The sequence below is a fragment of the Rhineura floridana genome, chromosome 11 (genome assembly GCF_030035675.1).
Source record: "Rhineura floridana isolate rRhiFlo1 chromosome 11, rRhiFlo1.hap2, whole genome shotgun sequence".
Lineage (NCBI taxonomy): Eukaryota > Metazoa > Chordata > Lepidosauria > Squamata > Rhineuridae > Rhineura > Rhineura floridana.
Window position 1 is genome coordinate 38,331,436 of NC_084490.1, and position 71,833 is coordinate 38,403,268.

Genomic DNA, 71,833 nt, shown 5'->3' on the forward strand with positions numbered 1-71,833 from the left:
CCACGTTTGTTCCAATCTCCGGGGTCTCCTCTCTCACAGGGACCCCTTCCAGGGTCACCTCTCTCACAGGGACCCCTATATCTTTAATCTCCTGCTTCATTTTACTCAATTCAATTTTCAGCTCCTTACAACCCTGTCGCAGGTTTTGTTTCGTTATCTCAATCTCATCCATTATTTTCTGAAACATAGTTATTTCCAGATTCTCAGCCACTTTCTTAATTGCCATTTTAAAAGAAAAATATAGGAAAACCACTTCTTATTTCAGCAACAATTGGGTTAATACTCCAAACTTGGTGACATCACAGTATAAACAGAGCAGACAGCCTTATCTCTCCATGCTTAAGTAAACAAAATGCAGTTCCCAGGATCGAAACAATTAATGGCGGTCGTCAGGAAACAGATTCGTCAAAATAAAATAGACCAAAAAGAGAGTAGTCTCAGACAATATAATATTCTTCAAAATAAAAATCTGGAATAGAAATCCCTCTTCTGTGTATATCTTTAGAATGCAAATCCAGGACAGCTTTTTGCAACAAAAACAGAGATAAGCTATTAATTAGTGAGTAGCAGAGAGAAGTTATGGCTCCCCAGTGAGATGTCAAAAACCGATCAATCTGGCAAATCTCTTTTAAACAGCAACAATTTAAGTCAAGTAAAAGAAAAATATAGAAAGAAGGGTGCTTGCCTGTTAGTGCGTTCTCTCTTAGAAGATAAGATGAACGTTCGCTTTATCAGATAGAGCTTGTTGTTGAAAATCCGTCCCACCTTCGTCGGCTGGACCTCGTCCCATAAATTAATGAGATCTGGTCGTCCCAACAAAAATAGGCTTTGAGGTTAATCTCTTCGTTTCTCCCTACCCGGGAGAAGTTTAATCAGTCAAAAAAAAAAAAAATCTGACTGATATATCTGAATAAGCTTCTTTTGAGGCAGGAGCCCGTCTCAAAAGCAGGCACAGGCTAAGTCACCCTTCCCGGAAGTCCGGAATTGTAGGTTGTTAAGGGTGTTGAGAGTTGTTAGGAGACCCCTATTCCTCTCACAGATGTACAATTCCCAGAGTTCCCCGGGAAGAGACATCGCCTGTTAACCACTCTGAGAGCATTCTTAACAAGCTACAGTTCCCAGAATGCTTTTGGGGTGTGTGTGCAGCCACGACTGTTTAAAGTGGAATGACAGTGCTTTAAATGTAGTGCTGTGGGACTGATGTTGCAACAAATGTTATTTCACACTTTCCACTCCAGTGCATCTTCCCATCACTTTCTTTAAGGCAAAAACAGAAAAAACAAAAATAAATTTGGGGGCAGGCGGCCAGACTTGTTGCAGAAGGGCTCCAATCAACGTTAACTGAGCAACCTGAATTTGCCAGAGTATAACTGAATGCTGCTCGAAAATAGCAACAACCTGGAAGTTCCCTGGCTATCATGGAAGGGCAGCAAATTGTTATTTATTATTTTTGCATTTATTTTTTTACTGCTAGGGAAGGGGAGAGGTCCTTGTGGGATGCTCTGCTTCAGATGTCAGAATAACGTGGCTGGCACTGGGTAGTATGCATCTTGAGGGGGTGGGGATATTTGTTCAAAAGAACTAGGGCCAGCTGCATTTGGAATAATCCAGGATACGAGGACACTGAGGCTTTCATATACAAGGTACAACACGGTCCCCACAATATGCTCTCAGAGTTTGTTGACATATGTGGTATTTAAAAGTGGAACAAATCATATTTATTATTTGTTTATGGCATTTCTTCTTACCACCTTTCTACAAAGGAAGTCAACATGGGTACAATTTAAAGAACCAAAAAGAAAAAAACAGACAAAATAAAATAGCAGGACTCTCTCAGGCAATTAGTAGTCTCTTCATGAACAGCTTAACTTATCCTTCTCCTACCCCCACCCCCACTCCCACCCCCAGGAAAATAATGTCTATAAGTAGCCCCTGGAAAAATAAAGAGACTATTAAGTAGCCCCTCGGTAAATGAATTGAATTTAAATTCAATTCACTCACACAGTTGGCAACTCTTTCAGGGCGTAAACTCTCCGGCCTGATATATATGTTAATGCATTCAATTTTTGTATGATATCAGCAACATAACATTCATATTTATTTATTACATCCATTACACTTCCTCCAAGGAACATAGAGCAGTGTTCATACTTCTGTTTCCTTTCCCCACCATTTTATCTTGACAACAACCCTGTGAAGTAGGTTTGGCTGAGAGATGGTCACTGAACCAAGCTCATCTGGTGAACTGCCTGACTGAATGGGGATTTTGAACATAGTTCTAGGTCTGACTACACAATATATTGTGTAGTCTATATTCTAACTACACAATCCTGTTGCTCATGTAGCTAAAGGAGCACCAGAAGGAAGTATCAGCAGGCTTATGTTTGTAGAAGTACAAAAAGTACACCCATAACTGTCCACAGAGGACAGACTACTGTATACTAAGTGACCAAGGCATGCTGACTGACTTCTGGAGTGTCCTGGAGGTTGGCACTAAACAAGAACACTCAACACCACAACATTTTATTGCAGGTGACACAGTATTGTTATTGGTTTTGTTACAGCTGAACTCACTAGGCAACGTACAAAATTTTAAATTTTAAATCTAAAGTTAGAAACAAGACCCATTAGGGAGAGAAAGAATTCCATTACCACAGCTTATAATCTAAAAATAATGTCAGGAGAGATTAGGGAGGGAAGAAAGTTAGTCATGGAAAATCATGGTGAGGCTTAAGGAGATGCTTGGATTAAAAAAAAAAAAGAGGAAGAGAGTCTGACAGAAGGCAGAAGGGCATTCCCACAGTAAGAAGCTGCAAAGAGAAAGGGATGTAGGCAGAAAACCTTATGCTGAACTAGAAGCTTGACACCTGTAGAGTCAAACTCCAGGGAAGCGCATGTGATGGAATTTAGTATTAGCAAATCCAGAATATCTCTTGCCTGCCAGTTCCATCCTTTCACTGGATCCATTCATGTAAAGCATTTGCAGCATGGAAGCTGCTTTCTCCTTGAAGGTATTACATGTTGCTGAAAGAAGCATCTGAGAGTACTGAAACCATGCATACGTGCCAATAATGGGAGGGGTAAAGTGTTTTAGAATCTCCAATTCATGTATTAAGGGTGATGATACATAAAGTCTACCCATAACTTAGCCCGTTTTGCAAGTACAACGTGCTGGGATGAGGGGGAGAGAAAGACAGCAAATTATCTACTAAATTCAATTGAGTTCAATGTAACTTACTCCCAAATGAGTGTGTATAGGACTGTACGAACACTGTCAAGCACCATTTCTCAGCTATTTCACCCACCCAGATATCAGAATACAGCAGCTTTGTTTCAGCTATATATGATTATGTGGTGAAATTATTTTGGGAAGAATCAGACCAGCTGCCATTTGTTTTTAACGGAATGCCCCTTCCTGAGGTGCCTTTTGAATTTTGAGAAACTCATAATGGCTGTCACCATTACAAATGGCAACTTCCTTTGCCACTCACTGGGGGCCACCACTGCAGTGGGCAGCAGATGAACATGTATAGAAAATCACACACCTTTACTAAGGGGGCAGATCATTCCTCTAGCAGTTCATTTTATTGGAGAGGTGTGTGATGCGTCCTTCCCTGGCTCTCCCTGTCAGGTTCCTACCTGCTCGTGGTTACTGCCTGTCTCTAGGCACCACCAGGGACTCCACCAGTCCGGACCGCTCTCTCTTATGATTTCTCTCCCCGCTCTAGCACAGATCTCAACAGATCCCCCTGCTAGGCAACCACCAGTAACGTCCCAATACTAGTATTCCCAGAGTCTCTGAATACTGGTATTGTTATTCTCTTCACCGCTGCCACCATTCGTTACAGTTCCCCTTCAGCCTTGGTCATTACCTTACCCTCCCTTCTGGTCTGTGAAACCCCAGCCAAGGATCAGGCCTTTGGTAAACCAAATTAAGTATTTATTACAGATAACAAAGCTAACAAGATTAACAAGATTTCTTCTTAAGGCACAAAAGCATAAGGTTTTACTCGATACTAATCCGAACTCCACCTCCCTCCTTCTCCACTCTCTCCTGGCAAACAACTCTCTCAAACCCCACCAAGCAATCCACTCTTTCTCTTCTCCCCCCAGATTCCACAATTCACCACCTCACATTCACCCAGATTTACCTGTCATCCTTTCATTTATACTGTCAGCCATTTTAAACATTCAGCCAATCATCAAGCATTCTATTGCCTATTCACTCCCCCTCCTCTTTCACTACTTACCATGTATACTCTAAACAACCAGCACTTACCATATATACACTAATATATAGGAACATCACATTTCCCCCCCCTTAAACAACAGCAGAGTATTGTTCCTGTTCCAGGATTTATACGTCGCGTTAACAAATAAAAGTCTCTATGGGGAAAATGTCTTTCTTTGTTCCTCTGTCTGGTCACGTCACTGCAGTCCCAGCCACTTGCCTGGAAAGTCCATCGGCCAGTACATTGTCCTTGCCTTTGATGAACTGGAAGTCCACTTGATAGTCCTGTAGGGCCCAGGACCACCTCTGCAGCATAGTGTTATGGTTTTTCATAGTCTGCAACCATAACAAGGCCCGATGATCCGTAGTCACTGTGAATCTTCGTCCCCACACGTATGGGCGCAACTTGTTCAGTCCCCACACGACCGCTAGGCACTCCTTCTGGACCGACGAATAGTTTTTCTCCCTCGGCGTCAGCTTGCGACTCAGGTACGCCACTGGATGTCTGGTGCCTTCTCTCTCCTGTAGCAAGACGACTCCCAGCGCGAGGTCTGATGCATCTGTAGCCACGATGAATGGTTGCTCATAGTCTGGTGCTATTAATATGGGTCCTTGGCACAAGGCTTGCTTCAGCAGATCAAAAGCCTTCTGACATTCATCCGTCCATACCACATGCTCAGAACACTTCTTCTTGGTCAATTCATGCAAGGGGGTTGCTATTTCCCCAAAATTTCTCACAAACTTCCTATAAAATCCAGCCACACCCAGAAATGCCCTTACTTGTTTTTTGGTTAAGGGGATCGGCCACGCTTGTATTGCCTCCACCTTGCTCCATAAGGGGGTGATTTTCCCACTCCCCACCTTATGTCCTAAATAGATTACTTCCTTTAGTCCAAACTGGCATTTCTTAGCTTTTATTGTGAGGCCTGCTTTTCTTAAGGCCTCCAATACTGTTGTCAGGTGTTGGACATGCTCAGGCACCGACTTGCTAAAAATGGCCACGTCATCGATATAGGCCACTGCAAAATCTGACAGCCTCGCAACACAGTATTGATTAGCCTCTGAAATGAACTTGGTGAGTTCCTTAGTCCCATGGGTAAGGTCACAAACTCATATAACCCATCTGGTGTACTGAAGGCAGTTTTGGCTCTGGATTGCTCGTCTAGTTCCATTTGCCAAAATCCTTTACAGAGATCTAGTGTAGAGATAATGGTTGCTGCCCCCAATAACTCTAACATAGCGTCTACCCTAGGCATAGGATACGCATCTGGGACAGTAATTTTATTGATTAGCCGATAATCAATGCAAAACCTTGTCGTTCCATCTTTTTTCGGAACCAGGACAATACTTGAGGCCCAGGGACTGATGGATTCCCTGATCACTCCTAATTCCAGCATATCTTCCACCTCCTTTTTGATCTCATTCAAAACTTTCCCATTCGCACGGTACGGAACAGATCTGATTGGGGCATGATCTCCAGTATCAATGGAATGTATAACTATACTGGTTCGGCCAGGTTTGTTGCTAAAGAGATTCCTATAGGTTTTCAAAACTCTCAGAATCTCTTCTTTTACTTCCTCCTCTACCTCCTCTGACCATTCCACTTGATCTACCCCTCCTTTGTCTTTGCTTTCCTGTACCAAATCTGGAAGTTCAGGCCCACTTCCCTCAGGGAATAAGGTAACTTGCAACACCTTTGCATCCCTGGTATGGTAAGGCTTCAACATATTTACATGAACCACTTTGCTTTTGTTTAATTGGTCTGTGGTGATTACATATGTCACTGTGTCAAGCCTTTCTCTGATGGTATATGGTCCTTCCCAGTTAGCCTGTAATTTGTCATGTTTCCTGGGTATGAACGCCATAACCCTATCTCCCACATCATACACACGTTCTCTGGCTGTTCTGTCATACCAGTAACTTTGCTTCTCCTGTGCATGACTCAAATTCTCTTTCACAATTTCCATCATTGATGTTAATTTATTGCGGAATTCCAATACAAAATCTACTACAGAAGTTTTGTACTCTCCCAGAGTTCCTTCCCATGAATTTTTTAGCAGTTCCAAAGGTCCCCTCACTTTTCTAGTAAACATTAGTTCAAAGGGTGAGAAGCCTGTTGACTCCTGAGGGACTTCTCTGTATGCAAATAAGAAGCATCCCAACCGTTCATCCCAGTCTTGTGGGTGATCTTGAACATAGCTTCTGATCATGCCCTTCAAAACTCCATTGAATCTCTCAGTTAGCCCATTAGTGGCGGGATGGTAAGTAGTGGTCTTTAGATGTTTTAGACCACAACATTTCCACATACATTGCATCACTTCTCCCATGAATACACTGCCTTGATCTGTCAGCACTTCATGAGGGAAACCCAGCCTCATAAAGATTTTTAATAAAGCCTCTGCCACTACAGGGGCTTCTACAGATCTCAGTGCTTCTGCGTCTGGGTACCTGGTGGCAAAATCCACCACCACCACTAGATATTTCTTGCCATGCCTTGTGGGTTTGGAAAAAGGGCCCACCAAATCTATTCCCACTCTATAAAAGGGTTGTCCAATTATAGGAAGGGGCTTTAAGGGTGTCTTGGTCTTTACTCCACTCTTTCCTACCTTTTGGCATATTCCACAAGATAGACAATGTTGTTTTACATCCTTGGAGATATTTGGCCAATAATAATGTGCAGCCAATCTCCTCTTGGTCTTTTTTATTCCCAGATGTCCTGCAAATGGGACATCGTGGGCTACCTCTAGCAATCTGGTTCTGTATTTGCTAGGTACTATCAATTGCTTCACTGGTTCACATTCATCCTTTCTCTCAGCAGGCATCCACAGTCTATATAAAATCCCATTCTCACACACAACTTGATTCCTCAGTTTGTCAGTGAAAGGAATCTGTTGGGCCAGAGCTTGCTCTTTTATTTGATCCAAACTGGTATCCTTATTCAGTTCTTCTCTGAAGGGCTCTGTCTCTTCTCCAGAGACCAGGTGATACAATTTGTCTCCTTCAGCAGGCCTGCTAGTGGTTGCTATGGTGACCTGAGGCTGGTTAACAGATTCCACCCTGTTTGTTTCAGCCCCCCTTAATATGGCTTCTTTTTCTCTGCCAATTTGCTGTCTGGTCACTACATAGATCTTTCCTTGGGCGCCCATTACATCCCTTCCCAGTATTACTGGTTCTTGTTGCTGGGCATTAATGCCTACTTTATATCGGCCCTCTCGGCCTCTCCAAGTCATTTCCACCAGGGCCACAGGCAAACTTTCTGGTTGACCCCTCACTCCTTGGATAGTCACAGTTTCCTGAGGTAATATTACCTCAGATTTTATTAAATCTGGCCTCAGTAATGTCTGAGCGGCACCAGTATCAAGCAATGCCCAATAATTTGCCCCTTGTACACTCACTTCCTCTCTCAGACTTGAATCAAGGTCTGTTACTTCTGTCCAGTTTATCTGGCAGAACTGAACCTTTTTCGCTGTTTCTAAAGCCTTGGGCTCTGTTTTCACTGCCCTTGTCTGAGCAGGATTACTACTGGGGTTGGCAACCTCACATTGAAAACGTAGGTGCCCTGGTCTACCACATTTGTAGCATAATTTCTCCTCACTTTTAGGGTACACAGATCCACTCTGGGGTGTCCTGTGCCCTTCAGATTTTAATGGAGGACTCACTCGCTGTGGTACCACATCCCTTCTGCCAGCACTATATGGTCTGGGTTTAAACTGTCTTGATGTTTTCCCCACCCAGCCAGTTCTATTGGAGGCGAAGTGATCCGCCATCTCTGCGGCCTCCTGCACAGATGTAGGGGAACGGTCTTTGACTAGGAGCCTTATTTCTGGTGGTAACTGATGGTATAATTGATCCAGTATCATGAGGCTTTTCACCTCTTCCACTGACTGAGCTTTGGCACTACTCATCCACTTTCCAAATATATCCATCAACTTTGCTCCCAGTTCCACAAAAGACCTCCCTGTCTGTATCTGGCAATTTCTGAAAAGCTTTCTAAAATAATCAGGCCCCAGTCTGAATCTTTTAAACACTGCTTCTTTGAATTCAGCATAGGTGACGGGCTTGTCTGAGGGGAAATATTGGTATACCTCAGCCAATTCCCCTTTAATCAGGTTTGATAAATACTGCATGTATTTATCTTCAGGTAGCCCCCACAACTGAGCTGCTTTTTCAAAGGTGCTGAGGTAAATTTGAGGATCATGACCTGGCTCATAGACAGCAAAGTCCTTTGGAGTAATTTTTATTTTTGCTCCATCTCTCTCTTTCCTTGTCTCCTCAGAGTGAAATTTCTCTCTATCAAATTTTAACTTTTCTACTTGTAATTCAGCATCCAATGCTCGTTGCTTCTCCCTCCTCAAACCCCAATCTCATTCTCTCAATTTCCAACTCCCTCTGTTTTTCCTTCTCTGAACCTTCCATCCTCAATCTCTCAGCTTCCAACTCTCTCTGCTTGTCTTTTTCCTCAGCCTCCATCCTCCATCTCTCAGCTTCCAACTCTCTCTGTTTTTCCTTCTCTGCACCTTCCATCCTCAACTTCTCTCTCAAGTACTCTATATAAGCGGGATTACTTAAATATCCTTCTGGGGTCTCTTCTCTGACAGGTTGTTTTTGCTGGGCAGTTGCAAATCCTATAAGTGCTACCCTCAATTCATCTACCCCTTTACCCTCATGAGGTAAATTGAATGTTATGCACTTCTCCACCAGCTCCTCTCTTTTCATTTTTATGTATTCAGCCATGGTGTTTGAGTTTACTCACTCTTTGCCACACACTCTTTGCCAGTCACTCTCACAAGAAATCTTGTTTTGTTATTTCTGTTTGCCACACAACTATTAGGGATTGTCTAGTATTCGTATCTCACTGCTACAGCCAACACCTGTGACGTAGTCTCCTTTGTCACCACGTGTCTTTGGGACTCTCTTTGGTTCGTATCTGGATTCTCTGTTGTTCGTATCCCACCGCTACTGACACCACATGTGACGCTCCTTCCCTGGCTCTCCCTGTCAGGTTCCTACCTGCTCGTGGTTACTGCCTGTCTCTAGGCACCACCAGGGACTCCACCAGTCCGGACCGCTCTCTCTTATGATTTCTCTCCCCGCTCTAGCACAGATCTCAACAGATCCCCCTGCTAGGCAACCACCAGTAACGTCCCAATACTAGTATTCCCAGAGACTCTGAATACTGGTATTGTTATTCTCTTCACCGCTGCCACCATTCGTTACAGTTCCCCTTCAGCCTTGGTCATTACCTTACCCTCCCTTCTGGTCTGTGAAACCCCAGCCAAGGATCAGGCCTTTGGTAAACCAAATTAAGTATTTATTACAGATAACAAAGCTAACAAGATTAACAAGATTTCTTCTTAAGGCACATAAGCATATGGTTTTACTCAATCCTAATCTGAACTCCACCTCCCTCCTTCTTCACGCTCTCCTGGCAAACAACTCTCTCAAACCCCACCAAGCAATCCACTCTTTCTCTTCTCCCCCCAGATTCCACAATTCACCACCTCACATTCACCCAGATTTACCTGTCATCCTTTCATTTATACTGTCAGCCATTTTAAACATTCAGCCAATCATCAAGCATTCTATTGCCTATTCACTCCCCCTCCTCTTTCACTACTTACTATGTATACTCTAAACAACCAGCACTTATCATATATACACTAATATATAGGAACATCACAAGGTGCAGTGTCAAATATCCCTTCGAAGAGCAGACAGTGATTGAAGCAGACTTGTTAAAATATAAAGTCACAGTGCTGTTCTATTTAATCCTATTTTTAAACCTGAACTACTACAAAAAATAGTTTACACATCTGGATTTCATTTTTTCATGTTCTTTTTCGAAAAATGTATTGCAAACTCTGCAATACATTTTATTTGAAAGCAGACTCAAAGATTTAAAAGGCATCCCATGCCATTCTTTGGAGTGGTGGACTTAACAATGCAACCCTATTCGTGTCTAATCAGAAGCTAAGGAGGCTCACTGAATTCAATAGGACTTACTCCCAAGTAAACATGCTGAGGAAACACTGTGGGGGGGTGGTATGGGAGACATTTTACAAAGCCATTTCTCCTCAAATTAATGGGTCAAATTAAGTTTTGGTTGAATCATGATTTATTGTCAGTCCTGGTATAGGACTACAGCCTACGTTATCTTGGGCTGAATACCCACCATACCTCCATTCAAAGCACATCCCACAAAGAATCCTGGGAACTGTAGTTTGTCAAGAGTGCTGTCAATGGTAGCTCTGTGAGGGGTAAAGTACAGTTCCCAGGATTCTTGGAGGGGAGGGGAAGCACTATGTGCTTTAAACGTATGGTGCACCTGCAGCCTATAAAATGGTCCTCTATGAGTCACTAGGGCAGATTTTTAGGGGGATCTCTGTGTCCCAGACCTGAAAAAAGGGAAACATCTTCTCAGAGAAAGGATAGTTGAAGGTAAAGATACGCTCCATGGAGTCAGCATCATAAAAGGAGAGGATTTCAAAATCGTACTCCAGGTTTATCTTGATCCGTCGTGGTGATTTCCACAGTGGAAGGACGGTGGCAGGGGTGGTAGAGGCCTCATATTCTCCCTCAACCAGCTGCAGTACCCAAAACCCCTTTGTAACTGTGATGTATTGGTACCATTTTCTCTCAACTGATTCCCGGACAGCACCGATGGCCCATGCTTTGGCCTTGCCCACCTCCACTACCCATTCCAGAGTCCCAGAGGTGATGCCTTCTGCTCCTAGGACACAGGGTGAAAAATTGAAGCGCTCGGGGTTGTCAGGAAGATGCTGGGCTTGGTTGCCCAGGTAGACACTTTTCCGATCATCAGAAAGGATGAGAGTAGGGAAGGCTGTCTTGGGATCCAGTGTGACTTCCACTAAAGACAGAGACAGAAGAAAGTTCTACAGCTTGAATGGAAGCAGTTTCCAAAGCAAGGTTATTTCAAGGTGAAGAACAACATATTAGGAGTGGTTGATGTAATTTAATGGTACCTTCGCTAACCTGAAAACACATGTATAGTTTTCAGAGGGTAAGCTCTGAAACTTTGTAGATTTTTAGCATGGTTTTAGGGTGAATCCAGGTTGAACTTCTCTGATATAGTATAGTTGTTTTTTATGATGATAATTACAAAGTCATTATCATAACAATATTATTGATGTTATAAAAAAAGAGAAGCCTTTCATAATTATAATACGGAAAAGAAAACTCAGGATTGCACCTTATCTTCAAAATTATTATTCCAAAAGGTTATGAGAAAAGCTTATCTCTCAATAACACTATCAACTTGGTTTTTAAAATAACTTCTCAAAAAGTAAGTTAGCTTTGTTAATCAGGTGATCTTTCAGATTTTTAAAGCCACTCTGAAAAGGCTATAGTTTCTGAGGTCTTCTAGTAAACGACTCTACCAATGTATCCAGCTGCCAGTAAATTTAAATTTAATTCTATTGTTTTATGTCTTTTTTTAAATAACACAAAAATGTTTGAGGATCTGGGGAAAGAGCACATTCTGTTATTTTCTACATCTTATTCAAAACTTCCCTTTGTGGATATAACCAAAAAAGCAAAAAGTGTGTAAGGTGGCATTAATAGATTATAGATTAAATAATATGGTGTTAGATATCATAGCACACATCACAAGGGTCATAATAAATGAGTGCTGAGTCCCACCCACATCAGCTATATCACTCCTACTGGTATGGATAGCAGGATGTATACATAGAAAAAGCACAATACTATGGATGGTGCAGAAAGTCAATTGCAATTCCACTTGTAGCTTGCAATGGAAGAGCAATCATTGTGTAGCCCTAAATGTAAATGTACTGCCTTCAAGTTAATTCTGACTTATGGCGACCCTATGACTGGCCCAAGGTCACCCAGTGAGCTTCATGGCTGTGTGGGGATTTGAACCCTGGTCTCCCAGGTCGTAGGCCAGCACCTTAACCACTACGCCACAGTGTAGCCCTAGGCAGAGCTTGGAAAAGTTACTTTTTTGAACTACAACTCCCATCAGCCCCAGCCAGCATGGCCACTGGATTGGGCTGATGGGAGTTGTAGTTCAAAAAAGTAACTTTTCCAAGCTCTGGCCCTAGGAGCCACTTATCTGGAAGCAGCTCTGGTCATTTGAAAAGGAGAAAAGAGTTTCCTGTGTTTGTTTACGGAGGCTCTGTGAACCTCTGCTGCAACGGGGGAAAAGTGCAAGTGTCCAGCAATTCATAAGATGTCTTTTCCCCAGCAGTATCCACCAACAGGATAGTAAACTTAGGCTACAATCCTATACACATTTACCCAGGAGTAAGTCCCAGTGTCCTCAGCAGGACTTCACTTCTGAGCAGACATGCAAAAGCTTGCAGTTTTTTTCATTACGTAGGGATGTCTAATTCTAGATGGCTAGCAGTAGTATATCTGCAATAAATTACCACCTGCAGCATTAGTGTGGTGGCCACCAGACTTCATTCGGGAAGCAGCTCAGTTCAACTGCTGGCAACTAACCTTTCTTTTGCGTCCCCAAAAACTTGTCAACAAGATTTGACTTTATCCTTTCTTCCCGTTTTCTTTTTTCTTCCTTGGTCGAGGCCATTACTTTTGTAGGCTGCACAAAATCTGTAAGAAACAAAAATCCATTCTTGTTTTTTTAAAAAAGAAAGAGAAAGGTATTTTCTTCCCCTTTTTTTGCTTCTCTTGAATTGCATGACCAAGAAAAGTGCCCCTCAAAGTAGTCGCATCAATAAATTTATGCAATTAGGATCGGAATCTGTAGAGTGTAACAGGTAGGGCTCCTCCAGATGACCTGTTTATTTCATCCTGATTGGATTGCACAAAGCTCACATGAAGGTTAGACTATGTCCAGTCTTTACTGAACATTTGTTCTGAAGATTTGTTTGTGGGGCAGATAAACAACAATTAGCATTCCTCTTGATTTGAATGTGATGTGTCTTCCCATTGATCATTCATCCATCCCATTGTTTTCAGTCCATTTCCACATCATTTTCCTAGCTGCAGAAAATTGGATTTTTTTTAAAAAAAATGCATGATTTCAAAACCTGGTGATACCTAAATCAAAATTAGTAGGATTAGAATGGCAATAGATAATTTTAAAATTCACATGGAAAGAAACCTCAAATGTCAAGAAAAGTAGGAAAAGGTGGCTTAGGTATACCAGATATGTTTCACTACTTTGATGCAGTGGGCTTCATATGGTTGATGCAGTGGAATAAAATGAGGGAGAGCCACAGTAGACTAATGGAAGAATATTCAGTGAAAACTAAGACTAGAAATCTATTGTGGATAAGGAAAATAAATTTATTTATAGTGGCAGGACATATATAATAGATATCTGTCTGGAAATACGGGATCGCTATAAGCAGTCATTCTCACCTAAAACTTCTACTCTGCCCTCATTAATTGACCATGAAAGATTTAATTTGAAAGGTCAGTTAGGAATCGTTAAGATCTGGAAGGATGTGAATTTGGAAACCTTTCAAAACTGGAAATTGTGGGAGGGGAAGTGGTGAGTTCACTGGGGGTGGGGGAGTAGAGCCCCACTGCAAGTCTGGGGTCCTTCAAAACCTGTAGCCAGCCCTATATTGCTGCATAGGAGGGATGAGTTCTTAGCTTCTTCCATGTGCCGCCCCCCCCCCGGTAACACAGCAGAGAGAGCAGAGAGAGACTTTTTGTCACTTCTGCCTGAATCTTGGGGGACTGTCATTAGAAAATTGTTGTGCTTTTCTCAAGCATGTTTGATACATGTATCAAGATCAGAACTCATAGCAAATTGGACTCGAGGTTTACAAAGGAACAAAGCCCAATAAATATCTGAGTTGCACCTGTGCAATAGAGCTTCTTTTTACTTACATGCTGGCATCTCTCTTCTGACTTTTGCTGACAAATCCTTCTTATTTATTCTATCAAAGATGTTTACTGCCATCTGCAAAGCCTTTGCCTCCTCGTATGCCCTCACCATTAGCCGTGCTATTTCAATGGGGTCAGCCTTCTCTGTCTTGCAGTGCCGAATAGGCTTGTAGCCTTCCTCCAGTGGGTAGTCTTCGAGGTGCATCTTAAATCTCTTGAATTCCTCCTCTGTCAACTCATCAAAATAGTCAACCAGTTTGCAGGAGACACTGTTGGACATCTCGGCCCCCAATTGGAAGTTTCTGGAAAGGGGGAAAAAGTAGCTATGAGGACTCCAGGAGAAGGAAGGGGAGTCGATTCTGGTCTGACTGGATTAAGGGAGTAAAGAAAGGGCTGTTAAGTTTCTCTGAAGTGTCACTCGCTGTGAGTTGAAGAATATACAAAGTTTATACCTGGCCACACCTCCTATCAAGATCTGCTCCAAACAAATACCCAGGTCTCATCTACAAGGTGGTTTACTGTGTGTCTGGTGCTACTCACATCTCCTTTTAATTAATTAATTAATTTTGATATTTGATTTATATCCCACCTTTCCTCCCTGCAGGAGTCCAGGGCAGCAAACAAAAGCACTAAAAACACTTTAAAACATCATAAAAATAGACTTTATAATAAATTAAAACAAAGCTTCTTTAAAAACATTTTTTTAAAAAGCTTTGAAGACATCTTAAAAAAGAAAAGGTTAAAAACATATTGTTTTTTTAAAAAAGGTGTAAAAACATATTAAAAAGTAATTCCAACACAGACGCAGAGTGGGATAAGGTCTCAACTTAAAAGGCTTGTTGAAAGAGGAAGGTCTTCAACAGGCGCCGAAAAGATAACAGAGATGACGCCTGTCTAATATTTAAGGGTAGGGAATTCCACAGGGTAGGTGCCGCCACACTAAAGGTCCATTTCCTATGTTGTGCAGAATGGACCTCCTGATAAGATGGTATCTGCAGGAGGCCCTCACCAATTTGCATAGTTCACATGACAATACTGGCAAACAGACGCTATCATGCAGTTTTCCCTCTGTAAATCCATACTAACCCAATCCACTGATAATCAAAAAGGGAAGTAAAAAACATCTGCACTCCATATCTTTGGTGCTTGCAGATGCTTTGCTCTTATGCTTTTAGTGGGTGTGTCAGTCCCTCCCCTCTCCATGCCCACTATCTCCTTCTTTCTTTCATTTCATTTCCTGTAGGCTGACAAACAACTTCCCATTGCTCTCTTCTGTTCTGCTGGTCTTTTTTATGATGCTGCAAACAGTGCTGTCACTTTTCTTTTCCCCCTAACTTGTGCACAAAACCGTAACACTGCTGAAACAAAGATTTGTATTTCAGCTGTATCATACCAGTGAAAATACAAATAATTGCACTTCTTGATTTTTTTTAATGGAACCTACTGCAGCTGGTAGAACAAACTGAGCATGCTTGGTTGCCAAGCAACCAGAGGGAATGAAAACGTTAAATTAGAGGGTGTGGTCATTAAGAAACTACGTGGTTGATCCTTCCCTTCAGTATGAATAGAAAACACCATGTTTGCAGTTGGCATTTAGCCCTTATTGTGGACAGCGCAAATATAAAATGGAGGGAAAACAGCGTCTTTAGTACGAAGCAATGCTCCCGTATGGATAAGCCCCCCGTCTTACACTGACCATCAGTGGAATTCGCACACAATTGCTGCATATAATCTACAGAGGGCATCCTCCCACCAGCACATGGAGAAGGCCCACCTCCAGCATCACAGTGCCCCTTAGGACAACCACATCCTAGCATAGTCATGTCATATAGCACCATATAGAACACATTTCTTTTTATTTTAATTAACTGTTAACATCCATAAGCCACTATTGTACAAATCCACTCAAGAAGACAAATACTAGCAGGGCACAAGAAAAAAAAAGGTTTTCCCCATTTTGTTGTTAGAAACTTAATTTGCTTCATTATTCATTCATTAAAATATTTGTTTTATTATTCAATCATTAACATTACATTCATTTTCATTACTCCCATGTCTTCTTCTTTTTTACAGTTTCAGTGGAGCTGATTTCGGCAGTGCCATTTTATTTTCCCAGAATGCCCTAGTTGTTACACCACTCCAGAGTATTCTAGGGGGGGAAATGGCAGCTACCACAAAAGTGATCCCCCCCCCAGTATCTACCATTTTTACCCTAGAATGCCCTGGAAAAACATAATGTCAAGGGCATCTGATGAATATAAAATAGTGGTTGCAAATATCAGCTACTACCACTAGAGGAAAGGAAGCCCAACCTCACTCAAAATGAATGAAAGATATGTGTGAATCTTATAATGAAAATAAGTGGGCACCATTCTGTTCAATTTTCCTTTTATTACTAAATGAACGCACGCTGTTAACAAGTACAGAACATCTCCATATCGCCATAAAGCCCCACAGAAGAGATCTCATGCATTTTCATGGTGCTCTTTGACTATTAAATACACCACAGAGTATTCCATTAGCAGTATATATTGCATACATTCATGTGAAAGATCATGTTTCAAAGTCTGTTTGAAGAGAAAAAAAGCTTATTAAACCCTTTTCAGCAAAAAGCAACCAAAAAGCTTGATGTGCAAGCCTAACCGTGTCTATTCAGAAATAAGTCCTATTGAATGTAATGGGGCTTACTCCCAGGTAAACAGGGTAAACAGGATTGCAGCCTAACAGATTTAATGTCTGAGGCAGAAGTTTGCATGAACCAGAGCCTGCTTAATCAGATTTGTTACTTTTAAATGTGAAGATGCTTTGTTGTTTTTGCTACAAAATGTATTTGACCTAATTAATGCACTCATTCTTCCTACCCTGCCTTGGTGACAATGCCCTGAAAACACTACCTATTGGCTGCATACAATTAAAATGAAAAATTGAGATGAAATCGCATTCCATCTACAGCACCTTTAAATATCCATAAATATTAAAAGCAACAGGGTGAGAGAGTTGGCATAGGTGTTCTCCGTTTAAATTAACAGGAAGTACACAAGTGGGATCCGCAACACAATGTTGCAGCGTGGAGTACTCCTGTTCAGCGTTCTAGCCACTGCATGCCATTCCTCTCCAATCTGATTTTCCATTCCCACCCCACAACCCTCCCTTGCATAGCCAATAAGCATGCCTACTTCCCATTGGGCTGTTTCTGCCCCTCCCTTAGGTTTGTTTTGTTCTAAACAAATATTTTTGGAACAGACTTCTCACATATGCATGGGTAGTGGTGTTTTGGCTGCATAAACATAACAGCCTGAGTATCAGAAAAAGAGGGGGAAGAAAGGGCAAGTTCTCAAGGAGAGAAAGAACAAGAGAATTGTGATAGAGGGAAGGGAGAAGACAACTGGGAGGAAAGTATACCGAGGATGAAAGAGAATTTAGAAGATGAAGGCTGGGGCCAGATTATTCATTTCTGCACTTTTGGAGAGGTGGAAACAATCTTAAAGAATTTTTACGTGTGTTGTGGATCCTCATCTCACTTTCACTTCTGTTTAAACAAAGCTTATCTTGTAATCCTGCCAAGTCTGTTTGATCAGCGATGACATACAAACCAGGAGTCAAGGCCTCTTTCAAACCACATTTTCAGTCCCCCTAAACACTAGATCCTTTGTCAAACAGTCCAGGCTCAAGGCAAATTCTGAGACTCTGGGGGAAAACTCACCACTCTTCCCGTGTTGCTGTTTGGTCCGGCACAGCAAATGAAAGTGAAAATTCAATCGACGTTAAGAGGGAAGACAAGTTCCCGTGCACTCTCTCTCTCCCCTTCCACCCGCTCGCAGTGTTTGACTGAAGACAGACAGGATGTCCCCGCCCCCCAGAAAGTTGAAAGGGTTGTGACAGATTGCTTGTGATGTACAGCCCCGTGCCGCAAATGACAGTGCACAGGTTTTGCACACTGTAGTTTCCTCCCAAGCTAGCAGCCAAGATAAAAACTCTTTCCAGGAAATGAGTTGCTTTTGACATATATGAAAATAAGCATACTCAAGGCTGCCAACTGCTTAGAGCAGCCTTTCCCAACCAGTGTGCCTCCAGATGTTGTTGGACCACAACTCCCATCAGCCTCAGCCAGCATTGCCAATGGTCAGGAAAGATGGGAATTGTGGTCCAACAACATCTGGAGGCACACTGGTTGGGAAAGGCTGGCTTAGAGGTAATAATTTGGCCTACTCTTGCACCTTTAACAGGAGCTCAATCTGCAGAGATCAAGAGGTGAAGCTTTTCGCAGGCTAGAATTAACCTACACAGCATATAACAGCTCTGCTCAGAGATGTGCGCTGGTTGCTCATCTGTTATTAGGTCAAGTTCAAGGTGGTACTACTAGTATATAAAACCGTTAAAGCTTGGGAGCAGTTTACTTGCAGTACCAGCTTATCCCAAATGTGCCCACATAACCACTTCGATCTGCAGAACTGGCACTGTTACAGATGCCACATAATACTTGTTCCTCACTTATAAGAAATTGTTCTTTCAGTGCACCACCTCTTTGGAACTCCCTGCCCATTTGGAACTACACTTTGGAACTCCCTGCCTATTGACACCAGGTAGGCATCTTTGCTGTTCTTTCAGCATCTGCTGAAAACATTTCTGTTTAGGCAAGCCTATTCAGACACATAAACGCTGATGTGTTTTAATCTCTTTTTAGTCTACTGCTGTTTTAATAGTTGAAAAATGTTTTTATTTGTTTTTAACTGTTTTTATTGATAATATTTCTTGCAAACTGCTTAGAGGTTTCTTTACAATCAAGCAGTATATAAATTTTGTTAAATAGAATAAATAAATATTCATGCAAGCAGATTAAACTGCTATTAGAGGTAACAGGAGCAAGGGGCAGTAAACAAATTGGCAGGGTTAACACAGAGTTCTGGAAAGCCCTGGACCCATCTGTTAGCCTTTTTATATTTGGGGGGGACTCCACCCCCACATTCACATTCATTGTTGTTTGTTATTTTGCTTTGCTGCTGTTTAGTGTGATAAGACTGTGATCTGCTCTGTTGCCAAAGGAATGAGACAAGAGGGTATCTGAGAAGGGGAGGGGGAAGTTATGTTCTTAGCATCTTTGTAAATTGTGGTGTTGTTATATGCTTTCAAGTCGATTACGACTTATGGTGATGCTCCACCAGGGCTGGATTATCCATTAGGCTTAGTAGGCTGAAGCCTAGGGGCCCGGAACTCTTGGGGGCCCGTGCATAAGCTAAAAAAAATTATAATACAGATTTTTCATAATGTACAAAAAGAAAATGTTTGCACTTTGCAATCGCATTCATAACATTCTAAAAGGATGGCTTAAAAGACATAATGCACACCAGCCAAATAAAAACGGTCCATTAGACATTTTATTTTCTATAATTTTACTGCGCCTGCACCGATATTTGGTATTAATCGCTGTTTTTAATCTTCGCGGTTTGTGGAGTGCATACTGTATGTATAGGCAGGGCCAGTTCTAAAGGGCAGCCAAGTGGGGCACTGGCCCGAGGGCCCCTGGAACTATATATACCATCAGTCCATTACCATTGTAAGGGGTTTGAGAAAAATATTGCCTAAGAGGAGAAGGGGGCCCCAAACACCAATCAGCCTAGGGGCCCTCCTCAGCTTAATCCGGCCCTGCGCTCCACTCTGTTCAGATCTTGTAAGTTCAGGTCTGTGGCTTCCTTTATGGAATCAATCCATCTCTTGTTTGGTCTTCCTCTTTTTCTACTCCCTTCTGTTTTTCCCAGCATGACTTTGTAATTAACTTATCAATAGAGAAGGGATCTTGGGGAAAAATTGAAGGACCATTTCCTGCTTCTTCTGCCTGTTTCCCTTTATCCTGGAATTTTCCATTTCTGCTCTACTTTTCAGTCATCTTTTTCTTCTTTTTTGGCCACTCTTCTCAATAACTTGGGACTTGGAGGATAAGGCCATCAATTGGTACCTAGCCATGATGGCTATGTTCTACCTCCACTGTCAGTGGTAGTATGCCTCTGAACACCAGAAGTGGGGACAGCGCTGTTGCACTCAAGCCCTGCTTGTGGCATCTGGTTGACTACTGTGAGCACAGGATGCTGGACTACATGGGCCTTGGGCCCGATCTAGCAGGGATGCTCTTACATACTTGTTCAAGAAAACTGGTTTTCCTTATTAAAGAAATCCTATCTCCATCACTCCAGTTGCAAGCTCCCCTTTCCTGTACTATGCTGCCCTCCTGTGGTCCCATCCTTTTTCACTGTCAACTTTTGTGTTGGCATTTTGTAATTGCACCCCCACTCCCAGGGTCACTCAGCAGGACTCATGTACTCTTAACAGCTGCCAGACCTGCAAAATAGTAGTTGATGACACATTTCCAATTATTTTTAAAGATGCGTTTGTTCTGAAGGCGTGTGCACTGACTTTCAATCGAATAATCCCCAAAGTGATTTAGGACACTTTGTATATGTAACAGCCACTTGGACACAATCCAGCAGCCTTAGATCAGTTATCGGGAACCTTTGGCTCTCCAGATGTTAATGAACTACAACTCCATCGGCCCCAGAAAGCATGGGCAATGGGCAGCAATGATGGGAGTTGTAGTCCAGTAAGATCTGGAGGGCCAAATGTTCCACACAGCTTCCTTAGATTATCTGAACCAGTGGCATCACTAGGGTTGGTGTCACCCGGTGCGGTAACTCATGGCGTCACCCCCATGACCTCCTCCCATACCAGACCTAGGGTGCTTAGGGGTGGGGCGGCTCTGGGTTAGGGTTGCCATATTCCAGTTCCACAAATCCGGCAGGCCATTTTGCATATTATGCAAATTATTTGCATATTATTTGCATATTATGCAAATATTTGCATATTAATATTTAGATTGTCCAGTTGTTTTGTTTTTGAGCCTAGGAATTAGCACCAAAAACTGGGGAAAGATGTGAGAAATCTTTTTTTTATACACTTAACATTTTCAGCCTTAAATGCCTAGACTCTAGTTTCCAACACTATGAAATGTTGATTGATTGATTAAGAGGATTTATATCCTGCCCTTCTGCTGTTAAAAACAGAGCTCAGCATAGCTTACAAATATAATAAAAACAATAAAAATGCACAATCAATAAAAAAATATAATAAAAACACAAAATAGCAACAAACATAAAGTAAGTCAGGGCAGCAGTGCGGTTAACCATTACATATACAATATATTTCAGAGATGTGGTGGGTGGAGAAAAACAAGCCAAAATGTTAAGAAAAGGAGTCTTTCATGCCACATGCTCAGTTCTAAATACTGTTGCAGCAAGTTTTACAAGTTCCTCCAGTATTCCACTGGTGCAGGCACTCGGACATTCAAAGTATCGTATGTTTCTTAGGTTTTATAAAAGCAGAGCTTTGCTTAACTCAAAATTTCTTCTCCCTTTGATCAACCACATCTACATAGGTTCCACCTCCATACTCAAAATGAAACTGGGCCTGGAAGTGTGCAACAACCCCACACATACCTTGCTAATTAGATTACCAATGCCAGGATGTTTGTCTTATCGACTACTCTCCTGCTCCCCCCCCCCCCCGGGCATCATGAAAGACCCAGTCCTGGGCTCAGAAAGAAAATAAATATCTGGTCCTCTTCAAACTATTAATAAGCCTCTTGTTTTAATTAAAATAATAATTATAAATTCTTGTCTTATCACTAATGGGAGTTAATTATCTTGCATATGCTGCTGTTGCTTCTATGGCTGTAACGGAGTGAGGTTAAAGATAAGTGAAATGCAAATAGGAAAAAAAAACACAGAAGGCAGTAACACTTTCCTAAATGTAATACCATACCAACCACAACAACATTCCTATGAGTAAGGCAAAAAACTAAGCATCTCACAACCAGTCAGGATTCCTAACCAAAAACCAAAAATATGATAAATGAAGAAATATTTATATAAGCATGACTATCAAATATATTTATTATTTACACAAACTGTAAAGATATTTATAGTGCAATCCTAAGTTTATTTATTCAGAAGCAAGTCCCAGCGTATTCAGTGGGGCTTACTCAAACAGGAACAGAAATGCAACCTCAAGTGATAAGCAACTTCATTCACACAACCCAAAATTCTGAATCATGCCACTTTACGCTGTTTTGCAACTGTTTGTACTTGTTTTTATGGTTATTGGATTTTAAATGGCTTTATTTCTTATTGTGAGCTGCCTTGGTTTCCAACCCTACCTCACAGGGTTGTTGGAAAGACTACACACACACACACACACACACACACACTGCAGATGTATAAATACATACAGCCCATATAATAGTTTATTGTGAAACCAGTTGGTCATTGCAGAAAAATCAGTATTAGTTTTTAAAAAAATCAGTATTAGTTTCCTACAGAATAAAAACCGTAATACCCAAGTAAGCCCTGCCTACTTGCTTTAAAATAGGACTGAAGGGGGGGGGGACAGAAAGAGAACACAAACACAATTCTTTTTTACATTTACTCCAAAGTCCCATTGATTTTCAGCACATTCATAACCATGTCTACTCAAAAGTAAATCCTATTGAATTCAATGGGATTTACTCTGGAGATATGGGATTAGCAATGCTTTTACCCCCACAAAAGCAAGTATTGGGAAACACTGCCCACGATCTGACTCCTACACACAAGAGGGGGAAAAACTGAAATGTATATACTTACCCAATTTATGAGATTTTCAGATAAACAGGGGGGGAAACCACCATTTTCTGGCCTTGCAATGAGGTTTACTAGACACTGCCACAGGTCAACCAAATGCTTCACTGATTGGCTGCAATCCTGAACGGGCGGGGTTAAAGCTACGAAGTGCTATACAGTAGTTTAAAAAAAGATTTAACGGGGGGCTGACGTTTTTATGTATATCTCGAGAACCAGACCACCTAGAAACGTAGTTTTTTTTAAAATGAAAGCTGAGAATCTGGGCCAGCTAAGGGGCTAAACAGGCGCCGGGTGGCCTGCAAAGAATCTGGGTAAAACCCGGCTAACCGGGCAATATGGCAACCCTACTCTGGGTGACACCCCCCTCTCATGGTGTCACCCTGGTGCGGTCCGCACTCCCCACACCCGGCTAGTGACACCCCTGATAAAGACTTCATTCATTCATACATATTTGTGAAGCAGAAGATACAACTTTTGATGAAATATAACAAACATGTTTCCCTGATGTTCCTAAGCTAAAGGAACCCAGTTATTATCTCATCTGTAATTATCACCCTAGTCCCAACTGAATCTCCTTTGGATAAGTTCCTCACAGATTTCTAGAGAACACCAGCAGAAGTCTAAATGTGGGTATAAAAAATGTCCCTGCCATTCCAAGCAAGGGCCGTGGAAGAGTGAGAGGCAGGGCTTAGACTTATTTTCTCTTGGACAATTGTAAGACAGGTAGTCTTAACCTGTGTATTAGAAGGGTAGAGTGTTATTCATGGCAGGGCAGGATATTCTAGTGAGGGTAGTACTGAAGTTAATGGTCATGTTCTAGATGGAAATAGGGGTGTATGTCTAAAAAGAACATTTGCCCTCAATATGCTGTTTATTGTGTACATTCTCTTCTTTCTGCCACATATGGTGTGCAAACATACCACTGGTTGCACCATCAATGATCTCCTCAGGATTCCACACGAATACTACCAGCCTGGTGACCTTATCATTGGTGGACTTGCTTCTCACGTCTTCGGTTCTTTTGACAAAGAAGACTTCAAAGAATTCCTTCTCAACCATGAGCCCCTTAATCTCTTGTAAGGACTTCATACACCAAGTAAACAGAAGATACTGACTCATTCCCTGATTTGAACTATGCTTTTTCAGAAGTAGGGGAGGGGGGCCTTTTACACAACTGAGGAAGGAGCTTGGAAGGAGGGAGATGGAGATCTGCAAGTGAGAGAAGAGAGCCTCTTCTTGCTGATATGTTCTCCCTCCCTCTCTCTCCCCTTCCCCAGTTTCCAAGCAGAGCTGAATTGGGAGGAGCCAGGGTTTAGTCTTAAGTAAGAACCTGAGCATCTGATGTAGGAGTTTTTGTTGTAGTAAGGGGCATCTGGATGTAGTGAAGAACCAAAGTAGTCAGAGGCACAGCTGCACACACTGGAATCGCTTCCAGACACCATGTTAATTGAGCATTCATCCTGATTTGTTCATGCAGAGGCTAGACAATATTGGCTATTTATTGAGCATTCATCCTGATTTGTTTTGCACAGAGGTTAGATGATGTTGGATCAAACAAGTATTATCCTACACTTCCCCGTGAACGGTCACTTTCCTTATTGCAAAAAGTCCACTTTTTCAGGGAAATAAGTTTGTCATGCAAGAGCTCCAAATCAGCTATAATTGAACAATATGAAGTTGTTAGTGACTGAGTCTCACTCAAAAACAGTGATAGTCTTGAAGCATCCTAGGAAAAGTAACTATCTTCCAGCCAATCACCAGGCAAGAAGGGTGATGGGGGGGGGACAACAGGATGCCCCCAAAAGACCAAATGAAAAAGCATCCCTTAAGCTTGACCTTGAACTCCCAGGAGACACTGCTCTGAAAGCACTGATCTGATCTGCAGTGTGTTAAGAGCGACAGGGAAGGATGAGAAAAGAGAAAATCCACCTCTTGTCTTCAGCACCCCACCACCAGGCCATCCTGATTTTAAACTGAGTAAAGGGAAAGGTACATATTGGGAATATGTACCCTCCTCTGGTCTTAATGTGAAACCAAGCCTGAGAAGAGTTTGGTGTGAGAGGTCTTTTTTCCCTTCCATTTTTTAAATTTGCAATTCCAACAACAAAACAACTGATTAAAACAACAAAAATCCATTGCCAGCTCATTGATACAAGAATATTCCATCAATCCTGTTTTAAATGTATACATTAATATAAGCAGTCCAAATAAGTGTCTAAATGAAATTGACCATTATAAGCCAAACATGTTCAAACATAGAAAGAGCAGTGAGATCTTCAAACCACTATGTAATATAGGGTGGACCTTCGTCCTTTTAGCCTTACAGTATATATCTCTTAGACAGCCAGTGTGGTGTAGTGGTTAGAGTGTTGGACTACGACCTGGGAGACCAGGGTTCAAATCCCCACACAGCCATGAAGCTCACTGGGTTATCTTAGGGCAGTCACTGCCTCTCAGCCTCAGAGGAAGGCAATGTTAAACCATCTCTGAATACCGCTTACCATGAAAACCCTATTCATAGGGTCGCCATATGTCGAGATCGACTTGAAGGCAGTCCATTTCCATTTTTTTCATATTTCTCTTAGCCACCATAAGGACCCACAGAACCCATTTCTGTTGTCTGTTAGTCCCCACACCACAGGAATATAGTTTAACAATGCATGAACATCTGCAAATATCAAGGAATTCTCAAAGTTGATACAACCAATAATTTCTGATTAAAAACTCCCACACCACAGGACATGTCCACACCATATGTCCTGCTGAATACTGAACCAAAAAGAATTTGGGGTGAGGGGGTTTAAAAGCTCACTTTCAGCCAGGATTTGAGCCAAACTCAAATGACATCCCAACTTAAAAATGTGTCATAGATCTAGAAATGTTTATTACTAGCCTACCTTTCTCTCTTCATTTCATACTGATGTGAACCAGCAAAAGAGTCTTGTATTAAGAAGTTTACATAGCTATGATGAGGTAAAGGGCAGCATCAGCAGATTTTTCTGGAGGAGCAGCAGCAGTATAGTGTGGGAATGGCAATGCTGGCATAGCATATCTGCCAGTGATATGACGTAAAATTCTCCCTTGCAGTATTGTGCCAAAGAACTACCAGCATCTTCTGGCCTTGGTGTTTGCTATCAAGGAGATCAATGAGAACCCCAAGATCTTGCCTAATGTCACCTTGGGATTCCACATCTATGACAGTTATTTCAATCAAAGGATGACCTACCGGGCTACTCTGGACCTTCCCTCTAGACATTATAGATTTGTACCAAACTATAGGTGTGACATTCAGAAAAATCTGATGGCAGTCATTGGGGGACTTGATTTTGAAACCTCTATCTACATGGCAACTATCTTTGGGCATCTACAAGATTCCACAGGGAAGATACTGACTTGGGGACTTCACAATTCATTTGCCATTATCTTTTCTATCCAGACAGATTTTGTACAGTAGAGAAAGACATCTGACTGACAAAGAATGATAGTCCTGATATAGAATTGTATTTATTGAAAACATTTAAGATCATAAGAAGTACCTGCTGAATCAGCTAATGGTCCATCTAGTCCAGCATCCTGTTTTCACAATGGCCAACCAGATGTCTGTGGGAAGCATCAAAGCAGGACCTGAGTGGAACAGCACTCTCCCCTCTTACTCTTTCTAGCAACTGGTATTCAAAAGCATACTGCCTCCAACAGTTGAGGTAGAAATGCAGAAATTATCAGGCTAGGAAATGTCAGGGGAAATGGAATAAACTGCTGTCTGAATGAAGCCACAGTCATTGTGGTTAGTTGCCATTGACAGCCTTATCCTCCAATGAATTTGTGGTTGCCCTTTTCTGGACCTTTTCCAACTCTACAATATTCTTTTTGAGGTGAGGCAACCAGAACTGTACACAGTATTCCAAATGTGGCCGCATCATAGATTTATATTACAAATATTTGCAGTTGTATTTTCAGTCCCTTTCCTAATCATCGCTAGCATGGAATTTGCCTTTTTCACAGCTGCCGCACACTCGGTCAACGTCTTCATCATTCTATCCACTATGACCACAAGAGTCAAAAGAGCAGGAATTAAATAGTCATCAAAAGTGGTCCCAGGGTACTTTATGCAAATAAAACGTCAGAGCAATAAAAACCCATAGAAAAACAACTGGCAGATAGTACAGAAACATCATCAACATTGAAAAATGCTCGATATAGCTGGACAGTCTACACACACACACACACACACACACACACACACACACGGACGATAAACCATTCTGTGGGAAGCATTCCAGGAGGGAAAAGGAGACAGGCAAAGCTCCTGCTGGGAGGAAGGGCGGGATATAAAACAAATAATAAAGAAAGAAAGAAAATAAAGAATATTTTAAGGCCTGCTCCAGCTGGACTTTCCCCGCACTCTCCACAGAGTGATGTGTCATCAAAAGACATGTGGGAAAGATTCCAGGAGAGAGGGGTGGGTGGGATGTGAACTTTTCTGTGGGAAGGATCCTGTTGACTTTTAAATATTTTTAAATTGTTGTGTTTTTAAAAATATATGATTTAAAATTATAAGCCACCTTGAAAGGATTTATATCCTGAAAGGTTTAGGATATAAACAGCGGAGACTGGTGGCTCTGATGCCAGTGGATCAGGGAATCAACTCTGGGCTTTATTTTGAACTTTCAAGGAGCTGTCCGAGGTGCTTTCAGCTGACATCGGAGCCACCATTCTCCACTGAATATAATTAATAAAATATTTGCTTAGAAGCCTAATGTCAGTGTCTCATGCCAGGGAGCCTAGGAAATATAGTTTCCCCATACTCCCCAGCACATAGGACACTGCTATGGTAGCACTCCAAATACCCAGGAGATAGAAGGGGAGAGTGAGATAAAAACACCTTCTTCCCTGCCACTCTTGTCTCTAGGGAAGAGAGCAATCTCCATAACTTCCTGCCATCACAGTTCCCTTTGCCACCTAGAGAGGGGGTATCTGTCAATTATCAGTTTCTCATTTTTCCAGTCTTGAGTTCAGATGCGCACATTTCCACATCAGTTTGCCTTTAAAAAGTTATGAAAAGTTGTCAGTATTTTGGTGTTTATTTCTCCCAATTTTGCATGGATTTTGCCTAAAATACATACTTTTGCAAGCTGTTTCCCTCAATATAATGCACTTTGTGTACTATTTTCACTAATATATGAATTTAGATACATTTCCCCCTACCATGTACATTTTTGGTTATGTTATTTGGTTGAAGAATGCATTGCAAAATTCAGAGAGGTGTAAATGTTGAAGGATGGCTGTGTTTATGTTTGCATTTCGTTAGATGGATTTGTTTTTAAATGTGAGCTGAATCCATTCTCTTCCCCATCCTGATTGCAAACACAGCCGCTACAGACACACATACCAGTTCCTTCTACTCCATTTATGGAACATGCCTCTTAATTTCCTTCTAGCTCAGTTATGGCTCCTTTGCTCCAGAGGATGCTGATCAAACCCAATCCACTCCCTTCTACCGGATGGTGCCAAATGAAGGCCATCAGTACATGGGGATTGTTGAGCTACTTCTGCACTTTGGTTGGACGTGGGTTGGATTGCTTGCTGCAGGTAATGAGAGTGGGGAGCAATTTATGCAGACCCTGCAACCTCTGCTTTCCTGGAAAGGCATTTGCTTGGCCTTTTTAGAGAGAACTCCAAAAGCCAGATATTTTGAAGAGTATTATGACATGACTATTCTGTATCTCCAAGTATATCAAGTGATTGCTGAGAGCAAAGCCAATGCTGTTGTTGTCTATGGAGATACCAAGTCCATGCTTATCTTGCAACTACTGATAGCACTAGGTGAAATGGAAAATGTGACCAAGGCACCTCTGGGAAAGGTGTGGATTCTGACTGCTCAGCTGGATTTCATAGCAAACACATATCAAAGGAACTGGGATATGCAAGTCTTCCATGGTTCAATTTCCTTTACAGTTCATTCACATGAGGTACAGAGATTCAGAGAATTCCTTCAGCTCCAAAATCCCTATGAGGCAAATGAAGATGGGTTCCTGAAGCAGTTCTGGGCACAGGCATTTCTCTGTTTGTTTCCAAACTCTAATACAGAAGAGAAGGTCACTGAAGCCTGCACTGGAAATGAGAAGCTGGAGGATCTCCCTTCATCTCATTTTGAGATGAGCATGACTGGCCACAGCTACAGTCTCTATAATGCTGTTTATGCCATGGCACATGCTTTACATGCCACATTCCTGCTCAAGTCCAAACACAGGACAATGGTGGATAAAGGGGTGCAGGAGGTGCAGGAGCTACAGCCTTGGCAGGTAATGCCTATCATGAGATACAATTCATTTGGTATGGGCAGGACAATGACTCTTTGGGGTGGGGTGGGGTGCGGTAAAATGGTGCTGTGAAAACAACTGCAGATTACCATTCAGCTCATCTGTCACACATCTTCTGAACTTCTTTCTCATTCCCTTCACTGTTCAGTGTGGTAAATATTCAGCATAGTTCCTGTGCATATTCTCCATAGAATATTTGATAAAATTAGGCAACATGTACACATCATTCCAAAATAGCCATTTAATCTGAAATTATCATCCTTGGTTTACTCAGTTTCCCTGTATCAGTGTTTCCCAACTAGTGGGCCACCAGATGTTGTTGGACCACAATTCCCATCTTTCCTGACCATTGGCAATGCTGGCTGAGGCTGATGGGAGTTGTGGTCCAACAACATCTAGTGGCCCACTAGTTGGGAAAGGCTGCCCTAGATAATCTACATGTTGATGCCACCCTGTTGCATTCCTCTGTGTGTGTGTGGGGTGTGTGTGTGTGTGTGTGCGCGCGCGCATGTGTGTGTGGGGGTGTTCTCCCCATCTTTTATTCAGAACCTGTTTTTTTCTCCCACTCAAAATGAATTTACAGTGCAAGACTGTTCAGTGTGGAATGGCAAGCTGTTATTGAGATTTTGGGGAGCTATTGTGTCTAATTACTTTGACTTTGTGGCTACTGCCCTTGAAATATTTTCCTGTTCCACAGGGAACCATTTATTGTTATCTTATTTAAAATATGTATGTACCACCCTTCAAAATACTCAAAGGTGGTTTACAAAAAACAAGATAAATGCATGTATTAAAAATAATAAATGAATAATATTACAGAATTGCCATTTAATTATTCAGTGTATAGATGAAATTTGCAATAAAACAGTATAAACAATTCACAATGAATTGATATCTAAAGCAGAATATATGCATGATGCATCCAGTTCTCCACTTGGTACCTTGCTAGGTAGAAGACATGCTGCAAGACCAACAGGTCTGGGGCCTTGGGGACCTGTAGTTGGAAGTGTGACCAGAAATGAATTGGAAGCCAGGGAAGCTCTTTAAGCGCTCGTGAATGTGTTCAGCATGCCAGAACTACATCCTGCCTTGGATGAAAGCAAACATGAGCGTTCTAAAATAAGGAAAGGGGCAGAGAGACTGTACACTGAGGTTTGAGAAAAGAAGGAACCAGGTGGTCAGCTGAAGGAAATCTGACTAGAGTGACTATGTCTCCTACTTGACAGAAGACAGTATTTGAAGGGCTGTCAGCCATCTATTTGAAGGCACCCTCTATTTCAGAGATGGGGAACCTGTGGCCTTCCAGATGTTGCTGGATTACAACTCTCATCATCCCTCACATGATGACTGGGGCTGATGGGAACTGAAGTTGAACATCTCAAGGGCAACCTGTCCCTGAGCTCTGCTCTATTTGAAAGACTGTCCAATCCAAGTATCTCAAGTTCCAATAAGAAGAGATATTTATATTTTAATGGATTGTTTCTATTTCTCTTTCAGTGTAGGTTCACTCCTTCCTTAGGAGGGCCTCATTTAACAACTCTGCTGGAGAAACAATATCCTTTGATGAGAATGGGGAATTAGAAGCCAGATTTGATATTACCAACCTGGTCACTTTTCCAAATAACTCCTACAGAGAGTCAAGGTTGGAAGGATGGATCCAGAGGCTTCCCCAGGCAAGGAATTTTCCATTGAAGAGGAGCAAGTGGTGTGGCACAGAAGTTTTCGCCAGGTGGGGCATGATTCCAATATCCATGATATATATATAATAATAATAATAATAATAAAAATTAATTTATGTGTCGCCTATCTGGCCATTGGCCACTCTAGGCGACGTACATGTAACAATTAAAACAGAATACAATAAAATACAATAATACAATGTAAAAACAATACAGCAGCGAGAACAATATTAATACAGGGTTAGAGGTTATTGCACTATACGTCATAAGTCCAGTGTGTTCCAAACAAAGTGTGGGACAACTTTGAAGCATGGGTAGAACATGGAATATTTGCTTCAGTCAGATGGTAATGGCAGCTTTGTATATTTTCTAGGTTTTCAAACTAAAGCCCTTTTCAGGTGTTCAGAAATGAGGTTATGAGGGCTCAAACTGAGAAGGGGCATCCATGCTCAGTTTACCATCTCCTCCCAGAGTCCTTCTTGTGTTTGACAGGAAGATGTGAAGGGGGCTTCTAAGAGCATTCAGCTGAAGTTATTTAGAATCCTCTTTGTAATTGAGAAACCTGATAATAAAAAGGTTTCAAATCACAGGGAGGCTTCTAAGAGTGTTCAGACAAATGTGCTTAGAATCCCCCTTCGAAACCTTCCCACTCAACACATCATGATCGGGGTGGAACAGGTACTCCTGGCATGTACATTGGGGCTAGGAATGGTGAATGTGCACCCCTGCCCCAATTTGAGCCCCCATGCATTCTTTTTGAACACCTGAAGGATGCTCAAAAGAGGACCAGTTTAAGTACACTTTTTAAGAGGTTCAAATAGCGGAATGGGTAGTTTGGCCTTGAGGTGGTTTCCAAGGAACTAATTTGCACCTCTTAGTCAGCCCTAAAATCCCAGTACACATAAAATACTGTGAATGTTCAGTATTTCTTGTCTTCCTACTTCTAGCTTTACAAACAGAAGCCCAAAGTCTCATTAATTTCTGTGTGCTAAACTGTACATGTGTTTATTCAAACAAACAGGTCCCACCCCTTTCTGTGTGTAACCCAAATTGCCTTCCTGGTTCCAGCAAGGAAAAAAAGGAGGGGGAGAAATTCTGCTGCTACGATTGTGCTCCATGTCCCCAAGGCAAGATTTCAGCCCAGAAGGGTAAGAGATGCAAGAGACACCGTTTTCAAACATATGACATGGTAGAAGTTATGGAAGAAGTCAGGACCACCTACTATTGATTTATGATTATTGTTTAAAGCATTCTTATGGTTTCCTGCAGCCTAAAAGGATATCAGAGGATTTTACAGATTGATTTAAAAAGCCAGGTATATGATCTAAAACAGTGGTTCCCAAACTTTATGAGTACGGTACCCCCTTTATAAGCTCAAATTTTTTTGTGACCCCCTCCCCCAAGGGAGGCAGGCTGGCTGCCAGGAAGGAGGGAAAGCAGCCTTTCCTTGCAGCCTTGCTTTTTTTTTGCTTCACAAGAAGCCCTCTCCTCTTGTTCTGAGTAAGGGCAGCAGCAGCAGCAGTAGTACAAGGAGACGGGAGTCAGTTACAGTAATCCCCTCTTCCGGTATCTCCATCCTCAGCCTCCTTTGGCATCTGCCATGTATTTTATAGGCAGATGCTTGTCCTCGGTGCACCTGAAAGATGCTCTGGTGCTTTAGCAAAAGTCCTCCCCTCTCCTTTGGAGCAAGGGGGAGGTGTGATCTGCAGCAGCAGTGAGGAGCAGACAGTGTGCAGACACTGAAGACTTTTTAAAAAATAATAAATATTTCATTTTTTTACTGTGCACGGCCCTCTCTGGCTTACTTCATGGCTCCCAGGTTGGGAACCACTGATCTAAAAGACATGCCACAAAAGGAAAATGATGGTTGAGATGGGGGAAAGAAGGTGGTTGCCAACTAGATCCAGGTACTCTTGAAGGAGACAGATTTTCTAGATTCATTTCAGTCAGGATTCAGGCCTGGTTTTGATATGGAAACTGCCTTGGTTGTATGATGACCTGTGTTGGGACAGAAACAGGGTATGTGTGGTTCCGTTGATGCTTCTGGATTTCTCAGCAGCTTTTGATACCATGAATCATGGTATCCTTCTGGGACAACTATCTGTGTTAAGTATTGGGGGACCACATTGCAGTGTTTCTGCTTCTACTTGGTTGGCTGGCTCCACAAGGTGGTTCTTGGGTAGCAATGCTTGGCTCTGTGGGTTCTCCTTTATGGGGTCCTGCAGGGGTCAATTTTATCCCCCATGTTGTTTAACATCTACATGAAACCACTGAGTGGAGTCACACACATTGTCATCAGCATGCTGATGATACACAGCTCTATTTCTCCTTTTCATCTTCTGCAGGTGAGGTAGCAGATGTGCAGAATCAGTGTTTGGTTGCATTAATAGACTAGAAGAGGGCCAATAAACTGAAGCTTAATCCAGAGAAGACTGAGATGCTGTTAGTGGGTGGTTCCTCTGCCTAGCTATGGGGTGTGAAGTCTGCTGTAGATGATGTCACACTCCCTCTGAAGGTGGGTTCATAGTTTGAGGCTGCTGTCACTTGAGGCACAGATGACCTTGGTGGCACAGAGTGCTTTCCATCATCCTATGCTGGTGGCCCAACTCTTTGTATAAGGGGGTGCTGCTTACTGCTTTAAAAGAGGCAGTAGTGTGGCCACTACTGAAAAAACATGGTTGAAAACAACACAGGAGTGAAAACCATAATATGAAGGCACTATGGAATATTTGAGGGCTCCACATCCTTTACCTCTCTCACATGAGGCAACTGAGGAGTCCTCTGCAATCAGCCAAACCCTCACTCTTACCAGCAATGAGAAACCACACAAACCAAACAAAAAAGCAGGCAGGCAGGCAATCACACTGATGTAGTAAACAACAGGCACCTTGCTGACTGAGACAGCAGACCAGGAAGGGAGCCGGACAGTACCAACTAGCCCCTCTCTACTAGCCCCTCTGTTGGTCTGCCTTCTGGAGGGAAGTGACCAAGTCTGTTCTTATCACCAAGGCAAGGTAAAGTTCTGGTCTATACCAAATTGGATGAATAACTGTGCCAGGTGCCCAGGAGACTTCTATACACTGCATTTTAAAGGCAGTAAGCTTCTTTGAATCCAGGCCGCACTTGCAAAGACACTTCAAATGGGCTTCTTATAACCACTATCCAGCTGACTAATGCTGATACCATGCCTTTAAAACATTTTGCTATAACTGCCAATCAGCCAATAGGTATTTACAGTAAATCTTTGACTGGTGAATAGGTTGAGTGAGCACTAAGCCTGCATCTGATTTTTTTCTTTCGTACTTCAGATATGGATGACTGTGTTGGGTGCCCAGAAGATCAGTATCCAAACAAGGACCAAACACAATGCATTCCAAAGGCAATAAGCTTCTTGTCCTTTAAAGAGCCTCTTTGGGATGAGCTTAGCAATTTTGGCTCTTGTTTGCTTTTTGCTCACAGTGTCAGTCCTAGCCATCTTTATAAAGCATCAGGACACACCAATTGTCAAAGCCAACAATCGGGATCTCACCTACACTGTCCTCAACTGTCTCCTGCTCTGTTTTCTCTGTCCCTTGCTCTTCCTCAGCCCACCAGAGAAAGTGATCTGCCTTACCCGACAAATGGCTTTTGGTGTCATTTTCACAGTGACTGTTTCTTGCGTGTTGGCCAAAACCATCACTGTGGTTCTGGCTTTCATTGCCACCAAACCAGGATCCAGAATAAGGAAGTATGTGGGGAAAAGACTAGCAATCACCATCATGGTTTCTTGTTGGCTTATCCAAGCTGGCATTTGCACTGTGTGGTTGAGAACCTCTCCCCCATTTCCTGATTCTGACATGCACTCCATGATGGGAGAAATCATGCTGGAATGTAATGAAGGGTCAGTTGCCATGTTTTACTGTGTCCTGGGCTACATGGGCTTCCTGGCCATTGTCAGCTTTGTTGTGGCATTTTTTGCCAGGAAACTGCCTGACAGTTTTAATGAGGCCAAATTCATCACCTTCAGCATGTTGTTGTTCTGTAGTGTTTGGATATCCTTTGTTCCAGTTTACCTGAGTACTAAAGGAAAATACATGGTGGCTGTGGAGATCTTCTCCATCTTGGCCTCCAGTGCCGGCTTACTGGGTTCCATCTTCGCCCCTAAATGCTACATTATTATGCTGAGGCCTGACCAGAATATCAGAGCGCGCTTAATTAGAAACTGAATGTGGGGGAGGTGTGGTCATGAAGCACACATGATGAACATACATCGAGAGAGCTCTGCAGCATGTCAGCAGCAAATTCCCCCACTGAGCTTAATCATTGAGCCAAACCTCCCTTAAGCAGCCCATATCTGAGGAATGCACCCCAGAAATAGGAAAGTGAAAAGCAGCCATATGAAGGCATTTTTCTGGCCATTGGAGTGCAGCATGAAGGTGGCCCAGCAAGAAATCACAACAATAGAAAACAAAATGGCACCTCACCAGCCACAACCAACACCAGCAAATTCTGTTCCATCAGGCAAAGGCTTTCATCTCAAAGAGATGTTTGCTGAGCAGTTAACATCTTTAAAATCAATGCTAACAGAGACTTGGAAGGAGATAATGCAACATAAGGAAAAGAAACACAAACATATCACTACCTGATTGGATAATAATGCTGAAGTGGCTTCTGCTACTTTCGATTTGGGTGCACAATAAGACCATTAAGCATCTCAAGAAAAACAATTTTTAAAGAATCATCATGAGGAGATTGAAAATCATGCCTGCAGAAAAATCTGCACTTACATTGGATCGGGAGGGAGAGGAGAAAATGGGGGAAGAGAAGGATGACATGAAAGAATTCCTTGTGGCCTGGCTTAAATCCCTTCCCTCTGACCTGATCCTTCACTCAGGATTAGGGATTCTTGAATTATAGCTTCCAATTGATTTTTCACATTTATTAATAGTTCATGAGTTTGTGACACTGGGTTAACTTTATGCTTGGTTAACCTTTCCAGTTCTTTTTAAAAATTATATTCTTGTTCAAATATTTTTATTTTATGTCCTTTTATGTTTTGTAATTTCTTTCATAAATATGCCTCTAATATAGGCTTTACTGGTATCCCAAATAGTGGGCCATTCTATATCTGGAGTGATATTATACAGTAAATACTCTTCTAAACTCTCTTATTACTTTAAATAGTCCCTGATTCTTTAAAGAGAAGGTATTTAGCCTTCATTGTTTGTCTATTTGAATTTTTATCTATCCATGTGAAGATTATAGGTGAATGATCTGCAAAGGTCATAGGTCTAATTTGTATTGAACTAAATTGTCTTAGAAGGAATGGTACAAGAAGGGACTTTATCTTTAGACATGTTTCAGAAAATAATGAATGGGATTAAGTCAATAAAACAAGAACTGAGAAATAATAGTCAAGCGTGGAGAATTGAATTTGACGAAATGAGACAGGAGCTGAAAGAAATTCAGGATTCTATGAGAAAGGAGAATAAAGAGGGATCTGGAAAACCAAAAAAGGATGAAAGAGAAATTAAAGGCAAGGTTCAAACTATGGAGATTGGATTAAATATGGATATGGAAAAAGATTTGGATTTCCTGGCTGTGATGGATTCTGGAGACAAATATTACGGTTTGGAACTCAGCGCTGTCACTGAAGGAATTGAAGAGATTGGAGATAAAGATATTATCGGTTCAAAAAAATTCCTGGACTGGAAAGATTTGATGGAACTTGAAATGGAGAAAGCTAACAGAATTAATCCCTGTTTTGTGTCAATGGAAAAATCTTCAAGAGATGTGCTAGTGTATCATATAAAAAAGAGGAACAGAGATGCGGCTTTGCAACAATACTTCAGTTATACGTTCGGAACTGATGGCAAGAAAATATCTGTGAAAAAGGAAATTCCTATCAGACTCTTATTATATGACTATGACAGCAAGATTATTGGGCGCGTAAAGATGGAAGATGGAACCAATACGGATAATGGAAGAAGAGCGATTTGAAATTACTGGACTTAGTAGACTTGATGAGTTGGATTAATTGACATGTTTATCTAGGGAAAAAATTGATGGACATATATCTCAAGGATTGGAAACTCCTCTTTGACTTTTTGTGGAAGAATAAAATGATATGATGTTAATGAGATTTGTACCCAATTAATATAACCGCTGGAGGAAGGTGATTTTATAATCTATAAGATACAGGCTTGTTATATATTATAGACTTATAGCTGAACTACGACAAATCGGAAGTCAATTTTTTAATATTTTTTTCTTTTTGTTGTATTAGTTATGGATTTGTGTTTTTTCTTTTTGTATTGTTTTGGTTTTGAAAATTTGAATAAAAATTAATTGAAAAAAAAAAGAAGGAATGGTGAGATTAGAAAAAAAAATCTATCCAAGAGTAAGAGTTAGAGACAGAAGAATTGAATGTATAGTTATTTCCTTTAGGATTTTGAAATCTCCAGGGATCTGTTAATTGGAAATTATTAATGAATTCAAAAAAACTTGTGGGAAGATTTCTTGAGTTGCTGTTACCTTTTGTTCTATCTTGTTTATAATCTGGGTGGTAGCCATCTTTCTCCCACCCTCTGCCTTGGGAAAAGTCTTTAAACCAATCCATTTCATCCCCTGCCCCAAACCTCAAATCAATGTCCAGCCATAAGTCTTTATTTGGGGGCATTTTCTTCAGAACTAGCTGGCCTAGTCCACCCAGGTTGGCAGAAAGAAATCTTCCATTCTGTTCACCCTCACCATCTCCAGGGTGAATCATGGGCCCAAATAGAGGCAGGTAACCTTTCCAGTATCTCTTGTCTTCCAAACTCATGGGACCCCAGATGACCTTTGCTGCTGGAGCTTGCTCAGGCACTGCACCCATCATAGGAGCTGGATCCCACCCTGTAAAGCCATTATGGGGTACCCAAGGGACAAAGTCACTTGAGGATTTTATCTCATCCATCTCTCCAAGTGCTGGGAGCTTCTCTTGGACTTGCACTCCCACCTCAGACTTCTCCTGCATTTTTCCTTACACAGCCATTTCTCCAGGTACTGACAGCTCCTCTTGGACTTGCACTCATGCTTCCACCTGCACTTTTTCTTGCATTGCCATTTCTCCAGGTGCTGGCAGCTCCTCTCACACACATTATTCCTCCTGCACTTTCTCTTCCACAGATGGCACACACGAGGTGAAGAAATCTATCAATGATAGCTCTTCTTCAGCTCCTATTCCACCTTTCTCCAAGACCCTTTCCTCCTCCGGCACTACTTCTTCAACAGCAGGAACACATGGAATGGAAAAATCTATGAGCAGCATCTCTTCTCCAGCCTGTACTCCACTTTCTTCCCAGACATCTTCTTCATTTTCCAGCCTGTCCTCTTCCAACTCTTGGGGCTTTACTTCCAGCTTTCTGGCATCTTTCCTGCTGACAGGCTGCTGGACAACCAAGGCCTCTTCTTCCCCCACCACTGACTGCAACTCAACACTGTGCTTTTGCACAGTTAAGACTAGTGCGCCAACTGTGCCCGTTCCTAGAGATGCCGGAACTGGCCATGGTGACACATGCCTTAGTTACATCCCGTTTAGATTACTGTAACATGCTCTACGTGGGGCTACCTCTGAAGACTGTCTGGAAACTCCAACTGGTGCAGCGAGCTGCAGCCAGAATGCTGACTGGGGCTGGGTACAGAGATCATACAACTCCCCTGTTACAACAGCTCCACTGGCTGACAGTCTGTTTCCGGTCACAATTCAAAGTGTTGGTTATGACCTATAAAGCCCTATACTGCTTGGGTCCAGGCTATTTGTTAGACCGTATCTCCCTATATGAGCCTGCCCGGGCCCTAAGATCCTCAGGAGAGACCCTTCTGTCTATTCCAACACCCTCACAAGCACGATTGGTGGGGACGAGAGACAGGGCATATTCGGTGGCTGCCCCTAGGCTCTGGAACTCCCTTCCCAGGGAGGTAAGAATGGTTTCCTCCTTGCAGTCCTTCCGTCAGCAGGTGAAGACCTTCTTATTCCGACAGGCTTTTACAACTGATGGCCCTTAACGGACGAGGCTTGCAGAGGGTGCTGTGTTGTTTTTACTGTCTGATTCATTTTAACTGTATGTTTACATGGTTTTAATATTGCAAATAGTCTGATTTTTAAGGTAGTTTTGTATGTTTGTAACTATATGTAACTATCGTATCTGGAAGCCGCCTTGAGTTCCAGTTTTGGAAAAGGGGTGGAATAACAGCAACAACAACAACAACACTGTCCAAGCCCTTCAGCTGCACATCCACCTCCTGGGTCTCTTTCGCTACCCCCATCTAGGTGCTCTACAGGCTGATCAGGCAGGGCTCTTACCTCCTTACATGGGCCCTCCCTTTTCTCTCCAGAGAGGCTTTCCTTTCTCTCTGTAAATCGTTGCTGGTCCTCCTGCCACTCTCGTTGCCTTTGGTCTTCCTGGTGCCACAATTTCATCCACTCCAGGAGCGCTGCTAGTTCTCCCTCCAGTTTGACTCAGGTACACCTTGCTCCCCATACTTCCTCCAGAAAACTCAGCCCCACTTCTCAAACCAATGTTGTGCGCCACCCCAATCTCCGAGCAGTGTGAGACTTCCAGGGGTTCCTGCACTTACCCAGGGTTTGATTTCCTTGGAAAGAAGATCAGCAGAGACTATGGTGTCTTATAGGATATATGGCTTTTATTTACACACATTCCAACCTGAGCTTAAGAGGGAGGGTTTCACAGCATTAACAGTCCATCAGATCTTGATCCCCATTGCCCATAGCTTTGGAGGTACAGAGAGCAATCAAACCCCTCTGTCTGTTTCCAGTTCTCACCTTCTCCAGACTAGACAAAAAAACACAAGCCTCTCTTCAGCTCCCAGATGGGGCAGGGAGAGGGCCTTTCCCGTGAAAAGAGGTCCAATAGCCACAGAAAAGAGTTCCAGTAGCCAATGGAACAGGTTTCCTCCTTTGCAGATCCCAAATCAGAGGCTGGAAAGAGGATTCATAGAAATCATCTATCTCAACCCCCAATCCCATAACAGTATAAATCTGTGTTCTGTTGGTGTCAGTGCTCTATTGCTATTTTCAACCCTGTAAATGCTGTCATTGGCACCCTCCCCCATCTTGTACCACAACTCTAGGCCCAAGATCCGGGAAATCATGTTTTCTTTTGGTGACATGTGTATACCCTAATGTAAAGGTTCATGTGGGTTCAAGTATGCATCTTAGCAATGTATATGTTAGCATTCAGACTAATTTTGTACTTTTTAGGGAAACCCTTAAAATGCACAAGCAGAACAGTGATTTATCTAGTTCAGCATTAATGATGGGGAAATTCCTCCTAACCTCAATCCAAACTAGCTCAAAATGAGGCAAGCTATTTCTCCCCTCCCAAAACAACACAAGCAAATAGCTTTGCTGATTCCAAGTCAATTGTAATCAATTTCAACCGCATCATAAACCCCACCACTCACCATCCAAAGCCTTCTTCCTCCCTCACCCCATCTAAGTTTCCCCCCCTTCAAACCACCTGTAAGAGACCCAACCACTTCCCCCTCTCCATAGTTTGGCCTGGTGTAATTGTCAATAAGCTAATGGGGGGAAATTCAGGTAGGAAAATTTAGGAGGTCAGATGAACCATTTCCACTTTGAAGACAAACAGACCCACTTGCTTCATAACTCTGTCCTGAGGCTCAGCTGTTCTCCTTTCTTTCTCACTGTAGTTAACTCTATATACACATTTGTTCTCCATGAAAAGAGAGAGACCACTTTTGATGAAAGATGACAAACATGTTTTTCTCCATTCTCTTGATGTTGCTGACATAAGGGAACCTAGTTGTTATCTCATACTTGTCTTGACCAAATCTCCTTTAGATAAGTTCCCCATAGATTTCGAGAGAGCACTGGCCAAAGTCTAAATGTAGGTATAAGAACTCTTCTGCCATTCCAATCAAAGGACAGGCAGAAGAAGAAGCAGGTTTCAGTCTGATTTCAGTTTTTCTCTTTGAGAGTTGTGAAACAGGATTTTAATCTGTTTATTGATAGAATTGCCATTCATGTCAGGGCAGTATATTTTACTGAGGCTGCTTCTGAAGCCAATGGTCATGTTCTAGATGGAAATAGTCTGTCTAGAAAGAACATTTGCCCTCAAAATGCTGTTGTTTCTTGTGTTTATTCTCTTCTTTCTGCCACATATGATGTACAAACATACTCCTAGTTGCACCATCAATGATCAGCTCAGGATTCCTCATGAATACTACCAGCCTGGTGACCTTGTCATTGATGCACTTGCTTCTAATCTCTAAGGCTATTTTGGCAAAGAAGACTTCAGTGAAATTCTCACTACCCATCAACTTCTTAATCTTTTGTAAGAACTTTATATACCAAGTAACCAGATAATCTGACTGGTTCTCCAACTTTAACCATGCTTATTGAGAAGCAAGTTCCAATGATTTCAATGGGATTTACTTCCAGGTAGAAGTTGGGAACAACACTTGCAAAACTGAAGAGTGAAGGAAATTACTTTTGTGCTCCCTTTAAGAGAGAGATTTGCCTGATTTCAGTTAATCTGACAAGGCTGACAATCCTTCAATCTGTCATTGTCCAGGTTCTGGACCTGGGGATGGAAGTGCTGACATAAATACCAATAGAACCAACAGCAGAAGGTAGCAAGCATCCAAAAGAAAAAAGGGGGGATCCCAAAATGCTTGAAAAAATGTTTATTTTAACAAAAGCCCAACATGTTTCAGCCACTCAGTAGTTTGGCCATTAGAGGTGAACTGGTCTAAAATATTCTTTTCTAGCAAATCTGCTCAAAATGATAAATGACCACACCTCATAAATACCAATAGACCCGAAGTAAAATAAATAAGAAAAGGTTTATTAATATTGTCGTCCCTAGTACAGAAAACAAGTCTAGTAGTTCAAGCAACAAAACACACTTTCAAGGAAAGAGCTGGCTATGTTTTCCAGAGAATGGGGAACAGGACTCCTCCAAAGAGAGAGACAAAATTCCTAGGCTCAGGTACCCAATTCTTAGAGGTCCAGGACCACCTTCAGGTCCAACCCTAAAGTTTGTTACATATGCCACCATGAGGTTTTAAGAATCATGACTGGACCTACAAAGCTGAGCTGCTTTGAAGACCTGCACGTTGCCATCTACAGCGCCTGCAGACCTTTGCTGAGCCGTAGCAACATTCAAGGCAGAGTCTACAACTTCTGCTGAGCCGCAGTAACATCCAAGGCAGAGTTTACAAATTCTTGTAATTGTGGGTGTGGGGGTGTGTATGGTGTGAGCGTGTGTTGTGGGGGTGTGTATCATGTGCCTGGGAGAGACGAGCCAAAGTCGACTGGGAAGGTTTGAGGGGGCCCCAATAAATGTAGTGACGGGTAGAGGGAGATATGACGTTGTGTGGAGGACTTGCCAGGTGAGGGGAACTCGGCCCAGGCAGTTAACGGCTGTGCTGTGTTCTGGGCCCCCACACACCCACAGGTCTGTTGGTTGCCCTATCAGCCAGCTCTCCGATCTCCGGATGCTGCTCTTAAATGCCAGATCGGTAAATAATAAGATCTCTCTCATCCACGATTTAATTGTGGATGAGGCAGCCGATCTGGCATGTATAACTGAGACCTGGGTGGGTGAGCAGGGAGGAGTTAGTCTCTCCCAGCTGTGCCCACCGGGGTACTTGGTTCAGCATCAGGGTAGATCTGAGGGCCGGGGAGGGGGGGTTGCTGTGGTCTATAGGAGTTCCATCTCTCTCTCCAAGCACCATGTCCATACAACCACTGGTCTGGAGTGTTTGCACCTTGTGTTGGATCAGGGGGACAGATTGGGGATTCTGTTAGTGTACCGCCCACCCCGCTGCCCAACAGACTCCCTAACTGAGCTGACGGAGGTGGTGTCAGATGTATTGTTGAGATCACCCAGACTGTTGGTGCTGGGGGATGTCAACATCCACGCTGAGGCCGCCTTATCTGGGGCGGCTCAGGACTTCATGGCTTCCATGACAACCATGGGGCTGTCCCAATATGTTACTGGCCCAACACATGTGGCAGGACATACTCTAGACCTGATTTTCATAACTGGACATGGAGATGGTGATCTGAATGTAGGGAGTCTTAGATCAGCCCCTTTGTCATGGACAGATCACCACTTGTTGAAGTTTAGACTTACAGCGGCTTTTTCCCTCTGCAAGGGTGGGGGACCCATTAAGATGGTCCGCCCCCAGAGACTAATGAATCCGGATGGTTTTGAAAAGGCTCTGGGGAGTTTTCCGGCTGATAGGGCTGGCGCTCCTGTCGAAACCCTGGTCGATCTGTGGAATGCTGAAATGACCCGGGCAGTTGACATGATCGCTCCTGTGCGCCCTCTGCTATGTAGAGCTCATACAGCTCCATGGTATACTCCAGAGCTGAGAGCGATGAAACAGAATAGGAGACGGCTTGAGTGCAGATGGCGACGAACTCCTGATGGATGCAATTTTGCACTGGTAAGTGCCTATACCAGGTTGTATTTAGAGGCAGTACGGGCAGCAAAAGAACAATATTTTGTTGCCACTATTAAATCTTCTATCTGCCGTCCGACGGAGCTTTTTAAAGTTGTTAGAGGGCTATTACATTCTGGCCCTAAGGACACGGTAGAACCATCCGAAGCACGTTGTAATGCATTTGCTAGGCGCTTCCAGGATAAAATCTCTTGCATCCGTCAGGACTTGGACTCCAGTGTTATAGCAGTTGAATCAAATGAGGTATCCGGAGCACAGCCTGGTCATGGTTTTTTGGATGAGTTTCAATTGGTGCAGCTTGAGGACGTTGACAAGGTGCTTGGACAGGTGCGTGCAACCTCTTCTGTTCTGGATCCTTGCCCCTCTTGGCTAATAAAAGCTAGCAGGGATGGAACAGCCGGCTGGGCCAGGGAAGTGATTAATGCCTCATTGCGTGAGGGAGTGGTCCCTGGCTGCCTGAAGGCGGCGGTAGTGAGACCACTTTTGAAGAAATCTTCCCTGGACCCAGAAAATCTCAATAACTATAGGCCGGTAGCAAATGTCCCATTCCTGGGCAAGGTTCTAGAAAGAGTGGTTGCGGACCAGCTCCAGACACTCTTGGATGAGACCGATTATCTGGATCCATTTCAATCGGGTTTCAGGCCCGGTTTTGGCACGGAGAGGGCCTTGGTCGCCCTGTATGATGACCTTTGTTGGGAGAGGGACAGGGGGAGTGCAACTCTGTTGATTCTCCTTGATCTCTCAGTGGCTTTTGATACCATTGACCATGGTATTCTTCTGGGGAGACTTGCGGATTTAGGAGTTGGAGGTACTGCTTGGCAGTGGTTCTGCTCCTACTTGGCCGGTCGTCTCCAGAAGGTAGTGCTTGGGGAGCATTGCTCGGCACCCTGGGCTCTCCAATATGGAGTTCCACAGGGGTCAGTTCTGTCCCCCATGCTTTTTAACATCTATATGAAGCCGCTGGGTGCTGTCATCAGGAGTTTTGGAGTGCGTTGTCACCAGTATGCTGATGACACACAGCTCTACTTCTCCTTTTCATCTTCTTCAGGTGAGGCTGTCAAGGTGCTAAACCGATGCCTGGCTGCGATAATGGACTGGATGAGAGCGAATAAATTGAAGCTCAATCCAGACAAGACTGAGATGCTGTTAGTAGGTGGTTCCCTTGACCGGATGATGGATGTTCAACCTGTCCTGGATGGGGTTGCACTCCCCCTGCAGGAGCAGGTTCGTAGTCTGGGAGTTCTTTTAGAACCATCCCTGTCATTGGAGGCTCAGGTAGCCTCGGTGGCACGGAGTGCTTTCTACCAGCTTCGGCTGGTGGCCCAGCTACGCCACTATCTGGACAGGGAAAACCTTGCTTCAGTTGTCCATGCTCTGGTAACCTCTAAATTAGATTACTGCAATGCACTCTATGTGGGGCTGCCCTTGAAGACGGTTCGGAAATTGCAGCTCGTGCAAAATGCGGCGGCCAGATTGACAACTGGGACCAGGCGGTCTGAACATATAACACCGATTCTGGCCCGCTTGCACTGGTTGCCTATATGTTTCCGGGCCCGATTCAAGGCACTGGTTTTAACCTATAAAGCCTTGCACAGCATGGGGCCACAATACCTGATGGAACGCCTCTCCCAATATGAACCTACCCATACACTGCGTTCAACATCGAAGGCCCTCCTCCGGGTGCCTACTCAGAGAAAAGCCTAGAAGGTGACAACAAGAAAAAGGGCCTTCTCAGTGGTGGCCCCCGAATTATGGAATAGTCTTCCTGACGAGGTACGCCTGGCGCCAACATTACTATCTTTTCAGCGCCAGGTAAAAACCTTCCTCTTCTCCCAGGCATTTCCAGCATTTTAATATTTAATATTTAATATGCATTTTACTTGCTGTTTAATTATTTTTTAAATTTTGATATCATTATTTATTTTTAAACTGCTTAATATGAGGTTTTAATTGTATGTAAAATGTGTTTTTATCTGTTGTACACCACCCAGAGAGCTTCGGCTATGGGGCGGTATATAAATTTAATTAATAAATAAATAATAAATAATAATAATACTAAATTTGGGGTCCCTTTACTTTCCATTCCCTTCTAACTCAAGTCCTTGTTCTCGTGTGGGTGTCTTGCTCACCAGATCCTATTTCCTTGTCCTTTGGTCAGTATAATCCTTTCTGTGTCTCCTAAATATCCTGACTCCAAAACCCACAGATCATAGGCACAGATTAGATTAGATTAGATTATCTTGTGCCTATGAAGTTTCCCTTGTATGAGCTATCTCTTTTTTTTTTTTTCAATAATTTTTATTCAGATTTTCATAAAACATACAAGACAAAATCATAAAACATTCAGACAAAAAACAAAATCAAAAATAGTTAAACAAAAAGAAAAAAAGAAAAGAAGAAAAAAAAAAAAAAACAAAAATAAAAAATAAAGAGTAAAATATTGACTTCCCATTTGTCAAAGATCAAATCAGTTATAAGTCTATAATATATAGCAATCCTGTCTCTTAAGTCATATTATAAAATCACTTTCCTCCAGTAGTTATCTTACTTAATCATCAAATCTCATAAACATTACTTTATTCTTTCCACAAAAAGTCAAAGAGGGGTTTCAATTCTTTAAGAAATATATCTATCAATTTTTTTTTTCCAGATAAGCATATCGATTAATCCATCTCATTACTAATTATGATAATCTTATTGTCATAACCATAGTCAAAATAAACATTTCAATTAATCCATCACATCAGAATCTGTTAGGTTCAGTAATTTCAGTAGCCATTGTTCTATTATCTCTATTAGTTCCATTTTCCATCTTCCATCTTCAGTAGTCTTGTTAAGTCCAGTAATTTCAATATCCAATCTTCCATTATCAGTATTCCATAATAATCTTGCTGTCAAAGCCATAGTCATATAATAAGAGTCTGATGGGAATTACCTCTATCCCAAATATTTTCTTGCCATCCATTCTGAATAAGTTGCTGAAATACTGCTGTAAAATCATATCTCTGTTCTTTTTTTCAAAAAACACTGGGTCATCTCTTAAAAGTTTTTCCATTGTCACATGGCTGCAGTTAATTCCATAGATTTTCTCTATATTGGGCTCCATCACATCATTCCAGTCCAGAAGATAATCCATGCCATTGATAACTTTATCTCTAGAGTCTTCATTAATTTCTTCAGAGATAACATTGAGTTCCAAACAATAGATTTTATTTCTAAAGTCCATAGACTCCAAATCTTGTTCCTGTTCCACGTTTGTTCCAATCTCCGGGATCTCCTCTCTCACAGGGACCCCTATTCCAGTCTCCAGGGTCTCCTCTCTCACAGGGACCCCTATTCCAATCTCCAGGGTCTCCTCTCTCACAGGGACCCCTTCCAGGGTCACCTCTCTCACAGGGACCCTTATATCTTTAATCTCCTGCTTCATTTTACTCAATTCAATTTTCGTTATCTCAATCTCATTCATTATTCTCTGAAACATAGTTATTTCCAGATTCTCAGCCACTTTCTTAATTGCCATTTTAAAAGAAAAATATAGGAAAACCACTTCTTATTTCAGCAACAATTGGGTTAATACTCCAAACTTGGTGACATCACAGTATAAACAGAGCAGACAGCCTTATCTCTCCAATAGTTAAGTAAACAAAATGCAGTTCCCAGGATCGAAGCAATTAATGGCAATCGTCAAGAAACAGATTCGTCAAAATAAAATAGACCAAAAAGAGAGTAGTCTCAAAACAGTATAATATTTTTCAAAATAAAAATCTGGAATAGAAATCCCTCTTCTGTGTGTATCTTTAGAATGCAAATCCAGGACAGCTTTTTGCAACAAAAACAGAGATAAGCTATTAATTAGTGCGTAGCAGAGAGAAGTTACGGCTCCCCAGTGAGATGTCAAAAACCGATCAATCTGGCAAATCTCTTTTAAACAGCAACAATTTAAGTCAAGTAAAAGAAAAATATAGAAAGAAGGGTGCTTGCCTGTTAGTGCGTTCTCTCTTAGAAGATAAGATGAACGTTCGCTTTAACAGATAGAGCTTGCTGTTGAAAATCCGTCCCACCTTCGTCGGCTGGACCTCGTCCCATAAATTAATGAGATCTGGTCGTCCCAACAAAAATAGGCTTTGAGGTTAATCTCTTCGTTTCTCCCTACCCGGGAGAAGTTTAATCAGTCAAAAAAAAAAGAAAAAACTGACTGATATATCTGAATAAGCTTCTTTTGAGGCAGGAGCCCGTCTCAAAAGCAGGCACAGGCTAAGTCACCCTTCCCGGAAGTCCCTTGTATGAGCTATCTCAAAACTAAATGGTACTTCTTTCCTCAGGTCCTAGCAAATCAACTCATCTTCATCTAACCATTATTTTTTATTGTATGTTTATTGAGTATCAAAAAGTAAACATATCAATAAAATATCCAATTCAAACTTCATTAGTCATCCCTCCCACATGGGATTGACCAATATAAAAGCTAATGCAGCTTTCAACATAACATTACATTACATTTGTCATGCCAGCTTGCCAGCCTTACCCTGGCCTGCAGTTAAAATGGCTAACTCCCAAAGCCTTATGGGGAATTCTTCCCCTTGACATCTTCCTTTTTTGCTTGCTAGCAAGCAGTTAAATCTTTGATGTTCTTTCATCACTGTGACTTGGTAATTTTTATAACACAGCTGTACCAGCTTACAGTAATTTTGCACCTTCTTATCAGTGGAAGGGGCCTGGTTCCGTCAAGGCCGTAAAACTCCTTGCTTTGTTATGGGAAGCCAAGAGGAGGCGCCAGGTGCTGTGGGAACATTGTTTTTTCATCCCTTTGATGAAAATGTTAATTGGTTAATTGTCTCCAGCTGGGAGGGAATTTTCCTCCATAAGAGGAGGCTCAGAACTCTGGGTTTGTGTCCCACTTCGGAGCACCACCTTGCCTATGGTGATGTTCTGTTGTGGCTCCATTTACATCTTGACTTGCAACTCCCTGAGGGGAAGAAGACTATTCATTGAGAGATCCTATGCTCTTGTAAGTATAGCTAGGCAAACAGCTTTGTTATTTTGATTTGTGCCAAGAAACTTTCCTTTATCTTTTCTACTAAATACTTTACCCATTTGGGTGTATGGTTTTAGGATTCAATTTGCTGCTACAAATTATTTGTGTGTACCTTTTTGCTTTTTGTAACCTTTTTATGCTTTTCTTATTTTCTTTTTAATAAACTTTAGTTACTTTAAACCAACATGTGTTTATTCCAGAGAAAGGGGTCAGTTCCTAAATTCAGTCCTTGCCATTTGACCACAACTACCGTGTAACAGAGAAATGTTTTTACCTAAGACTTCAGAAGGGGCCAGGAGTGTATCTAGACTCTGGTCCTGAGAGGCTCAGGTGTTTAAGTGGGCTCTGGGGTTTCCTTTGCCCCAGAGTAGCTAACCAGTTGAAGGGTGGTGGCAGTACTACCTTGCAGGGTTGATGTTGACATGCACAACCTTGGCAAACCAGGATTTGCTGGGATCAATTGCCCAAGGCTGGGGATTGACTCCTAGGACAGTGAGAGCAGATGAGGAAGAGCTCCCCGCTTTCACTACAACATTCACTATACCTTTCATTACAATTATGCATGTATATTTGTATAGGTAGCTTAGCCTATGCTCTTTCACTCACTATACCAGAATGTTGCCAGATGTCTAGTTTATTTAGGTTTCCTTGTCCTTTCTCACTTCTCCTTTTAAGCCTAAAAGCTGCACTTCAGTAAAATCCAGCTTTTTCTCTTGCAAACACTTAGCCATTTTTATCCAGAATCCCATAATCAGCTCAAACAGACACAAGTCTAATCAGAAATAATGGGGTTCAACTCTCCTTTAGGACTCAGAATGGAATGAGGATGACATAGATCTGAAAGTGCCAGTGAGACAAGAGAGCTTGTCGTTGCTGATATGTTCCCCCCCCCCATCACCACCAAATTTATTCCAAGAAGTGTTCAATTAAGAGGAGCCAGGGCTTAGTCTTACCCAGAAATTAGAATTTCTAATGTGGAAGCTCTTCTTGCAGTGAGAGGCTTCTGGATGCAGTAAGGGGCTAAAGAAGTCGGAGATGGGTGATTCCCAGGCAGAGCTGCACATACTAGTGACACTTTCAAATGAAATGACTATTGAGCATTCCTTCTGATTTGTTTGGAAGGAGGTTAGAGGTTATGGTGGCTGTGGAGATCTTCTCCATGGTGGTCTCCAGTGCTGGCTTACTGAATGCTGCCAAATGTTACATCATTATGCTGAGACTGGACCAGAAAGTCAGAGAGTGATTAATTAGAAACTGAAAGAGAGAAAACAATATTTTGGGAGAGTTTTGTTTGTTTTATCTCATTGATATCACTCGCTCAGACCTTGCGTTGTAGCTCCTAATTGCTTTTGCTGCATCACTTCTCACTATTAAAGCAACCCCGTTTCTTCTTGATTTCTCATTTCCTGCATAAAATATTTTGTAGTTGCCGGATTGAAAATGTCCCATTCCCATCCATTTTAGTTCGCTTACACCAAGTATTGTTATGTTGATGCGTTCCATTTCTTGCTTAACAATTTCTAACTTTCCCTGGTTCATGCTTCTCACATTCCATGTTCCTATTGTGTGCATCGTACAACTCCAGACTCTCCTTTCGCATCTGTGCGCATCACCCTCTGGGCTTCCTTTCAGCTTTGACCCAGCTTTGTCATTAGTCACAGTGCTACATGTACTTGTCCTTTCCCAGTAGCTGGGTGAGTGCCTTCTGACCTGGGGGTCTCATCTTCCAGCACTATCTCATGTTGCATTTTGGATACTGTGCTCATAGGGTTTTCGTGGTAAGAGGTATTCAGAGGTGGCTTACCATTGCCTTCCTCTGAGTTTGGATGCATCTTAGTCTGGTGTCTCGGCTTTGACCATTCCACTTTGGGTGCCCCAGCTAGGAGTCTAGCCTCTTGGTCTAGACTCCTGATGGCATTGCTCTCAGCTTCTTCAACACTCTCAACCCCCCTCACCATGCTTAGGTGTGCATCCTAAAGGGGGACAATCATGCTTAGGATCGGTGAAACTGACCTGAGGGAGGGGCAGGGAGGGGAGGAGGAGGGCAGGAACGGGAGGAGCAGGGGAAGAGATTGGGTGGGTGAGCACTGGGCAGAGGGGAAGTCCCTTTCCTTTCCAAAACTGCAGAAGATGAAGGCTGCCAGTTTGTTTCCGGTCACAATTCAAAGTGCTGGTTTTGACCTATAAAGCCCTACATGGCCCAGGTCCAGGCTATCTGTCAGACCGTATCTCCCTATATGAGCCTGCCTGGGCCCTGAGATCTTCAGGAGAGGCCCTTCTCTCAGTCCCAACACCCTAGCAAGTGCGATTGGTGGGGATGCAAGATAGGGCCTTCTCGGTGGCTGCTCCTAGGTTCTGGAACTCCCTTCCTAGGGAGGCACGAATGGCCCCCTCCTTGCCGTCCTTCCGTCGGCAAGTAAAGACTTTTTTTATTCCGACAGGCTTTTGGGATAGAAGGTGTTTAGGATTGGGCTTTACAAGGCTTGTTTTATTGTTTTATATTATTATCTGTATTATTTTAAATTGTTTTTAGATTTTTAAGTGCCTTTTACGGTTTTAAGCTTGTGCATAGTTTAATTGTATTTTAATTGTATGTTTTTCTATGTTTTTAACTACATGTAGTTTTATTTGTAAGCCGCCCTGAGTTCCAGTTTGGAAAAAGGGCAGGGTAAAAATAAAGTTTCAATTTCAATTCAAGGTTAGCGTATTGGGTAAGGTCAGTAATAGGATACAGTTACTCTGTGAACATAGCTGATTTTTAATTAATTTCAACAAATTATGAGAACTCTGATAGAAAAAAGTCCAAAATGGGTCTTTTCTCTCTCTCTCTCTCTCTCTTTTTACACTTTGAACTCTTGATTCTTTCTGACTGTTTTGTGTGTCACCATGAAAATTTGGAGTGTTCTTAAGCAAGCTTTTCAGGACTATAAGTTTTCTAAGGTTTTGTTTTGAAATGAGTTTATGGGAAGCATCAGAATGGCATGGAGGTATTTTCAATTTAACATTGCGGAATGCAAAAAATTCATGCTGGCTATAGTATATAGCAACTCTTGTGGCTGTATAATTTTTAAAAAAACAGATGTATTTTCAAAGTGAGCAAGTTTACTTGTGTTCATAAGCATATGATTTCAAACCAGGTCTTTTATTCCTTCATTTAAGTTACTGTTTGTTATATAACTTGTAACACACTGCCTGATCTACCCACCTAAAATATCCTTACACTACTTCCACCCTTTCACCATCTAAATCCAAAAGAATAAACCAACGTTCACCCTACATTCTAGGCCACTAAACCATATTAAGCAATACCAAGCAATCCAACTGCCAAAACAGTCACACACTCAAATATAAACCTCTCTCTCTCAGTCACTCAGCCAATCACCATTCAGTAGACTCCAACATTCTACGCACTAATTCCCCCTCCCAACACCCAACACTTACCATAAACATTCTAATATTAACCACTTACCATATATAATATAATACACAAGCATAAAAGTATGGAATCTCACAGGGCACAACTAATATGATGAAAGAGAATAAAAACAGAAAACCAGAGTGTAGACAAAAATGTATTTGAGTACTTTTGAGTATTTCCTAATATTATAAGTTCTCTATGCATTTTAGCATTGCCTTTGACGGGGGAGTTCTCCCACACAATTTTTACACAAGACACATATTCTGCACTCTATGTTCTGTCATGTCAGTGTTCTATCTCCTCCTCATTGTAGTTAACACTGCATACACTTTTGTTGTCCCATGAAGGCACAGATGCCAATTTTGATGAACAAACATGTATTTCTACATTCTGTTGATGTTTCTGACATAAATAAACCTAGCTATTATCTCATCTGTAATTATTAGATTGGTCATGACTGAATCTCCTTTGGATAAAGCCCCCATGGATTTCCAGATAATACCAACCAAATGTGGGTATAAAAACCCTCACTGCCATACCAAGCAAAGGAGAGGGCAAAGAAAGAGGCAGGACGCAGTCTGATATCAGGGTATCTTTTGGGCAGTTATAAATCAGGATTTTAATCTGTGTACTGCTAGAGAAATGCTGTTCTTGTCAGGGCAGAATATTCTAGTAAGGCTGATTTTGAAGCTAATGGTCCTAGATGGAAATAAGGGTGTCTGACTAGAAAGAACATTTGCCTCAGTATGCTGGTGTTTATTGTGTCCATTCTCTTTCTTCTGCCACATATGGTGTGCAAACGTACTCCTAGTTGCACCATCATCAATCTGTTCAGGATTCCACATGAATACTACCAGCCTGCTGACCTTCTCATTGGTGGACTTGCTTCTCACCTCTTTGTAGCTTTTGACAAAGAAGACTTCAGTGAAAGGCCAACCATCCATCAACTCCTTAATCTCTTGTAGGACTTCATAAGGAAATCCTAACTATGGTTACTGAGAAGCAAGTTCCACTGATTTCACTGGGATTTACTTCCAGGCAGAGGTGGAAAGAAACATTTGCAAATCTGAGGAGTTAGCTTGGAGTGAGGGAGATGGGGATCCAAACGTGCCAGTGAAACAAGAGAGGGTGGTCTTGCTGATCTGTTCTCTCAGTCTCCTCCTGCCCCACCCCAATGTCTTCCAAGAAGTGTTTGTTTAAGCAGATCCACAGTTTAGTCTTGTCTAGAAAATCTGAACATCTGATGTGGGAGACCTTCTTGCAGTTAGGGGCCAAAGAAGTCAAGAGACAGCTGAGTCCCAGACACAACTGCATATATTAGGAGAAGTCACCAGCTTCCAGCAATCAACAGCTTCCAATGTCAGTCACCAAACAGCAGATAAAGGAGGACAACAGGATGCCCTAAAAAGAGCAAATGTAAAGGCAGGTCTAAGCCAGTGTGGGAACTCAGAAGTAGGGATGGAAGGATCTGTCAGTATTGGTCGTCTCAGTTTATCATTTTATTCTTAAAATCATTTCTCAGGTAGAACTAAAATCAGTTCTCAGGTAGCTACTTGGTGACAGATTCTGAAAGGGGGAAAGGAGAACTTTTTAAAATATTTATAGAGCAGACCTGGATCATGTAAATTCACTCTGATCAGTTTGGGTAACAACTGACTCTGACTGACTGGAAGTTCTGATCAGTGATGAAATGGCAGTTAACGGTCAGTTGGAGGAAAAAAAGGGGAAGGTGTGAGGCAAAGACTACAGAAAGCTCAGGGGAAAGTGGGCAGCTGAGACCTGAATATTGAGTTGTTTATCTGCAGATGTTAGCAATATTTTGTGGTGAAGAGCAGAATAAGGGGGCTCATGACTGTGACAGGCAAAAAGGCTGCCCAGTTCTTTCCAGAAGAAGGTTGCAGAAGCAGATTTTAAAAATCATCTAAACTTTCCAACCAGCTGGAAGTGCAACAGAGAGAGCTTTGGGTCAGAGGCAGATTGTACCTAGTAGCTGGACCAGGTTGTGAATGAATTTGGCTGGAATGGAGGTTTAGCAAATTTGATCAATGGTAAAAGTCTTTTAGAGGCTGGTGTCAGCAACAGTATCTCCTGAGTCTTTCAAAACTGTGATCAAGGGCATTATTTATTTATTTATTTATATTTATATCCCACCCTTCCTCCCAATGTAAGTATCGCTATTCCTTTATTAGGGATAGGGAAGAAAATTGATTCAGTTCATATTTAAAAGTGAACCTACCTAACTTGCAGGTTCTGAAACAATGGGAAACCCAAAACACAGACATTCTTTGAAATGCATGCTTCTCTGAATTCTTCAGTGCAGTTCTCCAGCCAAGTAATGTAAAAAAACTTGCACATTTTGGGGTAAAGTGTCCATAAAGATGCACACATTAGTGAATTAGTGAAACATACAAAACTACATAATTTTAGGGAGAATTGCTTTCCAAAAATGTATATATTAAGCATACACATATATGTATATTAAGAGACGTTTGCACTAAAATGCTGATGAACTTTCAGGAGGACTTTTTTTAAGTTGCAAGCTGTTATGGAAATGTGGAGACCCCAACTTCAACTGGAAAAATGAGAAACTGAGAGAAACTAAAATTGAGAGATGCATCCATCCGTATCCTGTATATGCAATATATTCCTTTAATAAGCAGTCTGAGTTAATAATTTGTACTGTCTCCACCGTTGGTATCAATCTCACACTGAAGCCTACCATAGCAAGCTTCTAGGAGGTTTTGAAAGCATCCTTAGGGAAATAGGTGGCAGTGGAAAGGCAGGGAGTTTGGACCCTGAAAATACAAAGATTAAAGAAGCACAAATATCTAAACTTGTTTTTATGCATAGTGGGACAGGGGAACAGATACCCTATAGATGGTGGCAGTGGACGGAACTCATTCCTTACAGTATCCGTAATCTAGGATATACATAGCTATGATGGGGTAAAGGCTGTCACCCTAGACCAGCCTTTCCCAACTAGTGGACCACCAGATGCTGTTGGACCACAATTCCCATCTTTCCTGACCATTGGCAATGCTGGCTGAGGCTGATGGGAGTTGTGGTCCAACAACATCTGGTGGCCCACTAGCTGGGAAAGGCTGCCCTAGAGCAGCAGCGACATAGAATGGAAATGCTTTCATAAGGCATAGAACATCTCCCTGTGATACAGCATAGAATTCTCATTGCAGTGTCGTGCCAAAGAATTACCAGCATCTTCTGGCTTTGGTGTTTGCTGTCAAGGAGATCAATGAGAACCTCAAGATCTTGCCTAATGTCACCTTGGGATTCCACATCTATGATAGTTATTTCAATCAAAGGATGGCCTACCAGGCCACTCTTGACCTTCCCTCCACACTTATCCCCAACTACAAGTGCAACATCCAGAAAAAGCTGATATCAGTCATTGGAGGACTTGACTTTGATACTTCCCTCTACATGGCAATAATCTTAGGCATCTACAAGATTCCTCAGGTAAGATACTCACCTGAAGACTTTGCAACTCATTTGCCATTGTGTTTTCTATGCAGGAAGTTTTTGTACAGTAGAGCAAGAGTTGTGACTAAGAAGCAAAGCGAACAACTGGCAGATCGAACAGAACCAGCAGCAATATTTAAAAAGGCCTGTTCTAGGTGGACATTCCCCTACCCCCCTTTCTTAAGCCCACTGGCCATTTCTCTCCTTTGGAGGTCTGAGCTGTGTATGCTACACACTTCTCCTGACCTCTCTAATTAGCCTAGTGTCTCAGGTGCAGTGAATGATGCTGTCCCATTGGCAGTATTTAAGTAAGATTCAGTGGCAGGTCCAGTCACTCTCTGTATGTGGAATGGGGCAAGGTGCTACCTTGTCCTTCACCTCAGACAACAGAATGTCTTGGGCAGATCTGGCCTCACCTGAGGATCTAAGAAGTATGGACAGGATGGTACACAAGAAGGCACTCCTTTAGATGGTTTAGATCAGCCTTTCCCAACTAGTGGGCCACCAGATGTTGTTGGACCACAATCCCCATCTTTCTTGACCATTGGCAATGCTGGCTGAGGCTGATGGGAGTTGTGGTCCAACAACATGTGGTGGCCCACTAGTTGGGAAAGGCTGGTTTAGATTGTTTAAATGGTTTCAAACTATTTAGGGCTTTAAAAGTCATTACTTGCACTTTGAATTGACTCTGGAAACATCCTGACAGCTGTTGTCTGTACCAACTGAAGCTTCCCCCCCACCCCCCAAAAAAATCAGGCTCATATATTTTAATCCAACAGGGGGGATACTGCATAGGCTGCTGGAACATTTGTGCAACCCATTGGGACTTGCTAGAAGCAAGGTGACCTTCACAAATCTTTGGGCGCTTCCCGACTGGGTGGGATTCAGTCACATACCAGCAAATTCCAGTTCTGCAGTTAGTTGATTTGGAGCTTTTGTGCAGCAAACCTGCTTCTACCCTCCCATAAAAAAGATAGGAAATGAAAGTGTGCCACAATGTTTGCTTGATGCAATGTCAGCTAACCATCCTGCACACCAATCAGAATGAATGCTCAATAAATAGCTGATATCATCTAACATCTGGACAGACATTATAGAAACAGGTCAGGATGAATACTCCACAAACGGATCATCTGGAAGCAACCTCAGACAAATGGCTGCCGGCTTCTCATTCTTTCTCGTCCCTGGCATGGTGTTACGTCACTGTTTCATGTTCCAGAGAGTCTACGGTTATAGCTTCCCTAGATTCCCTAGTCCATGGAAGACTGCTGTAGCACCACTCCAAAAACCAGGGAGAGGAGAGTGAAATAAAAAGAAAATGTATATTTGGTTGTAACCAGTTTGAAGGTATAATTCATTATTTGATTTTCTGTCCTTTATATATATGGATCCCAGAGGGAAGGAAATTGTCATCCATTCTTCTGAAGTGTTCAGATCGAACGCCACAGGAGGTTATACTAGGATTACTAGCTGACAACCAACTATATATTATGTATATAGTAGCCCAGTTTGCACTGGCAGCCAAAAAGCTGCATTCCCACTGTATTAAACATCATAATTCTTAGTCTTTGTAATTCTAGGATTTGGTTTTCCTACAGCTTGGCCTAAAATGGAATGCCTAAAAGCTGACCTGTTGAGCTCTATATTATAATTTGATCTTTTAAATAACTTTATTGTGAATTCTTCTTTTAATATATTGTAATGGCCTTTGGCTACATGCGGTAAGTTTTATGACTGACTGACTGACTGGCATGTAAAGCTGAATTTATCAAATCTGCTCTTTCCAAACAATAGGAGAACCAAAACACAGCCGCCCTCTAAAATTTGCACTTATCTGAATTTTGTGATGCAGTTCTCCAACCAACCAATGTTTACAAAAATGCATCTATTAGGGGAAATTGTGCACAAAATGATTATATTGGTGAAAACAACACACAAAAACACAGGATAAATTGCCTGCAAAAATGTGCATACATTAGTCAAAATTGCATACAAAAATGCATTTATTAAGAGAAATTCATACAAAAATGCTGAAGAATTTTCATGAGGATCTTAAGAAAAAACACAGATTGCAGCAGAAATGTGGAGAACCAAATTTAAGATTAGAAAAATGAGTAACTGAAAGAACAGAAAATAACAGATCATTCCATCCCTACTGGAGATGCACATCCCAGTTTCTTCTACTATATTTATGGATTATGCCCCTTCATTTCCTTTTAGCTCGCTTATGGCTCCTTTGCTCCAGAGGAAACCGATCAAAGCCAATCCATTCCCTTCTACCGGATGGTGCCCAATGAAGACCACCAGTACACTGGGATTGTTGAGCTACTTCTGCATTTTGGTTGGACATGGGTTGGGTTGCTTGCTGGAGATAATGAGACTGGAGAGAGGTTTATGCAGACCCTGCAACCTCTACTTTTCCAGAAAGGCATTTGCTTTGCCTTCTCAGCGACAACACTGAAAACCACGTATTTGGTAGATTATTATGGCATGTTTCCCTGCTGGATCCAAGTCTATCAAGTTATTATGGAAAGCAAAGCCAAAGTTGTTGTTGTCTATGGAGAAACCAAGTCCATGCTTGGCTTGCGAACAATGGTAGCACTGGGTGAAATGGAAAATGTGACCAAGACGCCTGTGGGCAAAGTGTGGATTCTGACTGCTCAGCTGGATTTCACAGCATTGACCTATCAAATGAGCTGGGATATGCAAGTCTTCCATGGCTCCCTCTCCTTTGCAGTTCATTCAAATGAGGTACAAGGATTCAGAGCATTTCTTCAGCTCCAAAATCCTTTTAAGGCAAATGGAGATGGGTTTCTCAAGCAGTTCTGGGCACGGGTATTTCTCTGTTCATTTCCTCACTCTAGTACAGAGACGCAGGCTAGTGAAGTCTGCACTGGAGAGGAGAAGCTGGAAGATCTCCCTTCATCTGGTTTTGAGATAAGCATGACTGGCCACAGCTACAGTGTCTACAATGCTGTCTATGTTGTGGCACATGCCTTACATACCATGTTCCTGTCTAGGTCCAAACACAGGGAGGTGGCACAAGGACAGCTGCAGGAGCTTCAGAAGATGCAGCCTTGGCAGGTAATTCTGATCAGGAAATACCCTTGCCCAAGGCAAATAAATTGTATGTCAAAGAGTGCCCTAGAAACAACTGTAGGTTACCTTCTGTAGCACTTATCTCACTCATCTTCTGGATTGCTTTCTCAATCCCTTCCTACTTCAGTGCAATAAAAATTCATTGTAGCTCTGGTGCATTCTTCTCCATAGATAATTCCAAAGTTGCTTCCAAACTAACCTTTTAGTCTGGAATTGCCATCATTTCTTCACTCATTAGTGGGTGGGCATGGGTGTGTTTCCCCACCTTTTTGCAGGGCAAGATTGTTCATTGTGGAATGGTAAGCTATTATTAAGACTTTGGGAGGCTATTGTTTCTGGAATTAAAAGCTTCCCTCTTGTGGCTTCTGCCCTTGTAATTGTTTCCTGCTCTGCAGGAAATCATTTATTTTAATCTGATTTAAAAGATGTATATGCCACCATTTATTAAAAGCTCAAACGTGTTTTACACATTTACACATTGACAAAAAACCACCTAAATAAATCATTATGATATATTATTATGTCTAATATTTAAGTGGAAGGAATTTCATACGGTAGGTGCCACAATGCTAACGGTCCACTTCCTATTTTGCGTGGTATCTGCAGCAGGCCCTCATCTGCAGAGCACAGTGATCGACTGGGTATATAAGGGGTAAGACAATCTTTCAGGTATTGATTACTGACTTCCTATAATCAATTCTTTTGACAGGAAAAAAGACAATGGGTGGGGGGAAATAATCCCCTACACCCTAGATACACAGAGTTATGAGAGGGAGGAAAACTTTTTTCTATCCACATTCTCCGTACCATGCATAATTTAATACACGTCTATCATGTCTCCTCTTACTCACCATTTCTCTAACCTAAAAAGTCCCAAATGCTGTAATTTTTCCTCATAAGGGAGTTGCTACATTCCCTTGATCATCTTAGTTGCTCTTTTCTGAACCTTTTCTAACTCTGTCCTCTATTTTGATGAGACATCCCTGGATACCCTATGCTGTCCATCTCTGAGAGAGAAGTCTCTCCAAAAGAAGGCTTTGGATACATCTTAAACTATCACCTTTTCCCAACATTTACTTGCACAAAGATTACGCAGTGGTCACTTTCCTAACCATTTTCCAAATCACAAGAAATCCATTTTTTAAAAACTGAATTTGTTGCATTAGGGCAACATAATGTTTTATTCCACTTTAATGGTGCAAACCTAACATTCCAGTATGCGTTTGAATCCCTCCCACAAAATACTGACAATTTGGAGGCATCCTGAGTCCCAGGAAAGAGAGACATTTACATTTTACTGAATAGGTTCTGTTTCTCTTTCATTGCAGCTTCATCTCTTCCTTAGGAGTGTCTCGTTTAACAACAGTGCTGGAGAAACAATATCCTTTCGTGAGAACAAGGAAGTAGAAGCTGGATTTGATATTACTAACTTGGTCACTTTTCCAAATAACTCCTTCATGAGAGTCAAAGTTGGAAAGATGGATCTGGTGGCACCCCCAGGCAAGGAATTTTCCATTGATGAGGACAAAATGGCATGGCACAGAAGCTTTCACCAGGTGGGGCATGATTCCAACATCCATGAGGTATAGGTAAAAGATGATTATTGCACTATACATCATCAGCCCAGTGTGTTCCAAAAAAGTGTGGTACATCCTTGAAGCATATGTAGAACATGGGACCTATATTTCACATTTTGTTTTGTTTTAATAGAAGTTTGTGGCCTCTTACCCAGTTGGGTTCAACATTTTTTTAAGATTTGGTAATGAGTTTTGTACATTTGAAGGTGAAGTGAGTAGATGCTCAGCACAAAGGCCTCTTAAGGAGAGAGGCAGGAGAGGATGTGAACTGGAGGATTAGGGGTGTGGGCCAGGATATTTTAGGTAGATATGAAGAGGAGAGGTCTGGCTGGTCAGTCTTTACGATTTTGTAACTGGCCATGAAAGTCTGGCAAACACCACCACTTGCCTTCTTTTCCAGCCTGTTCAAAACATATTCTCCTGTGCTGAAGGCACTTATCCCATCCTAACTACCAACCTGATATTTGGATTTTTCTAGAGAAGTTTGGACTAGACTCTAGAGAGTTTGCAGCTTTTGTATGTCTTTTTTAAAACTGGGTTTTCAGCAGTGAAAAAGATCTTCAAATAATTGCCTGCTCGCCTTTTCTTTCCAATCCAATATAAAATAATTTGTTCCGTAAGGTTCAGTTTTATCTCCTTCCTTTTAGGAAAATAATTGCACAAGTCATCATAGCTTTGGCTTCAGATTACTTTAGCATTTAATAGAGGCACCAAAGACAAACCACACATTCCATTATTCATGCTTTTTTTAAAAAACTGACTACTTATATCATAAAGGAAAAGCAACTATGAACCAGGGATGCATGAAAATTTGATATGGTCTGTATTTTTAAGGAAATTGACATAATTCATGTCTCTCAGACTAATATACAGATTGAAATATAATTAATCATCCTCCAGGTTATTTCTCTGAATTTTATGAGACAGTTCTCAGCTCAAAGCCAGACCAAAATGGATTTTAAAAACATATTTTAAGATAAAATACATTTAGAAAGACATATATTATGATAAAATATGTATTAAAATAGATATTTTTGTTAGAATTACATATGTAAATATGTATTTAAATGTGAATTTTAATATGGGCTTTTAAAAAGTACATTAATGTGCAAACGGGATGCAATGGACTTATGAATGAACACATGTGAAATTTACACAGATAGAAAATGGACTGATTTGTCCATCCTTGCCATGTCCCCCCATCCAATCAAAGGTCTTCCACAATTTCGTGCCAACCCCACCCAGCCTCACGCCATGTTATTTGCTTTTTAAAGGATCTGTTTATTGCAAAGAGCATCTTTGGGGTGCAAACAGCAGCCAAGGAGGGCCAACTTTCAGAGGGAAACTGGTCTGTGGCCTTGAAACAGATCAAGAGCAGGCTTTGGACTAGGGTCTTCCCGGCAGTTGCTTTTTCTTCTTCTCAGGTGTTCAAAGAAGAACTTGTGAGGACTCAAAATGAGGAGAGGTGTGAATGCTGAGTGCACCCACTCCAGCCCTGAGTCCTTCCTGTGCTTGGCAGAAAGATGTGAAGGGGCTTCTAAGCACATTTGGTTGAACTCCCTTAGAAGCCTTCTTGCAATTGGGAACCATGATAAATATGTAAGGTTCCAAATCACAGAGAGGCTTCTAAGTGTGTTCGGCCTTTCAAACTTTCCCACTCAGCACAGGAAGATCAGAGTGGAACAGGTATGCCTGGCATGGATGGGGGGCATTGCAGGCAGGGCTGGTGAATATGACCCCTCCCCCAATTTGAACCCTTATGCTTTCGTTTTGATCCTAAAAATGGCCAGTTTAAGCACGATTTGTTTATGTTATTTATTTTTAAGTGTGAATAGCGGAATGAGCACAGCTGGTATAGCACAGTGGGGAGGAGAGCCTGGCTAGGAGTTCAGAGTCTGTTAGTTCAAATCCCTGCTCGTGTCTCCTGGGTGTAAACTAGGGTTGCCAGGTCTCCGGTTTTCAGCCGGAGTCTCCGGCAAAGGGGGCCATCTCCAGCCTCCGGCAATAGTTTCATTAAACAGGTGGATCTCCGGCTTTTAATTGGCGTCCTCAGCCACGCATGCGTGATTGACACACGCATACGTTGGGCTGTGGCTGGCCGCCTTCCCGCCCTTTGTCAGTCAGGCAGGCCGCAGGGACTGCAGAGACAGGAGGACTTGAGCAGCCGCCGCCCCTGCAGGGACCCCCCCCAGCAGCAGCCCCTGCCTGCTAGCAAGCGGCACACAGCCGCAGCTGCAGCAGCAGCCACCGCCCAGTGCCCACACACAACTGCAGGTGGAGGGTGCTGGACGTGGAGCCCACAGCCGCCTGGCTGAGCGAGGGCAGCCTCCTGGCCCACGTCTGCCACGACATGGGGCTCCGTCCAGCCGCCGCCCTTCAGGGACCCCCCCCCAGCAGCAGCCCCCACGAGAGCGGTTGCTAGAAGATGGCATCTGAGCGGCCTCGGCCTGGCAGCCTCAGCAGGAGCCGTGAAGAGGGCGGTGGCAGCGGGGCTGGGCCGGCTCCTTCTTAGGCCAGGAGCCAGTTCCCCTGCTCCGGAAAGGATGGGCCGGCTGCTTCACCCCCTCATGCTGTGGGCGCTGCTGGGCGGGAGCGGCCACGATTGGGCTCAGCAGTCTCTGGCTGGGGTGTGCCCATCGTGGCCGCTGCCGCCCAGTGGCGCCCACAGCATGAGGAGTGAAGCAGCCGGCCGTCCTTTCCGGAGCAGGGGAACCGGCTCCAGGCCTAAGAAGGAGCCGGCCCTGGCCGGCCTCCACTCCTGCTGAGGCTGCCAGGCTGCTTGGACCCCGTCAGTTAGCAAGCGCTGCCGAGACGGTGCCCACACAGCCTGGCAGCCTGAGCAGGAGGCGTGAAGAGGCGGTGGCAGTGGAGGCTAGGCTGGGCCAGGTCCTTCTTAGCCCCGGCCCAGAGCCAGTTCCCCCTGCTCCGGAAAGGATGGCCGCTTCCACCCCTCCAGCTGTGGGGTGCCGCTGGGTGGCAGTTGCCGCAATGGGGCTCAGCAGTTTCTGGCTGGGGGGGCCCATCATGGCCGCTGCCACCCAGCGGCACCCACAGCAGGAGGGGTGAAGCAGCTGGGCGTCCTCGGGAGAAGGAGCTGGCCCCATCCGGAGTCCACTGCTGCTGTGGGTGGCAGGCTGGAGAGAGAGAGAGAAAGAGAGAGAGAGAGAGAGAGAGAGAGGCTGGAGAGAGAGAGAGGCTGGAGAGAGAGAGAGGCTGGAGAGAGAGAGAGGCTGGAGAGAGAGAGAGGCTGGAGAGAGAGAGAGAGAGAGAGGCTGGAGAGAGAGAGAGAGAGAGAGGCTGGAGAGAGAGAGAGAGAGAGAGAGAGGCTGGAGAGAGAGAGAGAGAGAGAGGCTGGAGAGAGAGAGAGAGAGAGAGAGGCTGGAGAGAGAGAGAGAGAGAGAGAGGCTGGAGAGAGAGAGAGAGAGAGAGGCTGGAGAGAGAGAGAGAGAGAGAGAGAGAGGCTGGGAGAGAGAGAGAGAGGAGAGGCTGGAGAGAGAGAGAGAGAGAGAGGCTGGAGAGAGAGAGAGGCTGGAGAGAGAGAGAGGCTGAGAGAGAGAGAGGCTGGAGAGAGAGAGAGGCTGGAGAGAGAGAGGCTGGAGAGAGAGAGAGAGGAGGAGAGGGCTGGAGAGAGAGAGAGAGAGAGAGGCTGGAGAGAGAGAGAGAGAGAGAGGCTGGAGAGAGAGAGAGACGAGAGAGGCTGGAGAGAGAGAGAGAGAGAGAGAAAGAGAAAGAGAAAGAGAGAGAGAGAGAGAAAGAGAAAGAGAGAGAGAGAGAGAAAGAGAAAGAGAAAGAGAAAGAGAGAGAGAGAGAGAGAGAGAGAGCTTGAGAGAGAGAGAGAGAGAGAGAGAGAGGCTGGAGAGAGAGAGAGAGAGAGAGAGAGAGGCTGGAGAGAGAGAGAGAGAGAGAGAGAGAGGCTGGAGAGAGAGAGAGAGAGAGAGAGAGAGGCTGGAGAGAGAGAGAGAGAGGCTGGAGAGAGAGAGAGAGAGGCTGGAGAGAGAGAGAGAGAGAGAGAGAGAGGCTGGAGAGAGAGAGAGAGAGAGAGAGAGAGAGGCTGGAGAGAGAGAGAGAGAGAGAGAGAGAGGCTGGAGAGAGAGAGAGAGAGAGAGAGAGAGGCTGGAGAGAGAGAGAGAAAGAGAGAGAGAGAGGCTGGAGAGAGAGAGAGAAAGAGAGAGAGAGAGGATGGCTGGAGAGAGAGAGAGAAAGAGAGAGAGAGAGGCTGGAGAGAGAGAGAGAAAGAGAGAGAGAGAGGCTGAGAGAGAGAGAGAAAGAGAGAGAGAGAGGCAGGAGAGAGAGAGAGAAAGAGAGAGAGAGAGGGCTGGAGAGAGAGAGAGAAAGAGAGAGAGAGAGGCTGGAGAGAGAGAGAGAAAGAGAGAGATAAATAAAATGGGCAGACACATTGCTGTTCTATTACATTTTTCTATTATGTTTTTATTCAGGGTTCAAAGCTTCTTTTAGGCTATACCATGCCATTTCTTAAAATCTCAATATAAATCTGATATTAAAAAAAACCCTATCTGCATTTCACACACATGATGGACATTACCATGTGTAACCTTTAATTTCAGTTGCCAGTATCAACAAGTTCATAAGAGAATTGTATAGACAAAGCCTTTGAAATATCCTGGCACCTTAATTTTCTAAAAAATCTGAGGCACCTAGTAGAATTTTTTTAACTCTCATAGTGACTGTATAAGTATTTAATAGAACCCACTAATGAAAAAATATGTTCATGCAAGTACTGAGTATACTGCTATGAAATTACTGCACCCAAGGAGTTGTTTACTGTGCTCACATATTCTGTAATACCTGGAGGCATTTATACTGATGACAAACAAACTGGAAACACCTATTCATTCCAGTTTTGACAACCATGTTTTAGCAAATGGATCAGCTTTTTAACTGTAGAAATTAAAACATGATTAACATAAAGGATGTTGCCATCCAAGATTTTCCAAATCTACTACATTGAACAAGTGATTGAACAAGTACCCTTGCTAAAACTATATGTAGCCTAGTTAGAAAGGATGTCAACTGATCCACCCCAAGAAATGTGGTGAAACTACTGACTTGCTATAACATCTAGTGTTAATACAACAAGCAGTTTCAACTCAGAAGTGAGCGATTAGTATTAACTGCACTCTTCAAAAGCCAGTACAGATTGGGGATTTTGGAATTGTTTTGACTTCAGGATGCAGAAAATAACACAAGGAAGAGAGCTGATACAATCCATAGAATTTTGAACACTTAAACATTGCTGATTCATTTTATTTATTTATTAAATGTTTATTCCAGTCTTCTTCCAAGGAGCTGAAGGTGACATACAAGATTCTTTGCCTGTCCCCTTTTATTCTCACAACAACCTGTGTGGTAGGTTTGGCTACCAGAGTGATTGGCCCAAGTTTACCCAACCCAGTGAGCTTCATTGCTGAGTGGGCTTTGAATCAGAGTTTCCCTGTTCCAAATTCAACACTCTATCCTCACTACACCACACAGGATCTCAATGAAACTGAAATCTTAAATGTACATAACTGTGCACTGCGATCATGTTTTCAAAAGCAGCCTTACAGCCTAAAGCATGAAAAGTTTTCATAAACTCCCTTTTGCATGCTCAGCATGCAAGCAGTTGGGACTGTTTTTTTTCCCTCATACAAAATGTGATGAGGAGTTGTTGTTGTTATGTGCCTTCAAGTTGTTTATGACTTATGGTGACCCTATGAATCAGCGACCTCCAAAAGCATCTGTCATGAACCACCCTGTTCAGATCTTGTAAGTTCAGGTCTGGGGCTTCCTTTATGGAATCAATCCGTCTCTTGTTTGGTCTTCCTCTTTTTCTACTCCCTTCTGTTTTTCCCAGCATTGTTGTCTTTTCTAGTGAATCACGTCTTCTCATGATGTGTCCAAAGTATGATAACCTCAGTTTCATCATTTTACCTTCTAGTGATAGTTCTGGTTTAATTTAACATGGCTGCAACCATATCTACTCAGAAGTAAGTCCTATTGAGTTCTATGGGGCTTAGTTCCTTAATAAGCATGTTTACAGTTGCTGCCTTCAGGGGCATCCATCTGTGCTCCCATCTAACATCTCTGCAACACTAGGCTCCTTTCTTCCAATAATGGCCTGGCCTGAGGGCACGTAAACCCTTCTTGCCAGAAGCAAGTAAGCGAGATTAAATGTTCCCTAAAGGCATTGAACTGTGACCTGGCAGACCAGGGTTCAAATCTCCACACATCCATGAAGCTCACTGGGTGACCTTGGGCCAGTCACTGCCTCTCAGACTCAGAGGAAGGCAATAGTAACTCTGTCTGAATACTGCTTACCATGAAGACCCTATCTGGGATCAACTTGAAGGCAGTCCATTTCCATTTTGCATCACCCTAAGCTTGTGAGAAAGAATGACCTTGTCACTTCAGATGGACCTAGGAACACCCTGTTTTACGTAACATTTCTATTTTAATCTCCAATCAGGGAATTTTTTTTTAATGGTATGCTCCAAGCAACTGTGGTTGATACAATGTATCATGTTTAATGACGTCACTAGGGCCCGCCCCGTGACGTCACTAGGGCCCGCCCCGTGACGTCACTAGGGCCCGCCCCGTGACGTCACTAGGGCCCGCCCCGTGACGTCACTAGGGCCCGCCCCGTGACGTCACTAGGGCCCTGCCCCCATTTTCTCAGGTTTTTGAATGGTTCCGACCTGGCAACCCTAGTGTAAACGGCCAGCTAAAGATCACCCCCACAGTGAGTGGCTCAGGGGTTACGTGCCCTGCCACCTGTGCAGTTGTGGGCAAGCTGCACAATCCCAAGGAGCCCAGTTGCCCCCCAGCTGGCAGTTGCAGACAAGGAAGGGGCTGGCTTGTGCAGCTGTGGCAAGCTGAGCAGGCCCTAGCCAGCTGGGGAGGACTAGCCTCAGAGGAAGGCAATGGTAAACCCCCTCTGAATACCGCTTACCATGAAAACCCTATTCATAGGGTTGCCATAAGTCGGGATTGACTTGAAGGCAGTCCATTTCCATTTCATTTCAGCGGAATGAGTAGTTTGGCCCTGAGCTTGGAATGAGTAGTTTTATGTCTTCCTGCTTCTAGCTTAGAAGGCTGAAGCCCAAAGTCCCAATGATTTCATGTGTTTCTTCGTATGGGCAGGTTCCACCCCTTTCTGTATGTAACCCCAAGTGCCCTCCTGGTTCTAGCAAGGAAAAGAAGGAGGGGGAGAAATTCTGCTGCTACGATTGTGCTCCATGTCCCCAAGGCAAGATCTCATCCCAAGAGGGTAAGAGACATAGGCAAGATACATAATTTTCAAATAGACATTGTGGAAGAAGTTAATAATAGCTACTTTCATCATTATTTTTATTTATTATTTAAAGCAGTTTTACTTTGCCCTGCAACTGAAAAGTTTCTCATTTTTCCAGTCTTAAATTCAATTCACATTTCCACAGCAACTTACGGATTTTTTAAAAAAATTCTCATGGGGGAAAACCCCCCAGCATTTTAACGCTGATTTCTCCCCAAAACACATTTTTGTATGTGTTTTTGACTAATATACACATTTTCCATTATATCATACAATCTTGTTTTTGTTTTGTTTTTTACTTCTGGAAGAAGTCAGGAGAAACTGGAGTAGCAACAGAAAAAGGGGTAACTAGCAGGGTGGGGGAAGTAGAGTAGAAGTCTCCCACAAATACCAGGGTATTCCCAGGTTCTTAACATTGCCCCTAAATAAATGCACTCATTGATTGGGAAGGACCATAGCTCCGTGGCAGAGCATCTGCTTTGCATGCAGTAGGTCACAGATTTGGTCCCAGGCATCTTCAAGTATTTCTGGAACAGACTCATATCCGAAACACTGGAGAGCCAGTCAGTGTAGACAGTACTGAACTAGATGGAACAGCGGTCTGACTCAGTATAAGGTAGGTTCCATTGTCCCTGTTCTGGACAATCAATACAAGGGAGACAGAAGATGCAGTTGTTCTAAGCTTACCAAGATTTGCTCTTACCAATCTGCACTAGACAATGTGGGTTATGGGGAGTCATCAAGCCACCACAGTAAACTCCAAATACCCCAACACACAGTGCTGAGGTGGGGTTCACATGGATCACATTGTATCTGGTCTGTCTGGAAATAGCTCTGATACTTCCAGTACTGGCAGCATTAGCTATTGCTCTCCAACAGGGCTCTGCGCTGTGTTTATACAAATCACAAGTAACAAACCTAATAGGCCTGATTCGACCCTATTCATATCCTGTCCAAACTGAGTTGAAGCCACTACACATTTCCAGAGTGGATCGGCTAGTCCCAAATCAATTTGTAGAGATTTGAACAAATCTGTAGCTCAAAACAGTCTCTAATGAACCATAGAACACTAAGGTGGGAAGAGAGGAAGACGAGAATTATCCCACCCTGCCCAGTACTCTCTGGCCGCAGTGCTTGGAAGGGGCGAACTCTTAACATGCAGAAATCTTTTGCGAGTTCTCTTAGAGATGTTTGGTGGGGGCTTGGTGGCATTTGTTCAGCTTGTGATTGTTTTCTCTTATTTCCCAATCAATCCCAGTCCCATCCTTATTAATATCCTTTGTTAAAAAAAAGTTTGTTCTCTGTGTTTTTATCTTAATTTATTCGATTCTGATCGCTAAGAATTATTATTAAACTTTGTGACCATATTTAGCCACAGCTTTCTTAAATATGATGATGTTGATGTCCAGTTGCTAACCACAGTGAATATTATTAATATTAAATAGTGGTTTTATATTTCTCTCACTGCTGCTGGCAATCTTCCCCTATATGACAGGGTCTTTTTTTAAAAAAAAATTGTTTAAAGCAAACTTTAGCATGTCAGCATGAAATCCCCTGGAGCTACCCACCTGAAATAGAGCAGCGTTAACTCCCTCTATAGGGGCTACCATGTCTCCAAACTTCATTTACCTATGTACCTATTACCTCCCATGGTGCTGTCAGCCTGTGTCTGCCTAATGCTACCCACTCGTGTCTAGTATTGCAAACCTAATTTTAAAAAGCCCTCAATTTTTTTTTCAGGGGAAACACAGGTGCATGAGAACTGGCATGACTGAGCATTCACAGTCTTTAAAAAATATTTTTAAGGCAAAATGTAAAAGTGGCCAGCATGAAACCCTTTGGGGCTACCCACCTGAAATTTATTTATTTATTAATTATTTGATTTATATCCGCACTTCCTCCCGGCAGGAGCCCAGGGTGGCAAACAAAAGCACTAAAAACTTTAAAACATCATAAAAACAAACTTTAAAACACATTAAAACAACACATCTTTAAAAACATTTCTTAAAAAAAGCTTTCAAAACATCGTCTAAGATTAAAAACATTTTTAAAAAGGTTTAAAAACATTAAAAAGCAATTCCAACACAGACGCAGACTGGGATAGGTCTCAACTTAAAAGGCTTGTTGAAAGAGGAAGGTCTTCAATAGGTGCTGAAAAGATGACATGGTGCCTGTCTAATATTTAAGGGGAGGGAGTTCCACAGGGTAGGTGCTACCACACTAAAGGTCCATTTCCTATGTTGTGCAAAACCGAACTCCTGATAAGATGATATCTGCAGGAAGCTCTCACCTGCAGAGTGCAGTGATCGACTGGGTATATAAGGGATAAGACAGTCTTTCAGGTATCCTGGTCCCAAGCTGTATAGGACTTTGTACACCAAAACTAGAACCTTGAATTTGGCATGGTTTCCCCTCTTTAGGAGCTACAATGTCACCAAATTTCATGTCCCTGTGTGAAAAAACAAAGCTGTTCTGGCCATTTAAATGTTAAAGCATTTTAAATGTTAGCATGAAAACCACTGGAGATATCAGCCTACTTAATCCCCTGTATAGCAGCTAACATGTCTGCAGATTTCAAGTTGCTAGCTCAAAAAAACAAGAAAGTTAAGGCTGTTTGGGTTTTGCAGTTTAAGTCAATGAGATTTCTGGAGACTGTGATCTGGATTCAGATCCGAATTGGTTCAGATTGGTGCCACATCTGTCCAGACAGGATTGGGCCATATCTGTATTAACAAATCAGAGCCACAGGTTGGATTGGGGGGTGCATGCACAGCCCGACTCTCCAATCAATCCCAAATCTGCATGTATTCTTTTTTTCTCCAGACATGGATAACTGTGTTGGGTGCCCAGAAGATCAGTATCCAAACAAGGACCAATCACAGTGCATCCCAAAGACAATAAGCTTCTTGTCCTTTAAAGAGCCTCTGGGGATGAGCTTAGCATTTTTTGCTCTTTTTCTGTCTCTGCTCACGGTGTTGGTGCTAGCCATCTTCATTAAGCATCAGGGCACGGCAATAGTCAGAGCCAACAATCAGGACATCACGTACATTCTCCTCACCTTCCTCCTGCTTTGTTTTCTCTGTCCTTTGATCTTCCTCAGCTCACCTGAGAAAATGACCTGCCTGCTTCGACAAATAGCTTTTGGTGTGGTTTTCACAGTGACAGTTTCTTGTGTGTTGTCCAAAACCATTACTGTGGTTCTTGCCTTCATGGCCACCAAACCAGGATCCAGAATAAGGAAATGGGTAGGGAAAAGACTGGCAAGCTCCATTGTGTTTTCTTGTTCCCTTGTCCAAGCTGGCATATGCGCTATGTGGTTGGGAACTTCTCCACCATTCCCTGATTCTGACATGCACTCCATAATGGGAGAAATCATACTGGAATGTAATGAAGGATCAGTTACCATGTTTTACTGTGTCCTGGGTTACATGGGCTTCCTGGCCATTGTCAGCTTTGTTGTGGCATTTGCAGCCAGGAAACTGCCTGACAGTTTTAATGAGGCCAAATTCATCACCTTCAGCATGTTAGTGTTCTGTAGTGTTTGGATATCTTTTGTTCCTGTTTATCTGAGCACCAAGGGGAAATACATGGTGGCTGTGGAAATCTTTTCCATCTTAGCCTCTGGTGCTGGTTTACTGGGCTCCATCTTTGTCCCCAAATGCTACATTATTGTGTTGAGACCCAATCTGAACAGCAAGGAACAGTTAATAAAGAGGAAATAGTAAAGAATCCCATCATCTCTGGGTTTTGTCCTACCAGAATATGGGTAATGTAATCTCAGCTGATGCACATCATATAATTATGTTGTATATTATTTGGTTTGCGCATTTTCTAAAAAAAAATCTGAGACAGAGATCCGCAACCTTTTTGGACTGTCATAGGTACTACAAAATGCTGAGGCCTGACCAGAATATTGGAGGGTGATTAATTAGAAACCAAATGAGAGAAAACAATTTTTTGAGGAGGCATCTTTTAATAATTCTTTTCCTCATTACCTTCTAGGTGATTCACCAGAAATGTTTTGTCATAAAATATACTTCATAATTTTTTTATTTAACAAACTTTATATACCTCTTTAATGTATGATAGAGACATTAATAAATGCTATAGAAACGTTAATGTCTGATCGTAAACCTCCTTAGGCTACATTCCTATACTTGGGAGTAAGTTCCATGGAACTCAATGCAATTTACTTAGAAGTATATAGGATTACATTTTTAATTTAAAAAAATCTAGCATATATTAAAGGAATTGTACACATTTTATTATGAATTTGTTTCCTATTCATAATGGTTAATGCACAATGCACAGGATCAAGTAAGAGTTAGCCATGGCTAAATCTCATTTAAAGCTATGTAATAGGACTTAGACTACAATTCTGAGATTACTTTCTTGGAAGTAAGTCACACTGAAAGAACATTTGAGTAAGCAAGTTTCAACTGAGTGACTGTCTTAACTAATGATTCTGATGGGTTTCAACAGCCGCAAATATTTTTTTTGCTGGCTGTTCCAGGTGTTTGTGCATCTTCTACTTCAAATTCAGTGGATAATAATGGGGGCACTTTTAATGTGCTTGTTTTTATAGGAAAAACATTTTGATCCAGAGTGAAATGAAGTTCCATTTTATTAGGAAATACAATATTGTCACACATTATTTGAAAACTTGTCAAACAAGAATATCAGTAAATAAAAATGAGAATTATATTCCATGACCTGTTTGGATACT

At 42.5% G+C, this 71,833-nt stretch overlaps 2 protein-coding genes and 1 pseudogene across 4 annotated transcripts; 2 read left to right on the plus strand and 1 right to left on the minus strand.

Moving 5' to 3' along the window:
• Window positions 1-9,522: 9,522 nt before the first annotated feature.
• Window positions 9,523-26,366, minus strand: LOC133366173 (butyrophilin subfamily 1 member A1-like). 3 transcript variants are annotated; one of them, XM_061588970.1, is made up of 4 exons: window positions 26,274-26,366; window positions 14,075-14,373; window positions 12,713-12,823; window positions 9,523-11,099 (listed from the first exon to the last, which is right to left on the minus strand). In XM_061588970.1, exons 2-4 carry the CDS (start codon window positions 14,349-14,351, stop codon window positions 10,579-10,581), a joined length of 909 nt encoding a protein of 302 aa, XP_061444954.1. In that variant the 5' UTR covers window positions 14,352-14,373; window positions 26,274-26,366; the 3' UTR covers window positions 9,523-10,578. The 3 variants fall into 3 exon arrangements, with proteins under 3 accessions (XP_061444954.1, XP_061444953.1, XP_061444955.1); XM_061588969.1 differs by lacking the exon at window positions 26,274-26,366 and adding an exon at window positions 17,775-17,895; XM_061588971.1 differs by lacking the exon at window positions 26,274-26,366 and adding an exon at window positions 17,775-17,895 and having other exon boundaries at window positions 14,075-14,439.
• Window positions 23,641-34,941, plus strand: LOC133368015 (vomeronasal type-2 receptor 26-like; annotated as a pseudogene).
• Window positions 34,942-52,451: 17,510 nt separating this feature from the next.
• On the plus strand, window positions 52,452-70,884 carry LOC133368016 (vomeronasal type-2 receptor 26-like). The gene is made up of 6 exons (XM_061592099.1): window positions 52,452-52,624; window positions 54,855-55,137; window positions 57,361-58,224; window positions 59,568-59,822; window positions 66,957-67,083; window positions 69,931-70,884. Exons 1-6 carry the CDS (start codon window positions 52,452-52,454, stop codon window positions 70,827-70,829), a joined length of 2,601 nt encoding a protein of 866 aa, XP_061448083.1. The 3' UTR covers window positions 70,830-70,884.
• The last annotated feature ends 949 nt before the right edge of the window (window positions 70,885-71,833 follow it).

Excerpts from the sequence above, each read along its gene's own strand:
- LOC133368016 (XM_061592099.1), top strand. The coding sequence starts at position 52,452 with ATGGTGTGCAAACGTACTCCTAGTTGCACCATCATCAATCTGTTCAGG. Across the intron at positions 52,625-54,854 it reads CATCAACTCCTTAATCTCTT|TGTCGTGCCAAAGAATTACC; the intron begins GTAGGACTTCAT and ends TTCTCATTGCAG. Across the intron at positions 67,084-69,930 it reads CAAGATCTCATCCCAAGAGG|ACATGGATAACTGTGTTGGG; the intron begins GTAAGAGACATA and ends TTTTTTCTCCAG.
- LOC133366173 (XM_061588970.1), bottom strand. The coding sequence starts at position 14,351 with ATGTCCAACAGTGTCTCCTGCAAACTGGTTGACTATTTTGATGAGTTG. Across the intron at positions 12,824-14,074 it reads CAGAAGAGAGATGCCAGCAT|ATTTTGTGCAGCCTACAAAA; the intron begins GTAAGTAAAAAG and ends TGTTTCTTACAG. Across the intron at positions 11,100-12,712 it reads TTTGGGGACGCAAAAGAAAG|TGGAAGTCACACTGGATCCC; the intron begins GTTAGTTGCCAG and ends CTCTGTCTTTAG.